This window comes from Protomyctophum bolini, assembly GCF_963924005.1.
Source record: "Protomyctophum bolini genome assembly, chromosome: 18".
Classification (NCBI taxonomy): Eukaryota; Metazoa; Chordata; class Actinopteri; order Myctophiformes; family Myctophidae; genus Protomyctophum; species Protomyctophum bolini.
In genome coordinates this window covers 10,108,771-10,180,859 of record NC_137879.1, presented here as the reverse complement: position 1 = coordinate 10,180,859, position 72,089 = coordinate 10,108,771, and the positions used below count along the sequence as shown (strand labels likewise).

The 72,089-nt window shown below is 41.1% G+C and overlaps 5 protein-coding genes across 8 annotated transcripts in view; 2 read left to right on the top strand and 3 right to left on the bottom strand.

Moving 5' to 3' along the window:
• The window catches only part of scd (stearoyl-CoA desaturase (delta-9-desaturase)), an 8,336-nt gene extending 3,964 nt beyond the window's left edge, over window positions 1–4,372 (top strand). The window contains exon 6 of the mRNA XM_080789607.1: window positions 906–4,372. Within this exon, the coding sequence (XP_080645733.1) occupies window positions 906–1,105 (200 nt within the window). The 3' untranslated portion in view covers window positions 1,106–4,372. The remainder of the gene's footprint in view (window positions 1–905) is intronic.
• A 10,805-nt stretch (window positions 4,373–15,177) lies between these two features.
• Window positions 15,178–38,027, bottom strand: sec31b (SEC31 homolog B, COPII coat complex component). Of its 4 annotated transcripts, none has more exons than XM_080789806.1 (27): window positions 37,914–38,027; window positions 36,407–36,525; window positions 35,997–36,120; window positions 35,431–35,623; window positions 34,785–34,880; window positions 32,933–33,073; window positions 32,682–32,824; window positions 32,462–32,561; window positions 32,181–32,342; window positions 31,811–31,963; window positions 31,474–31,707; window positions 30,573–30,647; window positions 30,189–30,281; window positions 28,823–28,940; window positions 27,328–27,506; window positions 26,245–26,371; window positions 25,891–26,036; window positions 25,281–25,454; window positions 23,597–23,740; window positions 22,993–23,191; window positions 22,186–22,590; window positions 21,637–21,675; window positions 20,467–20,528; window positions 18,360–18,488; window positions 16,411–16,530; window positions 15,735–15,806; window positions 15,178–15,596 (listed from the first exon to the last, which is right to left on the bottom strand). In XM_080789806.1, exons 2-27 carry the CDS (start codon window positions 36,483–36,485, stop codon window positions 15,417–15,419), a joined length of 3,687 nt encoding a protein of 1,228 aa, XP_080645932.1. In that variant the 5' UTR covers window positions 36,486–36,525; window positions 37,914–38,027; the 3' UTR covers window positions 15,178–15,416. The 4 variants fall into 4 exon arrangements, with proteins under 4 accessions (XP_080645932.1, XP_080645933.1, XP_080645934.1 ...); XM_080789807.1 differs by having other exon boundaries at window positions 20,467–20,525; XM_080789808.1 differs by having other exon boundaries at window positions 27,328–27,500.
• An 885-nt stretch (window positions 38,028–38,912) lies between these two features.
• ndufb8 (NADH:ubiquinone oxidoreductase subunit B8) lies at window positions 38,913–42,589 on the bottom strand. The gene is made up of 5 exons (XM_080788915.1): window positions 42,440–42,589; window positions 41,663–41,789; window positions 40,907–41,006; window positions 39,785–39,940; window positions 38,913–39,072 (listed from the first exon to the last, which is right to left on the bottom strand). Exons 1-5 carry the CDS (start codon window positions 42,531–42,533, stop codon window positions 38,980–38,982), a joined length of 570 nt encoding a protein of 189 aa, XP_080645041.1. The 5' UTR covers window positions 42,534–42,589; the 3' UTR covers window positions 38,913–38,979.
• An 8,679-nt stretch (window positions 42,590–51,268) lies between these two features.
• On the bottom strand, window positions 51,269–53,042 carry gpx9 (glutathione peroxidase 9). The gene is made up of 5 exons (XM_080789980.1): window positions 52,710–53,042; window positions 52,449–52,542; window positions 51,727–51,857; window positions 51,487–51,617; window positions 51,269–51,391 (listed from the first exon to the last, which is right to left on the bottom strand). The coding sequence occupies exons 1-5, from the start codon at window positions 52,839–52,841 to the stop codon at window positions 51,316–51,318; spliced, it is 564 nt and encodes a 187-aa protein (XP_080646106.1). The 5' UTR covers window positions 52,842–53,042; the 3' UTR covers window positions 51,269–51,315.
• A 511-nt stretch (window positions 53,043–53,553) lies between these two features.
• On the top strand, window positions 53,554–58,617 carry fbxl15 (F-box and leucine-rich repeat protein 15). The gene is made up of 5 exons (XM_080788520.1): window positions 53,554–53,686; window positions 53,914–54,073; window positions 54,569–55,071; window positions 55,857–56,060; window positions 56,802–58,617. Exons 1-4 carry the CDS (start codon window positions 53,658–53,660, stop codon window positions 56,044–56,046), a joined length of 882 nt encoding a protein of 293 aa, XP_080644646.1. The 5' UTR covers window positions 53,554–53,657; the 3' UTR covers window positions 56,047–56,060; window positions 56,802–58,617.
• Window positions 58,618–72,089: the final 13,472 nt, after the last annotated feature.

Here is a 72,089-nt window from a genome sequence, read left to right as displayed (position 1 = left end):
AATATTGGATTGGAGCCAAACATGAATCACTTCAGAATAGTAATAAAGTTATTTGGTAGTATGTCAGGCTTAACAAGTTGGGTTCCAAAATAACAGTTTCCATATACGCTCTAGAACCCAGACCGGATCAGTACTCTGCAAGTGTAATTGCATAACAGATGCCACTGCTGGTCAAATTAATTGAAGACAACTAATGGTAAAATACACTATAAAACAAAAGGATTGGACTGAGGCACTCAAGAATGCTTGTATTTCTAGCGCACACTCCGAATCAGGTAAGGTTTACATAAAGTATTGTATGTGTATTGTGTAGGTATGGAATGGATATAAGGTTTGTCATGCCTTTTCATCAGAAGTTGATTGGAGATTTAGAAGGATTTTTTTTTCTCTCTCATGAAGCACATGGTGTGTCAGGTGTGTGTTCAAGAAGAATTGGTCTCTCCTTAGTGTCTAATGAATGTTAGGGTGGTAAAAAAAAAAAGCTAACTTCTTTTTAATAGGTAGTGTTGGCATTGGCATCCATGTATTGATTGCCCATCGTGTTCAGCTAATGTTTTCACTGAAAATGATGTTGTAAACTTGTTAATTATGCTTGAATGAACGATTAAACCTTCAGAGCCACCTTAAATCATTGTTCCAGCATGCCCCATACATTAGATTTAACCCATTACGACCTGAGGTCGCAGTTGCAGTGGTTCTCAAACTTTTAGATAATAGATAATACTACTAATATATAATACATAATAATAACATAATATAATGCCAATATGTTATTTCTTTACTTATATATGACATTTCCATAAGTTGAGCTATGTGTTGACGTCTGATTGACATTTGTTAATCAGACAAAATATCTCAGATGAGCAGTGAGGACTGAACATGCCCTCTTTACTCTGTCTCCTAAGGTGAGGGATTCCACAACTACCACCACACGTTTCCCTATGACTATGCCACGAGTGAGTTTGGCTGCAAGATCAACCTCACCACGCTTTTCATCGACACCATGTGCCGCCTGGGCCTGGCCAGCGACTGCAAGAGAGTATCCCATGAAGTAGTCCACGCTAGGTTACAGCGCACAGGAGACGGGAGCCACAGAAATGGCTAAGAAGTTATTTTTCTGAAATGTTGGGTCAGCTTCAAGACAAAACAAGCTAAATTAGGAAGCCAACAAGTAAACTAGTGTCAAATTTATTTTGTGTAGCTACAACCATGCCCTCAACTCTCCATTGACAGTACAATCTCTTGTATCTTAAAGATAAATGTCATGAGTCTTGAACTCACTTCTCCTCTTTTTGGTGGTGTGTAGCTGCAACAGAACATATATTTGCCAAAGCTCCTAGCGTAGCCATCGCTCTTATAGTTAAGACAGCTGATTTTGTTGCAGTGATACAAATCGTTGCAGAGGAAATCAGTCAGAAATGTCTTGGGACTTTTGTGTCTAGGACTGAAATAGCATCATTTCAACAGTCTACCATACATCCTCAAACCAGTTAGGCACTGTGGTGTCCATAGTTTTCATGCAGTGTGTTTGCTGGATCTATAAGCTAATTAATATTACTCAGTCAATACTCTACAATATATATATACAATGAATAGAGCACTGACATAGTAGAACACCAGTGTGTCATTCCATTGCGTATGATGCTTATTTGGATACTATGGCCTTTGTTATTACTGTTTACAGCAAATGTTTATACAGCGATTTCAATTACCATAACCGTACTTTTAGCAACTTGCCCTCAGTTTAGTTTTCTTCAATGAGAGAAAAAGCATTTTCAGCTCATGATACGGATAACCTTCACAAGAAAACAAGTGAAGATCCAAAAGAGGTTTTATAATTACAAAGACAAAATCTTTTATTACTTCCTTTATAAATTCTCATCCGTAGAGTAACAAAACAAAACAAAAGTCAAATTGTTCTAAACCACATGAATCCTAGCGTTCCCTCCCTATTCTGGGGGTGAACATAATATAGCAGATCCACAAGCTCACAACGGGTCACAATTGTGACACGTTGAGAGCTTTGGTTTTGGGGGGGAAAGGAGCAGTCTTTAGTGTCAACTTAGCATGGAGGGTTTACGTGGTTATAGATATTAGCTATTGACGACATACACATACAGTACTCACCACGCAGGGGTTCTCAACCCGTGGGTTGCGACCCCTCGGGGGGGGGGGGGGTCCCCAAATTATTTTCATTATTTTTGGCAACTGAATAGCTGGAAAAATGGAAAAATGTAGTACACATACCGGTATTACATTAAACTTTCCTTAATGATTATATCTGGTATTAATTTATGATATATTTTCTCTGTTATTAAGGTTATTTTTGCAGTCAGTTTGTATTGGGGGTGGGGAGGGGGGCGAGACATGGCCACAGCATTTATGGGGGTCCCCAGCCCCAAAAACGTTGAGAACCCCTGCAGTATAGTACATATAACATTGGCTCTCATGAGATTATTCAGTAGCATTATCTCAGGACAATTTTAGGGACACATTTTCACAAACTAAATTGAAACTGCCATTCATTGCCAATTTTAAATGTTGAATATCTCAAACTAGACCTTTTGCAATTAACCTACCTTGTTATTTCTAAATGACACATGCCATTGTACCCAGAAATGTGCCAAGTGACTTTTTGTTTGTGTGACTGCCATGCATATGGGCCATCTATTGCACATTATGTAGCTCGATGTTGCTTTTCCGCTCGACATAGCACAGTGGACGTTCTTTTAAATGTGGTAGTATATCAGTCGCTTTGCTGTTCTTGAGATCTGTCCTCCCTGTCCTCTTGTTCCTGAAGGGCAACGCGGAGAGTTGGGAGTAGGTTTAGGATCATTTAGAGATTCCCTCTTAACTGTCCGATTCCTATGTATTCCTATACATACCTCACTGATTCTTAAAGTGATGTACAGGGACCCTCTGGGTTACTTGACGGGGTTCCAAATGGACCCTTAAAGGTCTGTAACTCTGACCATGTATAAATGGAACAAAATGTTATGGTGGTCCTTGAGACCAAAACGTCTGAAAGCCACTGGTATTGTAGCCTCGGAAACCCAGACGTTTTATTTACTGGTATTCTAACTGTATAGCAGACGTGAAGTCCACATACTGTACTGTATGTACTGTACATACATCCCCCGGTTTCAGATCCCAACCCTATACACGGGGGTGCTATTGTTGGTCCGCGTTGCAACCGTTGATGCAACAGTTCTGGGTGTTACAAAAACATGCCTTGCATGGTCGTAGGTGTTGTGGTATACCGTTTTCTTCGTCATTCTAATGGCAAAAACAGCTGCACTGCATATATATTTTTGTAATGTACTGTGAAGTAGCATAGCTTTTTTTGGATAATCAGAACTGTTGCTGTACTGTTTTGTGGGAAATGGTATAGTTTCCCTTTTTATGTTCTACAAGAGTTGATTAAATTGTCGCAAAAATAATTTGAGGAGCATTGCTTTTACGTTCATCTAAAGTTCTGGTTTCGTGCTGGTATATGCACATTTATTTATTTCTGTATTTATTTCTGTCCTCTGGCTCTCTAGAGATGCAAATGTTTTAATCTGTCAGTAGGTTTTAAAAATGTTCAGTTTGGTAGGATGGTCTGTAAAAATGCATTTGAATACAGCATCCACTTAATTTGGCCAAAAAGTCAGGAGCCTACCTAATGCCTTATGACTTCTCCATTCCTGATCTTGAATCACATCTATTCTAAAAAAAAAAAAAAGGTACAAATACCATTAAGCTAATCTGACTTTGAGCACCGTGTGGAATGTCTTGCCCATGTGTTGTTTTATACATGCATGGGTATTTTAAGATAGACCACCAGTGGTTCTCGACATGGGGTCCAGGGACCCTCACTGTTCCCCGACTAGGGTCTGTACATGTAGAATTCTCAGAGTCATTGGGGTTATTTGAAATAAAAATGCAAAAAACATTTGAGAACCACTGCGCTAGACCAAAGAGGTGTGGGATTGGCTACATTCAAATGAATGCAAATGCAACTATACTGGTCTATCCTGTTTTAACGGAGATGGGGGAAAAAGAAAAGTGTAAAACGTTAAAACGTGTGAAAAGTGACCCTGATGGATGTGCCAAATAGTTAAATTCCAAGCATAGCGATCATGCTTTCATACAGGCCTAACATTATTGTGGGGGGGATGTTGGAGCATTTTAGAACTCACCTAGCATAGAAGTTTAGAAGCATAGAAGCAATGAAAAAAAGAAGAAAAAAAACGTCTGCTGTTCAGAGCTTCAAAGATTCTTTATTCTTCATTATTAGGGGAACCAAATGGTTGTTACGTTTTCTGGATGATATGTAAAATATGAAATATATTCTGAAATACAATTCAGAGGTATTTTCAATAAACTTGTAATTGCATTGACGGCTGCCTGTTTATTTATGTCATGTGCACTGACTTACTTTCCTTTATCCCACACCTGGGAAATTAACAGTTGATCTTGTTTCTCTCCCTCACTGCCAACTTGTCAAATATTGTATTTTAATTCTTAAATAATAGAGGGTAAGGCCCAGGCGGTGGCGTAACCGTCTGGGCACCCGACTGGTAATCCAGTTGCAGTGTGCCGCGGGTTCGACTCCCGAGCCCGACACGGCCTTTACTGCATGTCTTCCCCCATCTCTCTCCCGTTTCCTGTCAGCCTACTGTCTGTCCCTTCAAAAAACCAATAAAAAAGGCGTAAGCCGCAAAAAATATCTTAAAAAAATAAATAATAATAATAATAGAGGGTAAATAAATAAAGGGTTGTTGCTCTTCTATGCAGTCAACTATTTCAAGCATGGAAATGAATTATTAATAAAAGGTTCAGATCTTTAAAATAAGTGTTAATAGGCTATATTAAGTGCTCTATATTCTTATAGCAATCATTGCATCCAATGAGGAGAGAGAATGCATACAGCATACAAGGCATCACAGGAAGTGAATTTGGATTGGAGGTGATGATACAAAGAAATTAGCACTCGAGTTGAAACAGAGAATTGAACCTGCTTAGTGCTTACTTACTCAATCCTCTTCGTGCAGGTTCATCTGAGTTCTTTCACGTCCTTCTCAGAGTACTTCTCCACAGATCTTCTCCATGTCTCTTTGTCTCTTCCCTGGTGGTGGTGTCCATCTCATGGCTACCCTTGGCATAGCACTTGGGGGAGGCGGGTCCATTCAGCACGCATGACCAATCCACATCCATCTTCTGAGATTGATGACACTTGACAGTGGGGTCAGTCAGGCCTGTGTTCCTGTAAAGGTCTTCATTGGAGACTGGCCAATATCATCTTGTCTGAAACACATCCAGCTTAGTTAACTTGTGACAGATGTGACCTTTGTCACTTTCCATGACTCTGCCCCATACAGGAGATGAGGAGAACCCCAAGGAAGCTGCTCTTGAAAATCCTCAGCTTGGTGGTTTTTACTAAAAAACTGAGAGAAACCCCTGTTAGACACTTTAGTTCATATAGCAATGATTATTAAATGGTAGCTTAATCATTTCCTTTTATTTTTTATAAATATAATTTCCAGTGCTAACCCAGCAAGCAAAGTATGTGTGATTAAAACCGCTCTGCTGTTGGGAAGAAACCACTTAACTAAGGAAATTAAGGAAATTAATTATTTTCTGGGAAATTAATAAAACCTTTAGTTATATTTTGTAAACAAAGTACAACAAAGTAATACTGCCTCATCAAAGTTTGTGTTGTAACTTTATATATTGCCAATTACTTCCATGAGAGGGAGGGAGGTGGAGTTAGTTGAGGAAATAAAGTAGCCTGAATCCCCTCTCAAACAGGGTTGGTTAGCAGACAGTTTGAGCCTTTGAGGTGTAAGGTGGTGACCTAATTCCTCCCAACGGCAACAATATCAAGAAAGATTGCAGACTTTGCATATAATTTAATAGTTTGTGGATTACCTTTGATGCAGTATAAATGGCATTTTTCTTGCTTTTATTTCCCTTTCTTGTTTCTTTAAAAGTCTTTACATTATCTGATGAGCTGGGGGGTCTCCCCACCAAATTATGTGGGGACCCGACCCACAGGCTGAGAACCACTCGGTGTAAAACGCAGTTGACTCATCACTCGTATGTCGTATGATGCGTGGTGAGTTAGGTGGTTACATCATCACCAGCCCTGGCAGCCACGCCCACGGCCCACGAGGTTACTACAGGACAAACCCGAAATAAGTTCACGCCATGTACAACATGTCATGTAGCCTATCTATCACCTATATCACCCGCTGCAGCGTCTGATTCAACACAGCCAATCAGAAGTGGGTGTTAACTGATGATCCACCGAGGCCAATCCAAACGTTCATTCAGTTTCGAGAAGTTCTAGAAGTCATTTCAAGTCAGTGAAGTCAAAAAAGTTAAACTGGGACGGACGAGTCTGGACAGATCTAGCTCTGGTCCATACTGCTGTTGCTGCCGTTGCATTCGGCATTTAGAGCTATGGACTCCCAGGGGTCCCCACATCATTTGGGGGGGAGACCCCAGCTATCAGTGAAGTGATAATGTAGCCTAAAGACTTTTAAGACTTAAACAAGAAAGGGAAATAAAAGCAAAGAAAAAGGCAATTTATAGGCCTACTGTATCAAATTAAGGTAATCCAAACTATTTAAAAAAAAATGTTCAAACATTGGCCAAATTATAATGCAAATTAACCTAACGTTTTGCATTGCAATTGAAGGCTTTGTGAGCTTGTAGACAATATTTATCTGTGTGGAACTGATCAAACTAAATGTAAATTTGCCTTCAGTTACTAACTTCCAAGTCAGGGTGGGGGTCGATCCCCACTCCCCAGTTAAAAATATGATGATTATTGTGTGGGGTCAGCCTTCAAGGCTGAAAACCACTCGAAGTCCGCACTGTATGATAGCTTCGTGGCCTATTGCTGCCACCTACTGTACACACACAGATGCTGCAGGCATGGCTGTAGCCTTTTATTATAATTAGGCCAATTTCTCAATGTTTTTGGGGCAAACAGTGTTTTTTTACTTCTTTCTTTAAGGTCTTTATTTGATTTCCTCCACACTAGGCAATGGTTGCTGACTGTAAATTAATTTTCTGACTGTAAATTGTCAAATTAAAAGTTTTTGGGTGGTGGAAAGTAACTATTACTTTACTGGAGTATTTCCAATATTCACTATTACTTCTACTCCACACTACAATTTTACCACACCACAAACATTTTTACATCAATTACTAGATTTTGATTAAAAAACAAAACCTAACCACTTTCAGGCCTATGCTTTGGATACTTTATTTTGAAGCCAATACTTACTCTCCTTCCATCACTGGTGGTACTATGAAGGGAATTCTATTGCCAGGTTCTGATTTAGATTCATCTCAGAAGCGAGCCAACACATCTTTTTCACTTTAATGTTATTTAATATAATGTTATACTCAACCACAGTTGATTGTAGTTTGGCATACAGAACACCACTACCACTACTACTACTACTATTTTATTAAACAACATGATAAAATCAAAACAGTTTTCTGTAGATTTCCAAACATAAATAATTATTGTTTGTAGTAGGCCTATTGTTCAGTTGGCTTTAATTGGTCATTTCACCACATTCCTTTTTTGGTATGGGCGCTAGCCCCTCCTATATTCAGCTATAGTGTAGATTTTCGTCTTACACAAAAATTAAATTCCCATTGACGTACATGTTACGTCATGACGACGTACGATTATATAATAAGAGCGCCCCTCACTTCACACAAGTGTGATTTTTGATTTGCTACAAGAGAGACTGAGAAGTGTAAGTCAAGCACTTTGTTTTGTTTATAGCCAGTGTCAGTAGTTGGCTCTGGGTGTCACGTTTTGATGTTCAGCAACTACAGACTATAAAGACAATAAATACTGTACGTTCATGGTCAAAATTGGAATGATGCGAGAATCATTCCTCCAATTCTTGGGAGGAAAAATCGAAATTCACATTTGAGCAAGAATTTTGCAGCACTATACCCCCAGGGGTCTCACTCCCAGACCCTATGTTGAAGACCCCTGCTATGGTAATAGATTTCCGATTAACCACTTAAACCAAGTAGCAACTGTAATCGCTAGACCTTTTTCCGTCTACCGTACACCCTAAATCTCTTCGACAAAAATAGCTGATCTACAAGCTCACAACACGTGCATTGCGATGCATTGATCTGCTATTTTGGGAAATAGGAATGCTGGGGTTCGAGTGGTTAAAAAGTGTGCATGCAGACAACAAAAATCATAAATACACAACACAAAAAGTGCCAACAAATAATCCCACTTTTAGATTGACAAATAAAATATTCTAAATGATAAAAACATTAAACTAAACCCTCACCGATCCTCTACCTAAATAAATGTAATATAAAAATAAACTGATAAAAAAACAAATGACAATAAATGGCCTCTCCCAAGAGATCGAGCCCACTAGTAGTAAATAAAAGAAAACAAGACAGGGTTATATGACCGATAAAGAAATTGGGTCAGAGGTCAATGCTTTGCTGAATTACCCTGTCCATTGTGTTCCTGCTCCCAGGACTCACGAGGTTCTGCAAAGTGTTGGCGTTCTATATAATACTGTCCTCATTAAATCTCGTAGTCATCAGGCTCGGTCAACTCTGGGCCAGGCTCCCAATTCATGAGGTTCTGCAGGTCCTCGTGAAGGCTTTCTTGCATCTGCATCTTCTCTTTGAGGGCGCTTAACTCTTCCTTGGCGATCATCAACTCCTGTCTGAGCGCATCGTTCTCTGCCCGGAGGGTTTTCAATTCACTCTCCATGTTCACCCCTATTGGCTTTAACACCAATATATAGTGGTACTCTGCTAAAAGGGGTATTTTCTTCTCTACTATGATTCTGAATTTGTGTGGGTGCTGGACGTGGTTATATAGAGGCCTATAGCGTGGGCATGACGTAAGCACGTCAGACGTAACCCAAACCATTGTCCAAAGTATGGACTTCTGGACAGCCATGACGGGTGTGTGGTTGGAAGGAGTTTAGCCTTCAGCACATTGGAACACGTGGAACCCAATGAACCCATACAGTATGTGGTCCATTGGTCTCACTGTGGTTTTTACTGGTTAATTAAAGGTTATAGAAAATAAATAAATTGGGTTCCACCTGCACTCTGAGTTACAGACCCGTAAGGGTCCATTTCATTTGGAACGTCCTGAGGTTGAGGCAACGGGCATTGCTGGTGACGTCATGCTATATCTTTAATGATCTTTATAATAGCTGATTTCACTCTCACGCAACACAGAATGTTAAATAACGACAGGAATATTCTAAAGTCAAAAACATTTCTTTAACCCAGGTATGGCCTTTCCTAAAAGGGAGTCTATCATTGACTTCATAACATCAGTACCGAGGAGGCCTACGAAATGTGACAAGGACTATGTGAAGTCAAATATCATTGAGAATATGAGATCGGTACCGAAAAAGCTACCGCCGTCCTATGCTACCTATGTAGACACGAGGAAGGGGGAGCGACACCTCCTCAAGTCCTCTGGACTTCTCCCCATATACAGCAGGAAGAAGGACTATGGAGAGACCCCCGAGTACCTGAAGCAACGCAAGGAATGCTGCAGAGCTCAGCAGGAACATGACAGGTATGAGCACATGAATCAGGAAGTTACGAAACTACAGCAGGACACGAGGAGGGGAGAACGGAATCTCCACGAGCCCTCGGGAAACAAGTACATCAAGAAGAAGGACTATGGAGAGACCCCTGATTACCTGCTGCAGCGTAACCAAGAATGGAAAGATCAGAAGGATTATGATGACTATGTACAAGAAAAGTTGAATCTGGAAGCCATGAGGAGCCAGTCTGAGGTGGAGGGACGGACCATTGTTGAGAGCCTGAAGGGGAACTTTGACGAGCAGCTTCAACAGTACCAGAGCCTACCGTTTCACATAGACACACCATCGAAGAGACGCCGCAAGGACTGCCTGGAGTCTGCAATGAAACAACTGGAGAACACCATCAATCTCTTGGAGAGTAAGCCCGTCTACATATCCAACCCCCTCGTCATGACACCCGACCCGAAGACAATCGCCACAAAACAGTGCAGAGAGACCCCCAGGTACCTGCAGGAGTGCAAGGACGAGATCAATAAGCATCAGGAGAACTATGACAATCATATTAAAGAACGCATAATGCAGGAAGACATGGAGCTGCTGCCTGACGTGCAGAAGCAGCTCATCCTTAATTCCCTGAAGAAGACCTGCGAGAAGCTGCATGATCAGCACAAGGGCCTCTCGGCCCCGGGCGCCAAATATAACATTCAAACGCTGCACGATCAGTACAAGGGCTTCTTCGCTGGTATCACGGGTAACATGCCCAGAGGGGACCCCAAGGAGCACCTGGAGTCTTTGATGACACAAACGGAGAACGTCATTAAGGTCCTTGTGAGGAAGAACATCTACATTGCTAATAGTGGTACAATCCTCATGCCATAATTAAGAAGTCTGGCAGAAAATACAATAGGTTTAAGGGCTCACCAAGAATATACCATCTTTATGAACTAATGAGTTTAGTAATTGTCCTCACAATTTGAGGACGAAATTTGAGGACTGAGGCTGCACGTATTGCACATTGTGATTGGCTATAAGGTTTGCCATTCTGCATTGCGATTGGCTGAGCATTGCATAACGGGTGTGCCACAGGGACACCCCTTATATAGTAAGGGGAAGACAGAGAGACAGAGAGGGAGAGAGATTGGTATGGACTAGTATATTATAATCCATATATCATAATGCTGTACTTTGTGCAGCTGACTCTGCAAATCGGACATGATGAGGCAACAGATTGGACCATAAAGTGAGTCGACGTTAATGGCTTTTCCAGACAGTCACATCTAGAGTTCACATCACATCCCCAGTGTTTGTTTAGTTCAGAGGAGTGTAACGGAACAGGCCTGAGAGGTGAAAGCACTCTTGGAGGTGGGCTCTATAGAGGCCTGTCAACAAGCTATTCCAATTTGGAGATTGGTCGATTTTGCATTTAGGATATATGCAATGTTTGAGTGGTGCAGCCACTCCAATGCACAGCTTTGTTTGTGTGTATGTCTGTCTGTCCGTTTGAGCACGGAATGTCTGTTTGAGCACGAAATGTCCATGATGTCATGTTATTGACATTGTGATGAAAGCCACCGTACACTTCACACAAGTGTGATTTTTTTTGTGTGAATGGGGGCTCGGCTATACTGAACCTTTATATCTAGTTTGTTGGGAAAAAGTTTAAGTCTTACTGTAAGTGTAACAGTTTAAAGGAAAACATGGCAGAATTTACACCAGAGACGTTTTGGGGGAAAATTCGCAAACTCAGTAGCTTTTTCAGAAAACTGTCAGGATGTAGAAGACATTTTTAGAATCTGATCTCAGGTCAAAATGAGTTAAGCACCTTCGAATTACCCAGAATGCTGAAGCATGACGGTCTTCAGCCTCCCAGAACGTTCACGTCTCCCCCACTTTTTCGTTCCCTTCATTGGCCTCTGGTTGCTGCCTGCATGGGTAAATGGTAAATGGTGCATTTATATAGCGCCTTTATCCAAGGTGCTTTACTTAGATTGTGCATTACATTCACTCATTCACACACACATTCATACACTGATGGCGACGGAAACCATGCAAGGCCAACCAGCACATTAGGGGTTCAGAGTCTTGCTCAAGGACACTTCCAGGATAACTCTGGGGGAGCCCGGGTTCGAACTGGCAACCTTGCGGTTATCATCCAGCCACTCTACCCCTGAGCCACCACCGCCCCGTGGGCTGCACCCAGTACAAAACACTGGTGTTGGTGTACAAGGAAATCAAAGGCATGATACAAGAACAGCCAGAACTACTCTCCCAATTTTCTACCATACTCTGTCTGAACACCCACCTGTTCCGACTGCACCTCAGCCCCCGCCAGCACAATCCATTGTTGCCTTTGTCCCATAGATGCTACAGTAGTTTACTATGCAAATATAATATTGGTCACTAGTTCTTTTGTTTGTTTTTGTTACTCGTGATTCTTTAACTACAAATGTTAATGAGATTTAGACAGATGCTAGGTTCACCACCGTTCAGTACCCGATATCCTTATTAGGGCAACCACACCATTGTCACTTCCTTAAACTATAAATGGCCTCTGGTAAATCGCCAAAGTCCTAGTTGAAAAGTATCATGATGATCCTAGGCCGGGTCATCTCAAGAGTGACTTAGGACAAAATAGTCATTTATTTTGGCCTAAGTCACATGGTTTTGTGATTTAGGAGCAAGGAGTAAGTCAGTAAATAATTTGGCCTAAATCAGGTTTAATCATATTTCATTCAATTGAATTATCTTGTTAGTGTTACATAACAGACACAAAACATACACAAAAGTCACAAAAGGTATTTATTCTGCCCCCCTGTGATGTAATGTGGGTCAATACATCATCATCATACATGATCTTCATAATATGTACTAAACTTGCAATTTCCCAGAATTGCAATTTTCTAGTTACAAATTTCTTCCTTCTTGATGCACACTACATTGTTATCTCAACCTTGTTTACTGACAAGAGTTGATGCTAAAACTCTTCTTATTCCGATCTGGCATTTCTGTAAACTCCTCTGAAGAGTGTCTGCTAGAAGTGCCTAAATTGTAAACTGTGTGGATGGCGGGTGGATTTTTTATCTGCACACGCGGATTCGGGTGACAGAGCTGATCCCTACATCTCTAGGCTATGTTTGTGTTTACATTCAATACTTATTAGCAATTAACATTACTAATCGTGTGGATTGCAAGCCCAACTTGTGAAACAGGTCTTAGTTATTTTAAATTAAAATTTATTGGAAAAAAAGATACAGAAAAATAACAAAGCAACATGGATTGTATAAATATCTGTGCAACCAAAATGAGCACTGTGGCACTTCAATGCCTTCTGCTGCCATATTATGCTTATACAGACATTCACCTGCTTATGTCCATCGACTTAAAGAATACTACTCACAAAACCTCAGCATAGATAGCACACTTTTCCTCAAATTGTAACCACAATTGGACACTTGAGTTGTTTATAATTGTGCCATCTTAATCTAAACTAAAACAAGAAGAGTTAAAAGGGTTCAGCAGAGAGGGGTATGTATGTGGGCTATAGACCGGGATAGTTCAACAATGGGAAGGCAGATACTTGTAGAAATGCACACACTTGAGTCAGAATAACAAAAATCACACCTGTGTGAAGTGAGGGGAGCTCTTGTCTTCGTACATCATCAAACATCATCTCATTCCGGCCAAACACTCACAGCTGGCCATTCATTGTCAATGCCATTCAATGTGTGTGTTTGCACAAACACTCAAAGCTGGGCATTCAATGTATGCGTTGGGACAATGTTTGTGTTCATACAAACCCTCAAAGCTGGACATGGGAGGGAGGGCCCTCAAAAACGGCAGTTAACAACGGATGCTTACACACTTAAGACGTGTACAGCGAACAGAGCAAAAGACAAGCACACAAGCCACCCGGCAGCAGCTCTGTTAATTGGGTTGAAATAATTTCTGAAAGAATAAAATCTTTACTTTGAATGATAATCATCAATGAATTACATTCTGTTGCAGTGCTTTGGCCTGGAATCCCCAATGGCACAATTAAATAGACAAAAACATTTAAGCTATACAGTATGCATGTTTAAGTTTGTCCTGAAATCTGCCGTGCGGTGACATAATTAATCTTCAGCAAAGCGATGTTGGAGGAGTCCCACCATAGATGACATAAAGTGCAGCCAAATATGTATTCCCACGTTTTTGTTTTTATTTTGGAAGTAGCCACTAGTCTCACGCAATTGCAGCAGTGCTATATTTTCATTTTTCATTTATCAACTACAGCTAAAGTGGGAGGACCATAATTTGTGTAATTTTGTATACAGTGTATTGCGTGGCCACCTGCACAACCAAAGCCTTGGTTCTAGTCACTTTTATATCTCACACTCTCATAATTACACAGGATCACAACAACTTGCATACTAGGGTTGGGAACCTTTAGGCTTTTAACTATTCCGGTTCCTTAATGACTCCTTAACGGTTCGATTCCAAATGGACCTTTACAGGACTGAAACTCTCAGAGGCCCCTTTTCCACAAATTGGGAACCGGTTTAGTTCTTTTTGGTTCTTAGGCCATGAGCCAATTAATTATGAATTGATATTGATATAATTGTTTATGGATCAATATAAGTAAAGTAATATATGATAATTTGTAATAAAATAAATCATCTTCGTGTAAGTAATCAACTGGGGAAGTTTCATGGTGATAACTATTAATTACATTTTTACCTATCCCGCATAGGCCTAGTGTACCTGAAAATTACAAAATGTGTGATAAATGTGAAAAGGCTACTCCTGTGGAAGGGTTAAAACATATTAATTTACTTATTTGACCCTATAAACAATTTAATATAGGTATGGTTTTGCATACTCAACTCATAATTAACGTTCCAATTTTGGAGCTCTGGTTCATGGACTAAGAACCAAAAAGAACTGAACCAGTTCCCAACCGGTGGAAAAGGGGCCTCAGAGTGAAATTAAAACGTTGAGAACCACCAGTATTGTAATTGCATAGCAGACGTCAAGTCCACTGTCCACATAACCAGCTCTGAGAAGAGTGTGATTAAAAAAAAAACTGTTTCAAATACAATGGAACGGATTCCAGTTCTTCAATCTCGGAAGCGGGTCTGAAAAATAACCGGTTTCCGAGTCCCAACCCTATTGCCTACCACATTCACCTCATTGTACACTAACTACCACAGTAACGTTCTCTCAGAAAATACCAAACTCACCCAAGCTGCAGATTCCTTAGAAAAGGAGAAGGTTACATGAAGGAATACAACAACCTTTTATATTAATGGTACGGTAATTACTATCAAAGCACATGTCATCGTTAGCTCAAAAAGAAATAAATAATTTCATATAACAACAATAGGATCGATAACACTGAAGTTTGGTTGTGTTTTATCTTGCGGGGTTGTGCTGAATCTTTTACTCGCTCTCACGGTGGCGTCGCTCGCCGAAAACGGTAGAGCTAAAAGCACGCACATGCGTCGCGACTCGCGATGTGGCTTGCTTGTGGATCGGCCCCTTTTCCGGCGAGCAATGTGGTCGTGCGACAAGTGGTTCTCAAAGTGGGGTCTGCCAGGGACCCCCAGCAGTCACAATGATTTCAACCACTTTAACCATTATTTTATATTTTGGCTATTCAAAGATAGCAGATATACAAGCTCATAGCGTGAGACTAAAGCAATCTTTTGGAGAAAAAAAACGTGAAGATTTGTGCAAATCTTTGAATAGACATATTTTTTAAAGCGAACATTTTTAACTCTCCTGGGGATCCCTGGCATAAAACCTTTTTTTGTCCACGGCCAAATACATATCAATTTGGGGGTCCTCCTTGACAAGGAAAAGTTTTGAGAACCTTTAGACGCCCAGCTTGTTGGCGATGGTCATGACTACTTTGAGGATGGGCATGAAGGCGGAGATCTCGCTGAAGTTGCTGCTGCTGACCACCTGGGTGTGGATCTCCAGGCCGCGCTGGTAGCTCTGGCTGGCCACACATCGGCTGATCTCGTGGAGCCCACCCAGGATGTGCTGTGAGAGCTAACAAGAGGGAAGATATGGCATGGCATGGCATTTTATTTATTATAGGCACATGGCAGTGTTTTTTTTCTACCACAAGAGGCAGATCTGAAGGGACTTGACCGACTAATACTATTCAATATGTTGATCATTCCTTACCGACTGCTCTCTCAGCTTGTCGTACAGGTATCCCAGGCGCTTGGCTGCATCATCAAGTTTCCTTTTCGTTTGCTGCAATGCAAAAATATATATATATATTTTTAATAATCTCATATTAACTTCATAAAAACGAATTCCTCCAAAACTGTTCCTTTTAGGGATAAAAAAAACAAAGAAAAACAGCAAAAGTAGATTTACAAGATTGAAACATTGCACGAGAGCTTGCCAATCTGCTACTTTTGTAAAGTAAGTAAAGTAAATTTAGCCTACAAAAAAAAACACAAAAACACAAAAATGTTTGAATGTGGAAATAAGATGTTTCTAGCTGACTATTTAACATATATTTAACATGGGGATGGGACGATATGAAAATTACACATCAGATTATTGTGGAAAAATAATTGCAATTAACAATATTATATCGATAATCACCTTTTGCTTAAATAGTTAAATTACACTTTTGTTAACCACTTCCAGGTCCGTTTAATTTAAGTATGGAGGGTGTAAGGGTGTGTAAGTGTGTGTAAGGGTGTAAGTGGTGCTGAAATTGCAGCTCAACTAATTTAAATGTCAGCGATACCATTATTATGAGAGCGTTTTCTTTTTTTTTTATCATCACGATCGACAAATGATAACGATGATGGTCCCAAGAACGACACCAGTGTGAGTGACTTACTGGATCTGCTGCTGCTAGCTGGCAGCGCTGCACCAGGCTGTCGAAGGTACTTCTGAGAACCATGTGCTCAGCGGGGATCTCCCGCTGCTCCACCCTCTCTGCTGGCATCTGCTGGAGTTGCTGAGGGAACAAATATACACCCCACAAACATCACTGGAGATGTACCCATACAGTAGATACCATTTCTTCCTTCCCGATACAGATTCCGATAACCCATAACTTGCGCATCGGTCGATACAGAGTACCGATCTGATACCAGTGTGTCATTTAACCTGAGATCAGATTCTAAAATTGTCTTCGAAATCCTGACAGTTTTCTGAAAAATGTTTCTATGTCAGTCGTTCGATTAAAAAGAAATAGCAGACCTACTAGCTCGTAGCGCGCCACCGAGTGGCGCGCTACGAGCTTGTAGACCCCCCCCCCCCCCGATACTGGTATTGGTATCGGAACAACTCTACAAATCACAATTTAGGCATTTAGCAGACACCCTTAATCAATTTTGGGCAGGAACCCCTTTTGGTGTTTTAAACATTATGCTCTAATTTAGCTGTTGAAAAATAGCAGATCTACAAGCTCATGCGCGCTACGAGCTTGTAGGTCTGCTATTTATTTATTTTTATCGTCGAAAAAATGTATTGCAGAAAACTGGAGGTCAGGCCTAAATGGGTTAATCCAGAGCGATTTACCTAACATCCGTCTACCAGTAGAATATCTGCACAGTGAAACTATGAGCTATTTTGATGCTTTTGTGTGACTCTGTAGTTATGATCAAGTAGGGACACACACACACACACACACACACACACACAAAAAGGTTAGAATATGGAGATAAGAGGTTTCTGCCCCCGACAGCGACGATATTACAATATAGCAACAGATGCCAAAGATACAACCTAAAGAAACAGATGCTAATGGACACCGACCTGTACACTGGGCTAAGATACAACCTAAAGAAACAGATGCTAATGGACACCGACCTGTACACTGGGCTAAGAGACAACCTAAAGAAACAGATGCTAATGGACACCGACCTGTACACTGGGCTAAGATACAACCTAAAGAAACAGATGCTAATGGACACCGACCTGTACACTGGGCTAAGATACAACCTAAAGAAACAGATGCTAATGGACACCGACCTGTACACTGGGCTAAGATACAACCTAAAGAAACAGATGCTAATGGACACCGACCTGTACACTGGGCTAAGATACAACCTAAAGAAACAGATGCTAATGGACACCGACCTGTACACTGGGCTAAGATACAACCTAAAGAAACAGATGCTAATGGACACCGACCTGTACACTGGGCTAAGATACAACCTAAAGAAACAGATGCTAATGGACACCGACCTGTACACTGGGCTAAGAGACAACCTAAAGAAACAGATGCTAATGGACACCGACCTGTACACTGGGCTAAGAGACAACCTAAAGAAACAGATGCTAATGGACACCGACCTGTACACTGGGCTAAGAGACAACCTAAAGAAACAGATGCTAATGGACACCGACCTGTACACTGGGCTAAGAGACAACCTAAAGAAACAGATGCTAATGGACACCGACCTGTACACTGGGCTAAGATACAACCTAAAGAAACAGATGCTAATGGACACCGACCTGTACACTGGGCTAAGATACAACCTAAAGAAACAGATGCTAATGGACACCGACCTGTACACTGGGCTAAGATACAACCTAAAGAAACAGATGCTAATGGACACCGACCTGTACACTGGGCTAAGAGACAACCTAAAGAAACAGATGCTAATGGACACCGACCTGTACACTGGGCTAAGATACAACCTAAAGAAACAGATGCTAATGGACACCGACCTGTACACTGGGCTAAGAGACAACCTAAAGAAACAGATGCTAATGGACACCGACCTGTACACTGGGCTAAGATACAACCTAAAGAAACAGATGCTAATGGACACCGACCTGTACACTGGGCTCCTGGGGCGCTCCTGGAGGGACCTGGGCCATGTGGTCGTGTGCTTGAGGGGCCTCCACTGGGAAGCCCATCACAGGGGCGGTGATGGGTGCAGGCGGAGTGTAGTTATCAGGGACCTGCACACAGAGAGCAGGGTTTAGTGGTCAACACACTCAGATAGTGAGCAGTGTGGAAGCGACACTGAAGCTGGCAGCATACTTCAAAACAAGACCCTTTTCTGTCTTTTTTTCCGCTTGTTATAATTACTTGTAACAGAGTATTTTTATATTGTGGTATTGATACTTTTAGAATGTGAGTACTTCTTCCATCACTGTCTAAGAAGTATGCTGCAGCATTGACCTTGTTCATAGCATCTCATAAAACACCATTATTGCAACTCTTATCTCAGTTCCTCATTTATATTCATTAGAATCTAATCTAAGGGTTAGGCACGGGTGCCAACATCGGCACAGGGGATGGTGTTCACTGTGTGAGAGTTTTTTTTATTGTAAGATTAAATATTCAAAAATGTTAGCCCATATAAATTGCATCCTGCACTAAATTCTACATCCATTCAAACGCCTAACTCTGACTAGGGAGGGAGTCTGAAAGATCGGTGTCTAAATGATCACACATCCAGGTGTGAAAGAAAATATTTCAAACTAAATGTTGATATGGCACACCGACTATCAAGTAAATGAGAACTTGGCACTTCATATTAAAAAAAGGTTGCCTATCTGATCCCTGCATTAGATCTACGCGAAACGGTAAACACTCAAGATTATCCTGTTAATACCAATAGTATTAAAGGGGTTACTGATATCAAGATCTGATAATCAGTACTGGGCAACATGCAAAAATGTCACGCTGTTAATGCAAAGTCCATGCGAAGTTCTTGGGGTTATCACCAACAGTGCACAGCTTAAGCACTTATTATTATTACAGCACACTTACTACCACTGTCCTGGGTTCTCCATTCCCCCTTTGTCAGTTTGTCACATAGGAGAACCTAGAGCTGGTCAATGTGAATTCAAAGTGTTATCATGATATTTGTGGACTGAAAATAGTAGTAAATACCAATATTCCATATATCTCGATATTGTCTCTTCTAGGAACTTGTAAATACACAATTAAACGATGCGCCTGCACATATTTGATCAATATGCATGTTTATTTACTGAAATTCTGGACTATGAGATGAGACGAAATATATCAGTAGTGACACTTTTTTTGAAAATTTCAAATAAAAATGTTTGTAGCATAATGAAGAACTGATAGCCTAGAACCCAATCCCTTGGAGAACCCTGGCAACGTGGGCCTAGAACCCAATCCCTTGGAGAACCCTGGCAATGTGGGAACTTCTGAAGCCTGATTTTTCATCGTACAACAGAGTTGCGTGTCTAAAATAACCGATCTACAAGCTCACAACGTGAGCTGAATTGCGCGCTGCAGATCGGTCATATTCGGCAGGCGACGCAACTGTACAATGGAGTATGAATAATAATAAAGCATTAGTGTTCTGCATCTGACCCTATTCTTTCAATGCGTCTCGACAGACAAGAGTCAGGTGCAGTCTATTCTACCATCAATAAGAACAAAAGTTGCTGGTTCGAGCATTTATACGAACACGATTGGCCCATGTTCAGAGGAGGGAAGCTAGGCAGGGAACGGTGCCATGTCTGCACTAAAAGTAATCCTACGGGCTGGAGCGGCACCTGACAGCAGGGAGTGTTGGACGGGAGGAGTAGACCGAAGGCTCTCCTACGTCCTCCCGGTGGGGGCTCCTCACTGGCAGGTGAGTCGGTAGGATACAACAGCAGTGACAAACACACAAAAGTGTGTGCGGGGTGGAATTAACCCCAATAAAACCGGGAAAGCATCCGCGTTATTTTACATAATTGCATGGGCTATAATCTATTCAAAATTGGCAGATATACAAGCTCACAGAGCGGTACGAAGTGAGCTTGTACATACAGTATGCTATTTTTGAACATTTTCGGGGGAAGTTGAAAACTACTGATTTAGAAGGCATTTTGTAGAATCGGCCTCAGGTCTTAATAATGGGTAAATTGGCATAACAACTAAATTGGGGAAAATAAATAAGCACAAAAGTACCTTCTTTTTCCTTTGTCCACCTCGTACCACCGCCGGTGGATCATTCCATCCGTCTAGAGCTGCTGTAACAGAGAGAACACAGTATTAGATCAATAGAGCTTCTGTAACAGAGAACACACAGGATTAGATCAATAGAGCTTCTGTAACAGAGAACACAGTATTAGATCAATAGAGCTTCTGTAACAGAGAACACACAGTATTAGATCAATAGAGCTTCTGTAACAGAACACACAGTATTAGATCAATAGAGCTTCTGTAACAGAGAACACACAGTATTAGATCAATAGAGCTTCTGTAACAGAACACACAGTATTAGATCAATAGAGCTTCTGTAACAGAGAACACACAGTATTAGATCAATAGAGCTTCTGTAACAGAGAACACACAGTATTAGATCAATAGAGCTTCTGTAACAGAACACACAGTATTAGATCAACAGTCAATGTGCATTTATTCACCAATAAAAATCGGTTCCTCCTCCAATCAAATACCCAAGCAGCCAAAGATGAGCCTTTATCAAACACGTAACCAAGATTAGTGAATAATGGAAAAAGCATTTTAAAATAAGGGGGAAAATATATATTATCTTGTACTATTTCTGGCCGTTAATCGAGTGCCACCGCAACACAAATAACAAAGAGATTACGGTTATTTGCATTAGTTGGGTTATTAGCTAAGCCTAGTGTATAATGTAAATTCTGTATGTCGTCATCTACAAATGTGTCCACGAGACGGTGTGGAAAATGCCCAAACCAAATTGGGCATTAGGTGAACCATGGGCTCACCTACAGTATGCACAACAGCAGACAGCTTGCTTTAGTTTATATTATATCTATTAAGATTCATTACATTAACCTCAAGCATGTAGCTGCAAAAGCAAACACTACCAATTACACTCTCATGTCATATATCAGGCACCTTAAATGGCTATCCACACCGAGAACAATAACTATAAATAATAGCTCTAGGAAATTGTTTGAACTCATGTGGATGGTAGAGTTCAGATAACAAGCATAACGGGTAAATGATATCGTTGGGATTCGTTTCAGAGTGATTTGATAAATGATCACTGAACGTGATCATATTTATCAAATGACAGAACGTAATGGGTTCGTCATTGTGGATGTTACAGTTAACATTCTTGGTGTGGACGGCCCTTAACCCTGTCACCTTGATCGTCACAATGGGAACTCAGCCAAGGAAAGTATCCTGAAAGCCAAATGAATAGGACATCTCAACAGGAGTGATTATTATCCATCGACAACATGCTCCGTCCATAACATGGTTAAGGTTAGTTACACAGAGCTTTGCTCTGTGCAACCTATGTGGCAAAATGGAATGAATGTTGCTTGTTTAGTCACTTTGTAGCACTCTGTCGTTTTTGTTTCACAGACCGTGAGTGCTGTTTGTTTCCTCGGACACTGCACTCTGTAAGTGGCTATGGCTACCAGTGACACTGCACTCTGTAAGTGGCTATGGCGACCAGTGACACTGCACTCTGTAAGTGGCTATGGCTACCAGTGACACTGCACTCTTTAAGTGGCTATGGCTACCAGTGACACTGCACTCTGTAAGTGGCTATGGCTACCAGTGACACTGCACTCTTTAAGTGGCTATGGCTACCAGTGACACTGCACTCTGTAAGTGGCTATGGCTACCAGTGACACTGCTAAACAGTACATAGTATGTGGTGATGACTGGCTGTGTGGTCTACTGTACCTGTGGGAGGTGGAAGGGCAGCGGGAGCAGGGTAGGGATTGGCAGCGGGAGCTCCGGGCCCGCCCTGCGGGTATCCCGGGCCGAGGGACGGGTACGGACCGGGTGCCATGGAAGGTGGCGCGGGGCCGTGGCTGTGCGCTGGCCCAGAGTACATGGGCACGTGGCCTCCGGGCTGGGAGCACGGAGGCATGATGGGGCCCGACGGCAAGGACGTGGAGGGTATGAAGCCTGCCGTCGGCGGCACCCCAGGGCTGGGCATGGGGGGCAGGCCAACGGGGGCCCCCACATGAGGCGGCGGCGGGGGTCCTCCTGAGAAGGTAGTGGCTGGCATAGAAGGACCTGGGGCAGGGAAGGCCGGGGGTCCGCCCATGAGCGGCTGGGGATGGAATGGCTGTTGAGTGATGCCTGATGAGAGAGGACCAAACAAGACTCTCAGCTAGTGAACAGACATAGAGCACAACAGTTAATCGAACTGATAATAAAAAACAATTGATTTGAATAATATATATATATTTTTAAAACAATGTCTCAAATAGCTGATCTACAAGCTCACACCACGTTGCTTTGATCGGCTATTTTTTGCGTGACACTGTTGTGTGACAAAATATAAAATAGGGTTTAATTGGTGGTAAATTGGACTAATCGATTTGGTCTATTATGAAAAATCTATTCAAACTTTCTCACGTTAATAATATAGGCCTACATACATTTTTAAACATCGTTCAATTATGAGGAAAAAGAAATAGAGAGAATAATATCTAAGAAGATAAATGGATAGTTGCAGCCCTAGCATGGACCATGGCAGACCTGAAGCAGCAGCGGGATGTTGGGGTGGGTAGGGAGGCCGTAAGGCAGGGCGTGGCGCGCTAGGGGGGAGGACGGTGGAGGAAGGAGGCAGGCCGGGCCCGGTGTTGGCAGGAGCAGCTTGTGGAGTGAACACGGAGGGCATTGGGGGAGGTTGCCCAACAGGAGCCATCTGGGCAGGAGGAGCAGGCTGGTACTGACCCTGTGGTGCAAGGGTTGAGGCTTAATCATTTTCAATCATCCGACGTCCATTAGAACAGTGGTTCTCAAACCTTTTTCGTATCGGGGACCCCCAAATCAACGTGTGTTTGGTCTGAAAATATGTTGTGCCAAGTTTAATGTTTTCACAAATAGACGATATGTACACTACAGGATAATATACAGAATTTTCACTGGGGACCCCCTGGAATCCCCTCAAGGACCCCTGGGGGTCCCCGTATCCCACTTTGAGAACCACTGCATTAGAACACTGCCAAGGTTGTAGATGTAGATTACATTCATATTCAAGACTGGATTCACAAATTACATAATTGTGAATAAAAATAATTGTGTGTGTGTGTGTGTGTGTGTGTGTGTGTGTGTGTGTGTGTGTGTGAGAATGTAATACCATGGCTTTGTGTGCAGCTGGCTGGGCAGCAGGAGAGGGCTGGGCAGGAGACAAGTCCACTTTGTCGTGGACGGCGGGCCGCTGTCCCACGCCTACCCCTCCCTGAGCATGGAACAGCCTGTCTTTCAGCATCATGATCCCTGGCTGGAGACACACATGCATTACACACTAAATGCCTCAATTGTAGCACCAACCTGTATTAAAAACAACATATTTGGTCAATAAATGTATACAGTACGTCACAATCGATTCAATCACATTGTCTTTTCTCACCTCTCCTGCTCTATGCCAATGTCTATCCTCTCTTGTCTCATGAAAACAAATAAATGGAGCGCACTCACATTTTTTCAACCACTTTCAACTGTTGTGGTAAGAATGTAATAAGCTGCAGGGTGTTCCACTGTTATTATACAATGTACAGCAGGGTGGAAGCAGTAGCTAACCAGTACACCTGCCTCACACTGGTATCCTATGGACTGGTAACGTGTGCAAATGTTTCAGGTGTCTGAGACAGTCTGACAATAGCACACATAAGGCTCCATATAGGGCCATCAAGAGAGTCAGGATGCAGTTTACAAAAACGTAATGTATGGCTAAGGGCCGATTCATACTACTATTTTACAGCTGTTTCGGCACTGTAGTGCCGAAATGATTTCGGCTCGTCAGACATTTTCAGTAGCACCGAAGAGTCGCCCCCACGAACCTCAAATGACGTCACATTGTAGGCTCTACAGAGCCAAACCGACTTTTATTCGGCTCTAAAATAGGAGTATGAATCGGCCCTAATCCAGTCAGTGGCTGGTGCTTGTGGAACAGCCAGCTCAACAAGTAGGTTTATGCTTAGTTGCGTGTCAGTGCTGACTAGAATAGCATATGTACAAGCTCACAATGCGTTGTGCTGCATGAAAAGGAATGGCATCGTTTCTGTAAAGCAGATTTGTGTAAAGTATATTGGGTTAGTTTGGAAGACATGGTTGCCATACTGGGAACTAGGCATCCTACAATGTAGAAACAGTGCCACCCCATGGATTAAAGTGTAACTACACAATTCATATACTTGTATGGGAATTTGGTGAGAAAATATATATTTTACTAGTAATCCGTCTCAGACAAAGCCAAAACAAAACCCAAATTTCAGCAGTTTGACACGTCCACTAAGTCCACTATAAGTTAAATCATGCCTGTGCTCTTTTTTCAAACAGCTGCTAAAGTATATTGTACCCGTCTTCTTAAAGAGGTTTGTCATACTGCCGTTTTACCTATACCTTATTTCTATCTCATCCAGAATTATTTATATTATTTTATATTGCCTTGTTATATTGTACTGTTGTGTCTGTTGTGCAGAATCTCTGTGGAACAAGTCCCACCAAAGTGACAAACAATTCATGATTTAGAGTATTTGTACTAGGGAAATAAATTGATAAACTTGATACATAATAGAAATACTACTAGTAATAATAATACTAGTATGCTCCTCCTGATGTGCAGGTTCATTGTTGCCTTGCATGGTTTCCGCTGCCATCGGTGTGTGAATGTGCGTGTGAATGGGTGAATGTAATGCACAATCTACGTAAAGCGCTTTGGATAAAAGCGCTATATAAATGCACCATTTACCATTATTTATGAGGGGGGAAAAAAATCAGGGTTTCGAACAAGGTCTGGTGGGCTGCTCCGCCTCTCTTACCTGGTCTGAGTTCTCAGGCAGGTAGGCCATAGCAGTGGACAGGCTCCCCTCTGCAGCCAGTATACCAGCATAGCAAGTTAGTTTCTCTGCCAAGACGTTGCTCTGCACCGACACCTCAACGTTGCGGAGGCGCTCGATCGACTTGCGCAGGATCATCACCTTCTCCACTAGATCCTGCCGAGTACACACATTAGAACTCTTCATTTGATGAATCCATGAATTAATATTAATCATTTACAAGGAAACAAATGTAACAGGGTTAGATAGTACATATAGAACTCCTCCACACAGCCAGACTGCCTAGAACAGCCGAAAGAGAGCAATATTTAGCAAGTTGTTTGGCTTTGCTCTTTGTCGCGCATAGGCTTCCAGTTATGAGTATGCAGAGTCTACATCTGTAGCCAAAGTTTATTATTGTTCCAAGTAAACACACACACACACACACACACACACACACACACACACACACACACACACACTTTACTAAAGTGTGTGACACAACACACCAGTGCTTTTGGAGAGGAATGGAAGGGGACCAAGGCACAGCCCCTATAGACATCTTTGTATTGTTACAACCTAAATCTCCGGAAGGTGTACGGTGGTACAATACCTCTAGGCCGAGAGGGCTGGAGCAGTCCTTCTGTAGAGCCCAGCATTCCACCAGCTTCTCCACGTTCCCAGAACAGATGTAACAGAGACACGCCTGCAGGCATCGCTTCTCCGCTCCTTCACCCTCCAAACGCGCTCCCAGAGTGTCTACCGAGCCGAGGGTCAGAGGATGGAAGGAGGACAAAAGACGGGGTGGATGCGGGGGGTAGAGAGAGAATGAGGAGGTTGAGGACATGTTAACAAACAGAGCAGGTAATTACAAACCCCTCTGGAACCAATTGGTGCAACTCGCCCCCTGAGGCGCGACGAGTCAAGGTGTGATTCATGGTGCGCCGTGCTCCTTTTCTGAACTCACCACACAGGTAGGCAAACTCCTCTGGGTGAGCGTAGGTCAGGAGCGCTGCCAGGGCCTCCTTCCAGTTGTCCAGCTCACAGCTCTGCACAATGTCTTTCCAGTTCTGCGTCACCACAGACGAGATGAGCTGCGGAACCAGACGGAACAGAGTTGACGTACAATACAGATAAACTAAACGTTTGGCTGAGATATTGGCCATTATTATTTGACTTTCTTTACGATCAGATTAGGCAATTATGCAAGCGATGTATCCATTTCTTTTTATAAGAGTAAAAATAATTGATCCTGTATTTGCCTGTTTGAACATTGCCCTTTACTAGAATCGTTCAGGGAGAGGGAATCACAGTAGCAGACTTGCCATGTCCGCAAAAAGATAAGACTCATCCGATACTCTCCTCGTCCAATATTCTGCACAGCTTTGGTCTAAAGGTTCTCAAATACAAAAACTTTGGTGAAATATAGGTTTTTGAAGAAGATATTACACCTTTTCTGAATATCGGTGGGCTAGGACTAATTCAAATAGATCTGGCATCAGTCCCGCTATAAAAACAAGAGTTGTTCCGAAACTGATACCAGTATTGGAAGAGCTGCCGATGCTGCCTAAAATGATGGTTATCGGTATCGGTGAGTATGCCAGTCTGAGTCTATGCCGATCTGTTACCACGTCATTTATCACATGATGATCACATGAATAGTCATATTTTGATTGCTTCAGTTGATTTTGCACCACTGTTTTATAATCTCACTCTACCATTTACATTATTTTACCGTACTTTAACAATTATCAGAAAATTATTAATTTTATGGGACCCCCCATAACTCAGTGTACAAATTGAACTGTACAGACCTGTGAGGGTCCATTTGGAACCCCCTCAAGGAAAACTGAGGGTCCCTGGACTTCACTTCGAGAAGAACCCCTGTCCTAGATCTTTTTTTGTTGCATTTCTTTTTTTACACACAACAGCATCGGGATTCGATATCGACCGACACACAAGTTGTGCATCCGACGGTATCGGGAAGGAAAACATGTAACGTTATCGGTACACGTCTGTACCAAATACTACGAGGGCGAAGTGTCATCACCATGGAGATGCTGTTGCGCTGCTCGTCCAGGTATCTCTGCTGGGTCTTTTGCAGGAGCTCCTCTCCCCCGCTGATGGACAACAGGATGGCCTCTGCGTAGCGGCCGGCGTTCAAACACAGCTCCACGGCTCCCTCGAAGTTGCCCACCAGCAGAGCCTGGCTGATCAGGCCGTCTGTATCTTCAACAAGGAGACAAAAAGCATGAGTGTACAGAGCCTGGCTGATCAGGACGTCTGCAACTTCAACAAGGGGACAAAATGCATGCGGGCGTTCAGCCAAAATTAGGAACACCGCAGCAGCAGTGTTGATTTCGTGGTCTAAAACTATGGAGACGAATACCTTTTTTCACTGGCGATAACTAAATAAAAATTAAACAAAAACTAAGCTATGACGACTAAATATATTGACAATTTCTTCGACAAATAAAAACTAGACTAAAATGTTATCCTATGTTTGGTTGAGCTCGGGTGTTGCACTCTGAAAATAGATCTACAAGCAACAGTATACAAACAAGTGTAAAATGCAGGCATTCAGTTCAAATCAAATGTACATTTAGTCAACTAAAATCCTGATATTTAGTTGACTAAAACTAGACTTGATGTCCATGTACAGTAGTGCTGGTCTCCGGCAGTTACTAAGAGTATGCTGATGTCAAGTACAATGCTAAGAAGAGCATAACTCTGATTGTGAGAAGTAAGAAAGACAGTAAGCTGGTATTTCCTGATTTCTACCCGTCTGGAATGTCATTGAAAGAATGCAAAGAGACCAAATATCTAGGTCCTTATATAACCAATGATCCATCTGATGACAGAGATATTCTTAGACCGTGACGTAAACTGTATGCTCAAGCCAATACACTCTTATGTAAGTTTAATTTCTGTTCCAGTGAAAATCTCACTTTTTAAAGCCTACTGTACTATACAGCTGTACACTGCCCACTTGTGGCGACACTACAAAAAGGGCAGTCTGCAAAAAATTACAGTGGCCTATAATGACTGCATGAGACTGCTGCTCAAAGCCCCAAGATGCTGTAGTGCAAGTCAGTTTGTAAATACATCAAAGATGTGAATATAATCCATTTCTAATGGATGCCTTGGCCTGGAAGAGAGGTCATCAGGTGGTCTCCAACCTTCTTGGAGACCACTAGCGGATCAGCAGTGATTGGCCAAGTCACTGCTCCTCTCCTCCAGGCTTCCAGCTATAGACAAGTCCACGGAGGGGCACCCCGGGCGCAGCCATCACCGAGCCGCAACCGGCACCGGGAAGCCCACGCCCGGCCAACAGGCTGTGGTTCGAAACCTGCCGGCCAGGTGCAGCAAACCAGTGCTGCCCACATCCCAGCGGCCGCCGCGCCCAATGGAATACATTTTTATTCAAAAGGCTATGATTAAACTAAATCAAAGTTGCTGTAACAATTAAGACTGCACCGCAGGTATGACTAAACGTTATCCAACAGAGAGATAGACATAGAATACTTGAAACGTTTAAGTTTTACCAGATGAGACGGAGATATGAAAGTTGGGAGTCTCCTTGGGGATGTTACTGAAGAAGTCCAGAGGTGAGACAGAACCAGATGTCCTGATGTCGCCTGCAGCGCTGGCCTCGTCAGATCTCTGCAAGAAGGTACAGCCAGGTACACATGGATTAAAGCAAAAATGTAATATCAACACTGTAACGGACATTCAATTTATTGGCCTGTCACAATTATTACATAATTGTCTAATCGCAACTATTTGAGATAATCGCAATTATTTTGCATAATTGTTTCCACTTTGTTGTTTTTTTTGTTTCAAACATTTTCAAAAAGTAGTGGAAATAGCAGATCTACAAGCTCACAACGCATCGCGATGCGAGAGAACGGCTATTTCCACCATTCATAGTTTTAGATGACTGGTATGCAAGTATAAAGTTGTTACATATGCCAGTCATTTATTTGTATATTTAGGTAATTTGTCCTGTGCAATTTCAAAGCCTAAAATCCAAACAGAAATGTAATTTTTGTTCATATGTTTCAGTGTTCAAAGACAAAAACACAAAAATCGTTAATCGCAATTATTTGTGTGCATAAAATTCGTTATTAATAATAATTAATAATCGTGACAGCCGTAATTCCTGTATAATTATTTATTTGCTAGTATTGATTTATTATTATATATTCATTATTCCTCTTATTTTAGTATTACCGTCCATACCGACTGGATGCTGATTCTGAATTATTGCAATTTTAACTATACATTGTTAGTTATGATTATGTCTGAATGGGCTGCCCTAGCAGGGAGGGAACGTAATCAAGGAAGATAAGGACACATCTGCATTACTGGGAAAGGGGAACGGCTTCAGCCAAAATACTGCATCACGGTCGTCTGATTACAATCGTATCCTTGGTGTTAACCTTTCATCCTCCTGGAACACTGGGATCGGTGTCAGACTCCCCTTGCCTTCCAATGGGCGGCTTGGACGCTGTCCGTTCGAAATGCCTAGTGTCATTTCAACCCATTACTGTCTTTTAATTATATTATTGTCATCTGTTATATCAAATAAATCTAATAAAGACATTTAGTTGCTTTTCTTCATTCTCTCTCACTGAGGAAATATTTTAATTTAATTAAACGACGAAAAGTTGTATGGGCTTAAAGTCATAGTGTGATTTGTGAGAACTTTAATCCATAGGGATATTACACAAGGACAACAGCAACTTGATCTGACAAAAACTAAACAATGGTCTCAAAAGGTTGAATGACACTGATGAAGGACTAGGGTCTGTTGTTTTTATCCGTCCCCTGAATATTTACTTAGAAGACAGTAAAGACATTCCAACTATATTCTAAGGGTACCACAAAAGTTTTTGAAGGACTCCTGACCTCTGTGGAAAGCTGCTGCATCTTTTCAGCCAAGTCTTTAGCATCCACTCCATGTCCGTTGGGCTGCAAATTCTTCCCCAGACATTTTGAAATCTAGACAAAAATAATCCAGTTAAGACTAAATTGATAAAGCGATAAATCATTATAAATTATATTATATAAAACAGACATAATACATGTAAAATACATTATGACATACTTTGTAGTATCATCCTGATTTTATTATTTGACGTTATTGCCAAAACAAACTTTCAAAATCAAGTTCTCTGAATTTGTGCTCACAATACAGAGAAAAGTATATTACACATTCACAACATTGCACCATTCTTTTTTCTTCTTTTTTTTTTTTACATACATGTAGGGTAAAGAGTAAAGACAGTGTACCTTTCTGTCCAATTCATCTTTGCTGAAACCCAAAAGTCTGAGGAACTTAACACGGGCTTCATCTTCAAAGTTGACCTGTAAAAGTTAAGAGTTACAGTAAGACAAAGACAAATACATTCTACACCAATTGATAGACATTGGATATCTAATAAGCTTATAATAACCTATAAAGTAGGAAAATGACCAGATTAAATTACCGGCAGACTAATTGTGGAGGTGAGATCAACAATCAGCTAATTATGAAGTCTAACCTAATTCAACAAAACATTAAAAGGCTTTAGTTTAGACATACTATTGGTCCGACTGTCATTAGACAGATAACCTACCTCAAACCCTAACCTAACTGCAGGCACGGAGGCAGTGCATGTTCGACCGCATGTCGGCGTAACAAATGTGCTCTTCACAGGTCCGTTTTTATCAAGTAGTCATGATAGAGCGGTACTGACTTTGCAGCTCAACAAAAGCTAATTCATCTTAGTGGTATGACAGTGAGGACAATTTCACGATAAAATAAAATCTCTGCAATAGTGCTGCACGATTCTTGCTCAAATGTGAATCTTGATTTTCCTCCACAAGAATTGAGATCACGATTCTCATACGATTTTTTTTCTCCCATGAAAATATTTATTGTCTTTAGTCTGTAGTTGCTGAACATTACTACATTCAAAATGTGGCAACTGGAGCCAACTACTGTGTCTTTAAACAGACAACATCAAAGTGCTTGACATAAACCTCTCTTAAAGTCTCTCAAAAACGTAATATTTACTAAAATGAATTTTAGTAAATGCCCAAGCATTGACCCCTATGGTCCCCCGGTCAACTATAGGGTTTAAGTTGTAATTAACCATTTGAGCCACCAGAGGCCAGTATACAGTACATACATCAACGCTGCAAGGCTTACCAGAAGGAACTTCCAGATGTCCTGGTCGGCCTCCGTCTGTGCATGGTGAATCTTCCCCTGGCAGTAGTCGGCGAAGGAGCCCGACTCCAGTGCCGTCTGCAGCTCCCGCGAGCGCTGGAGGAAGTGGGTCTCCGTGGTCACCTGGCTGACAAACACCTGTCTGGGGACGACGGGCTGGGGGCTCTGCGCCGCGGCCGGCTTGGGGTTCTCAAACGTGACCAGCTTCCCGCCGAACTGAAACGGAGAAGAAACCAGCAGCGTGTCAAATCTAAGTGGTTCGTTTTCTTGCATGCGATCGTTATATGCAGTACTTTTTGTCAAGCGTTGTCAAACTCACCGCAAATGAAGCCCCCACTGGCCTGCGGATCCACTTGGGTGGCTTTTTCAGAGGGGGAACGATGGTGGTCTGCCCTGTGGGCTGAGGAACTTGGAGGGGAGGGAGTGCTTGTCCGGTCCCAAAGGGGTCCATTGAGTCAAATGAGGAGGATATCTGTGGCAAACAAATGATAAGAATACAAATAAAAACAATAAGATTGAAACGTTGACAAGCATTAAAACTTAAAGGAGCTTTTTCAGCATCACCAGTGTGCAGACTCTATTCTTCTTTTTGATATTTCTGTTCATCTTGCACCTGGGCCACGGATGCGTGTGCACTACCTTCTTCAACAAATGTAAAGTTAGAGACATGAGAGCCCTAATACCATTACCTTATCAACGGTACTTTGCTGCTGAGCCTCCAGGCTCCCTCCCATCACAGAGTAGACACTGATCCTCCCGTCAAACGAGGCCGCGGACAGCAGAGCAGGGTTCCTGGGACACCACTGGACGTCAAAACACCACTGGTTGATCGTAGGCAGCTCATAAATGACCTGGAACGAACGAAGAGACGCACAACACGTCAGCAACATTGGTGACGTGCTATTCTATTGCAAACAATAGAAATTAATCAAGAAGGTCACAAAGAAGCAGCCTGCCAGCAGGGACATACTTCTCCTGTGTTGGGATTCCAGCAGAGGATGCGGTTGTCTTTGGCGCTACTGAGGAGGAGCTCAGAGTCCGCTTGGCTCCAGGATATGGACAGAATTCCCCTAAAGTGACAATAAATCCCCAAACATTAACTTAAAAGTCAAAATAATATACTAGCAATAATAGTTTTATAATACATAGAATATCCATCGTGAAATAGGTAAATAGTGATAGCCTTTAACCTGGTGTGGTTCTCGAAGACCTTGAGGGGGGACGTGGCAAAGCGCAGATCCCACATCTGCATCACCGGCAGACGGTCGTCCTCAGAGGCCAACACCAGCTGCGTGGCCACGTCAGGGTGCCACAACATTCCCGAGCAGTGCATCTGGACACACACAAAATCATTGACACACACACACAAATATACGGATCTGCTTTTAGCACGAGGATGTATTTGAGACGGTGGTGGTGTTGCCGGTTTGAATCCACCCACCCTGTTGCTGTGGTCACTGATCTTGATGATGGGCTCGTTCTTCCTCAGGTCCCAGACCACCGCCTTGCCACTGGGGTCGGCCGAGGCCAGGATGTGCTGGACCTGCCTGTTCCACGACACGACGCTGATGTCCTCAGCAGGCTGCAATGCAAGGAGGACACCGTCACTTTATCTCTCTCTCTCTCTCTCACACACACACACACACACACACACACACGATAACAGTGGTGTACAGTAGGGCATTCACTTCTAGTCATTTTTACTAGTTTACTAGTCGACTAGATGTTTAACTACCTATCTATTATGTACATTTAAAAGAGTAAAAAAAGTAAAATTTTTTAGGTGACTTTGACTACATTTCAAATCGAAATATTGTACTTTTGACTCAAATACATTTCCAGAAAGGGATTCTTGGGACCCAAACGTACGAATATATACAGTATTTTGAATTAACCACTTGAGCCATATTTCAGATACAGTGAAAATAGCTGATCTGTAGATCACTATTTTAGAAATGGGTTGGGGTTTGTTTTGTTTTTACACTTTGTACTTATATATATAATACATGAGTATATTTACTTTGTCCACCACTGATTGCAACAGTCATCTGATCAAATGATGTAATCACTAATCACAGTTCACATGCTATCACAGTGTTAATATTGAACACTTAAGATTCAATTCCAAACAAACGACGATGCTGACGACGCACTTGGAACACACACACACACACACACACGCACACACCTCTTGAATTTAATTAAAATATAATCTGAAGCCATTCTGATTACATTTGAAGCAGTAAAGGTCCCTACACACTGAGCGCGTTTTTCGGATTTTTAGCCGTTTCTCTCCATCGGTTTTCCGAAGAACGCGTCCAGTGTGCAAACACCTTAAGTGCAGTATGCACACACACACACACACACACACACACACACTGAAATCAGATTTGTTTTTGATATTCTTTACACAACATTCCTGCAAAGAATTACATTATTAAATGACTGTTTATGATCTTTGAGATTTAATAAAAAGGTGGAATTGTCCACCTGAAAAGATATTATTACTATTATTATTATTATTATTGTTCCCACAAGCACAAGGACATTAATCCATTCATTCAAATCATCGGTGTCATTTTAGATTTAAAAAAATAGCAGACATAAGCTCACAGTACATCTGCTATTTTTGAAGTGTGCGAACGACTGATTTAGAAGGCATTTGTAGAAGCGGCCTCAGGCCTTAATGGGTTAAACACACACACACACACACACACACACACACACACACACACCAGACGGCAACGTTCATTCTTACCTCACACGGCTACAAAAAGGTAAGGGAACAGGGAGACGACAGTTCAACAAAACTTCTGCCGTGGAATTGTGCTTTCTACTTTCAGTTTGGACTTCCAAGAGCCGATATGGGTCAACATTTCACCAAACATAACCTCCCCAGCCCCCCTAAACATTAACGTTATAGAATATAGAACATGTGTATGGGTGCAACAGGTGATCAAACTAGTCGATGTAATTAGTGATATACTAAATGAAAATCCCTAAATAAGAATTATTGACAAAAATGTAAAAGAAATAGAGAATTGTCTACTAGCTCACAATTTGTGCATTTTATATGCTAGATTAAGTAGATTTGCATGACACCATTGAACGACGAATAAAATAGGTGTTAAGTGGTTAATGAGACCAATTTGGTCTATTATAAAAATATACTAGATATTTTTCACGTTTATTTAAAACAAACAAATATATAAACCACGCTTCTAGTTTATTCAAATAATCAAAAAGATAGACTAATCTGTGAACTTGTGTAACATTTAAAATATGACAGTGACCTGTGTCTTTGTTCCTGGCGTCATTGGGTTGTTAAAATTGTTGAGGTCCCAGATGTATATTTCTGAATCATTGGATCCTGATGCGAGGAGATTGCTCTGAAAGAGATTAAAATCGATCAGACACACGGAATAGTGAACTGGTTCTCAGACATTTCTATGTTCTAAGACCACTAAAAATCCTCAAGTTGTTTATTAAAAAACTATTGATATTTAACATCAATGATCTGAAAGTTAGATTTGCACATAAATGAGTTGCCTGTCAACGTAGCAACCAGGCCAGTGTTAAAGTGTTAAACCAGGCCAGTGCTATAAAGCTTTATCTACGAGATATCTTGTAGTTGGCATACAACTGGTGTAGAGGGAAACTACGAGATATCTCGTAACCAGGCCAGTGCTATAAAGCTTTATCTACGAGATATCTTGTAGTTGGCATACAACTGGTGTAGAGGGAAACTACGAGATATCTCGTAGTTGCCATACAAAAAATAAAATAAAAAAACACATTTTTGATATATTTAACAAAAGGTACTATATATTTTTTGAGGGGCACCTATGTCCAGCTTTGAGGGTTTCTGTAAACACAAACATTGAAGACAAAAGTGTGGACGCAAATTGTGATTGGCTTCCCCTTGATGGCATCGCTTACCTTAAAGGGGTTGAAGTCAAGTGCTCTGATGGGACCTGTGTGTTTGTCAGACTGTCCCACAATTGCATCTGCTCCGGATATGATGGCTTGAGGGTTATATACCGTTAACGTGCCGTTCTCACTGCCACACACCAGTCTTCCTTCAGAATCGTCTGCTCCCAATCCAAAATCAACCCATATGATACTGTGCAACCTATTGGAATACACAAATGTACATCCAAAAACACCAGGCGTTATTTATTTTTCTCCTTAACGAGTCAAATGCTGATAAATTCTTTAGTTGTGGGCCAGATAAGCTTCTCTGGTCTACCGGCCACTGGAGAAGCTAACAAACTATTTTTGGAGTAAATCATCTATACCAGAAATGAACAATACATTAATTAATTGATCAATTAACAAAATTAATTAATACATTAATAAATTCATCGATTTATTTTGTAGCAAAGGTGGAAATAAACACAACATGGCTGCTAATCAAATCCCTCACTGACCTCAGACACTGCTGTCAACGAACAAAAAGTGCCACCACAGAGTGTAATAATGCATGAACTCTAGAACCTCCTCACCTGTTTGAGGTCGGTAATGACCCTTTGAGCTTCATGTCCAGGGAGGGGTCAGAAAAGTCCACCTCAAAGATCTCCAGTGCAGCGGTGGTGTTGAAGGAGGCATCGAGCTGGTGAGCCGACGTGCCTGTTGTATTATGGACACAAAACAAAAAAACAGGTACGACTGAAAATCTACACACTGCAACGTTCAAATTCTTAAAAAAACAACAAAAACATCTTACATTTCATACATTTGTTGAAATTCAAGGTTAGGCATGAACGTAGAAGAAAAAAGCACACACATGCTCAAGTAGTCAGTGTTAATCCAGATGTAACTGTAACTACTAGTGTACAAATGTACCCATATTTGTAGTACACTCCCAGAGTTAATTCATGACACTGCAGGTGTTGCATGGCTACGTAGTACGTACCTAATGCCAGGCAGATGGGGTGGTGGGTTGCAGGACTCCAGGCCTGGTGGGCGGTCCTCTGAATCTCCTTCAATCTCATCTTCCTGGCTGCACTGCTGTGTAATTATGTCTGCAAGGTCCTGGACAGACAATCAAACAGCTTTAATATGTTGTGGTGGATTTACAATTCAGTTCAAACTGCCTTGCAGCCTTACATCTCCACATTAGCTCGTGATTTGTGTCACAAATATTGTGATATTAAGTTACTGATGACCTGTAAATTAAGTAAATTAATGATTACCGTCACCTATATATTTTTCTATACATTTATGGTGCTAAGTAAAAGACGTCTCTTATTTGCACAAGAGACTGTAAGGCTTTTTTTTTTTAATCCTTTGTTGAGTACTGTATATTTGATATAATTGTCCTGAAAGAGATTCTCTTTCTATTCTTGTGACTATTTGTAACCAGAAAAATGTTGTGACTGGAGAAACGGTATGGAACAGTATGGACCCACTCTTCTACACCTGTAAACTTGTGATGGTGTGGAAAATAACCTGGAGATTAAGTTCTGCACTTCTGCAATAAAAATAAATTATAGTACGACTGATAGGGTGGTTCCCTATGGATTCTACATATACGAATTACTCTGTTATATTAGCCATTTACCATTGGTTTGTCAAAGTGGGTTCCAGGAGTGACCCAACCCGACCCCCCTGGATCCTTGAGAGGGTTCCAGGGGGTCCGCAGCAAAATGAGGAGCAGTTTAAAGCACTTAGTTAAATCCCTATTTTACTTTTCAGCTAAGCCTGCTTTAGATACCGGTATGTCATTTACGAAAAGATGTAGAATTGTAGACTTCTTATAAAACCCTGCTGGCTAAATATCTGTTCAAATCTGGATCAAAGGCAATACCTATATATATCAATTTGCAGGACCTTGACATGAACTTTGCAGATAAGAATTCTGAGGATACGTGTCTATAAGAACCAGTAGACACAACAACAGGGTAACACGTCTGCACTATTCCTTCCTTAGTTCACTCCACACCCTTGAGCTTGAGCAATAAGATGATGATGATCACAATGGTACATGTCTCTTCTTCACCGACTGAACTCTATACATACATACTACAATAGTGACACGTTGTGAGCTTGTACATCTGCTATTTTCAAAACATTTGGGAAAAACCCTGAACAATTGTTGACTTGACAACACAAGAATTCCCTTATGGAACTGACTCCCTGTCACAAAACCTTTTCGGATGGGGGTCCACGGCCACCAAATACACGTCAATCTGGGGGTCCCGACCCTGACATGGAAAACGTTTGAGAAACACTGATTTAAAGGAACCCCGTGCAAACACTTTAAAGAGACGTGTAATTCTTTGCTAAGCTCTTCTAGCCTGAAGCTAGCCGCTGTTAGCTAGCCAGACCCACCCTTGTTGATAACTTAGCCTAACAGAGCGGACAAACATGTAGCTCTTGTCTTTGAAAACTGACAGTCATTTGAATATAATAGCACTCACGTCAGAGTCGTTATTTGAAGTTCCAATAGTCAAAGCCAATTAAAACAATCCAGCTATTCCACTGCTGCTGCTAGCTGCTTCGACCGGCGAGAACCACCTAAGCACTAGTTTGCCGTGTTGTCACTTCAGTACGGTGGACGACGAGGGTCAGAATGCGCAGTTTGCGCATGTCCTCTTTTGACCCGAGGTAGACTTTTCTCATGACTTTTATAAGTGCTATATAGTTCTCATTCTGACATTCTCAAACATTTTAATTTCATAGCCATAACTCTGAGTACACGAATGGAGCCTTTGTACACTCTGGGTTAGAGTGTTTCCCCCCTCACTGTATATGTTTTCCCCCTTTTAAACTCCTTTATGATTTTCTTTAGAAGTGTATATTTGTACGTCTCTAAATGTTATGAATTGAAAACGGTGGACCCTCTTGGAAACAATGCTTTATGGTCTCGTCCATTCACAGTTAACAGTTTTTGTATTGAGTTGTGCTTGAATGTACTGTAATTCTGCAAACTGTTAATAAATAATTAAATCAATCAAACAGACCTAAACATACTATTTGAAGTCCCTTGACGGCATGGACCCTTGTTCTATGCTTCAGGATCACTGCATGCACTGTATTTATCTGCACAACAGATAAACACCGACAGCAACCTTGAAAATCACTGGCCTTAGTGGCCCATTACACAAGAACACTACACGGACTACAGGATCCACCATAATGTATATATATTTTAAGATTTGCTTTTGGCTTTTCTGCCTTTATTGATAGCAACAAGAAGATAGAGAGGGAGAGACATGCAGCAAAGGTCGTCAAGAACGGGAATCGAACACTCGACACGCTGTCAGGCCAAACTCCAAAGCCTATATGTGGCATGCGCCTGGATCACTTGGCCATCGGGCGCCCCAGTATAATAATGTATGATAAAGTAGTGGATTCATAGTACATCGGGGGCACACGCACGTGTGCCCACACACATACACACACACACAAAATTGACATAACTTTTAACATAGTCTTTATTTAAGACAGAAATATATATACACAAGTAGCGTGACAGTATAGACATTATATTTCATAATTTTTGACTTCTTCCGGATGTTTGTCAGGGTCTCCTCCTCTCTCCACATGCAGGTTATTGAATGGATACTGCTTCGGTCCCTAGAAAAAGAAAAAAATGATTTGTATAAATGCATGTTCTGCCGCTGGTTGCAAAACAAGTTTCCTTGACAATGGATTAATTCTCAACATTAACCATTAATGCAGAATATAGTTTGATGAAATAACCTAGTAGGAAAACACTTTTTTTACTCGACAACCTTCGCAATCATCAGTTGCTTCCATGTTTATTTAGTCAGATACAGACTTAGTAAAGGAAATAAAGAGGCAGCTTATATTTATTTATTTATCTGGGTCCTGCAGACAAATCAGCCACGTTTCTCTCTGAATGAAATACCTTAGTGTACAATTTCAATACTGGGTTTGGCTTCAGCCTTCAGCCCAAAGGGTCACAAAAGCTGACAAAAAAAATCCACTGTATTTGTTTCCAGCAGTGAAACACTACGATATTGTATAACAGATCCAAGGCCTGTGGGATACAATTACAGTACTATCCAAAAATGACATTTTCAGACCAGCAGCTAAAAGTAGATAAAAATAATACATCTAACTTATAGAGCACTTTTCAATAAAGTAAAGTAAAGTTGTAGATCTGCCATGTGTGTGTGCGCAACACTAGAGTGCAGCTCAGTATACGTAGAATTCCGGCATTTTAGTTACAATAACCTGTTATATATCCTGACACCTCGGGTGAAAAACTGTAAATCGATCATGAATGAGACAACACATAAACACCAAGGTTTCCTGTACTTACAACAGCTTGGTATGCTGGGAATTGTTCCCCGAGGTAGAACATAAACAGCATGAAGCCAACGAAGCCGAACAGATGTTTGCACATTGTGTGCCAAGGAACAACGCTGGGCGAGGTGTCCACTCGGTTTCTGATGAACATGTCAAAATCCCAGTGCATCTACAAGAGGATGTGAAAAAACAAAACAATTTGTTAAGAGGAATCTGTTAATGAAAGCTATTCTATAATTATGCTCAGTGATTGTACAGTACAGTACAGTACAGTACAGTACAGTACAGTACAGTACAGTACAGTACAGTACAGTACAGTACAGTACAGTACAGTACAGTACAGTACAGTACAGTACAGTACAGTACAGTACCTCATTTAAGTCAGACAACTCTTAAAGTTCATTTAGAATACTAGTTAGTCCTTCTGAATATATGAACAGCAAATGATGTTCAGTGTGTGTAATCTATCTAATAATTTAGCGATCGCTCGCACGCTGTCTATTGGGAGCAAAATAGACAGCGGGCGAAACAACTGAAGTTACGTGGAAAAGTGTGTCCCAGTATTAATCTAGTCCGTCCCAACATGCATTTCAATGGTGACCCGGAAGCCGTCCCAACATGCATTCTAAGGAAGTACTCGGATTGACGGACTGACTGACTGACAGACAGCGACCGAGCAAAATAGACATCAGGGCGAGCGATCGCAAAATTATTAGATAGATATATTTATTGAGCATAGATATATGAAGCATAGATTGGCGTCAGGGCTCTGTACCTATTCATTTCCTGTAACATTAACATTTTAGTTAAATTATAAGCCAAGTAGAATTACAGGGAATGAATAAGACCCCCATGCAGGGAAACAGAGCCTGAATACAGGTGGATGCTGGGGAGGCGGTGGGATTTGCAAAAACTTCATGAGCAGCAGGTTAGCAGCAAGCGAGGCAGGGAGACAGCAGCAGCGGCGCACGACCGCACAGCAGGAGAGAAGCCAGGAATGAGCAGGTAGGCAGATATGTTTAAATAGCCGCTCTGATCAGGTAAAGGGTGCATGAGACTAGTCACCTGATCAGGAAGGCAGGCTCACGAGTTGCCTGCCTGAACTAGCTCTGCAAGCTTCGCATCATTTACTCACCGGCTCACCCCAGTTCCTCCTCAGATCAGGATGATCCCATGTATACCAGGGGTCTCTTTCGTGCTGAGATCTATCTGGGAGCTTTGGATAATCACCAAAGCTACAAAAACAAACAAACAAAAATGTCAGTAAAAAGTCAACATCATAAATGCACACCCTTAGAGCCTGTATTCCAATTTCCCAATGGCTCAATAATATGTTGTTTTGTACATTAAATGAGATGGGTACAGACGTATAACACATTCATGCACCTATGTCTATAATCAAGCAAATCCTTAACAAAATAAGGTAAGTCACAGATTAATAGCAGTGCAGATGATCAACACAATGCACAACATCCTTTCATTTAGACATGTATTTAGACTTTGTTTTGTTCAGTGCAGTGGTTCTCAACCTTTTCAGGCAGTGGCCCCCAAAATAATCATATTTTAACTGAGGACCCCCTCACCTTGACAAGCACTAGGAGGAGGAGGCATTACAATTAGTTTGACTCAGTTCCACATTATTATGAATTTTATTATTATTATGAACTCTCTATTAGTACATTATTTGACAATTTGGCCAATGTTTCATAACTTTCATCAGTTTATTATTCCATGTCTTTTTCTTTTAGGTATTACGAAGGTCTTAAAATACCTTACATTTTCACTTTACTGTCATCATTCTGGAGAACCCCTCAAAAATCATGTGGAGACCACAGGCTGAGAAACCACTGGTTTAGTGAACTATGGTGGAAGAAGTAAAGATGAATCTCACCCCTCGCCATTGTCGGGATGAGGCTCATAGTCCTCGACTCTCATGTTGTATTTCTTGGCTGCAGCAGCTATCTCTTCAGGTGTATTGGGGTAAGGGCCAGGAAGCATGCCCTTTGAAGGTCCCGAGGCTGAGACGTGAACAATAAGACATTATTATTTTAAATCATTGTTATTGGCAATGTTTATATACAGAAAATACGTTTTTTTTATTGTGTGTGACTGTGTGTATTCAACAAAAGGAAAGCTATATACGTCTAGTCTACACTACATCGTGCATAGCCATGGTTCACTTCACATGTACATCATGCAGTGCAATGTACAATACATTTGAAACAATAATAAAGATAAAACATTTAAATTAAACAGGAAGAAACTGAAACAAAAGATAATGTGAAGGATGTATGCTTGACACCGACAGTATTAAGGTTCAAGTTAGGTCCAGCTGCTATTCAGGCATATCTTCAGGGAGGACTTATAAATTATAAGGCGGAGTCTTAAAACTTCTGGGTACCAACCCATTCCACCTTACAGCTGCAGAGTTTTAAAAGGAATGAAAATATGTAAATGTTCTTTTATCAAGTTACACCGATGGGTGTACTCAATATGTTAGTCTTAGTGGAACACTGTCAGACACGGAGTGATCATAGACGCTATAAGCTAGCGTTAGCTTGTCAAGGTTATAGCTACTCTGACAAGAAAGCCTCAATGTCTGAGACTGAAACTACGCTGGGATCTACTGTGCCCACAGCTTCATCAAAACATTACAGAGGGTACTTGCCTGCTCTGCTTGCCGACAGGAGGGCTGGCATCCCAGCCACTCTTGCTCTTGTCAGAGCTCGAACCCATCGCTGGAATCCAACAACACCAGCCATGTTTACTGGCCCCAGTCTCTGCCAGTAATAAGACTACGCATGCGCAGGAGGTGAGCTATGGGTCGCCGAAAGGGACATCTGACCCTTCATAAACTACATACACACACGCACACGCACGGGGCCTGTACTGTAATTCTGCAAACTGAATTTCAATCAATCAATGTTGTGTTAGAAGACACATCGGCTGGTGTATATGTATGCTGATGCTCCTTGCTAGAGCGCTCGATTGCTCCAAGTGGTGGGCATGTGATTCTTACTACTTTGCTATGATTATTTTATACCTGTCAACTACTTCCATCTACAGACCAATGGAAGGTAGTGCAGAACGCTTCATTACTCTTCAAGTTATCATAATGCCCCCCTCCCACACACACTGGTCCTGCTGCCTAAATACAGTAGCTACATTAAAATACCACATGATGGAACATCGTAGAAAAACACTCACTCTCAAAGCCCTAAATTACAAACTTTGTAGTAGTAATCTCAACCATATTTTAGGGGGAATCAGGGCCCACTTGAAAATCCCCAAAGTGCATTTTCAGAGAATGTTAGGATCTTTGTTTTTATCTTTAAAATTTGTGCAAAACAAGATTGCTGCCACTCAAAATTCGGCACACGTTCACACTTCACACCCCAAATCAAATATGCCTGCACATTTCATTATGTCTTTGAATATTGTTTAAGGGGACATTTTAAACAGCTTTACTTCTGGGAGAAGATGGGCGTCCATGGGCATGGCTGAATTCATCGAGGGTCCTTTACATGAAAAGGCACTGGACTAGTTCAATAAACACTTGTAAATCTCTGGATAAGAATGTCTGAATATGTATATGTATACATATGGAAAAATTACGGTTAACAGTTGTTTAGTCAGTCAAACCTCAAGCCTGAAATAAAACTTTTCTAACTCAGACAGTAGACATTTTTCTACACTTGATATGGCCAATCTTCAGTTACTGGAAAGAGCAACTTTACATTTACATATTATATTTATAATATATATATATATATAAATATACCAAAGAGAAGGAAATAAAGAGATGAAGCTTTATATATGAACATCATATAAAATGCATTATTTATTACACAAAATAATAAATAAATAATATTAGGACCCATCTCGTAGTGGTGTCTGTCGTCCGATAAAAACACATTCATGTGAAAATGACATAAACAAAAGATTAAAGCATTACTGTAAAATAAATAAATAATACTAGGACCCATCTCGTAGTGGTGTCTGTCGTCCGATAAGAACACATTCACAACACAACACATTCATGTGAAAATGACAAACAAAAGATTAAAGCATTACTATAAATAAATAATATTAGGACCCATCTCATAGTGGCGTCTGTCGTCCGATAAGAACACATTCATGTGTACTGACATAAACAAAAGATTAAAGCATTACTGTAAAATAAATAATATTAGGACCCATCTCGTAGTGGTGTCTGTCGTCCGAAAAGAACACATTCATGTGTACTGACATAAACAAAAGATTAAAGCATTACTGTAAAATAAATAATACTAGGACCCATCTCGTAGTGGTGTCTGTCGTCCGATAAGAACACATTCATGTGTACTGACATAAACAACATAATGAACAACACTGACATAAACAAAAGAAGCATTACTGTAAAATAAATAAATAATACTAGGACCCATCTCGTAGTGGTGTCTGTCGTCCGATAAGAACACATTCATGTGTACTGACATAAACAACATAATGAACAACACTGACATAAACAAAAGAAGCATTACTGTAAAATAAATAAATAATAAGAGGACCCATCTCGTAGTGGTGTCTGTCGTCCGATAAGAACAAATAAATTAAAATTACAAATAAATTAAAAGAAATATTCAAAAAATGAGTGCACGAGGAAAACGTCCATCAACGCCAATGATGCTGGAGAGCGGCGATTCGTTGGTAGGGTCGTTGGTAGGGTCTCTTGGCACTGATGCAGGCAGACGATGGTCCCTGTGCAGGTCCCTGTGAGGAAACATGTGTTAGTGTTAGTATCATGTCCATTGTCCAGCCTTTCTCAACTACAATACCTTGCCAATTAAAACCACAGGAATAAAGCATAGGGTAAGTTATGTCTCACCATACCTAAAGATACGTATTCAAACAATATAAAGTCACAAAATGTTCAAAAATAATTATTAATTTGTACAACTACAACTCAACATTGTATTCTTGTTTTTATTTATTTTAATTTCATCAAGGAGGGAGCATACCAATATGTACAATGCAAATAATATGGACTCCCTGCTGTTGGTGAAGTGGACGAAATCAATCTGTTGGAGAAAATGCAGTGATTTGTAACTCAAGCCGATTTCCTTCATAAATTAAACTAAATAAACGTAATCGTTTTAATTGGAGGTTAGTGTACACACAATACATAGTACCATAATGTGTGTACACTTAACAGTGATAGTTCATATCTATGGTCAATCACTTCAATTTAACTTTTTCACAATTACAAACTCCTTTCCCCCCCCCCCCCATGTCTCTGTTTGCAGCATAAGCACATTAACTAAATTCATAAACAAAATAGGTCAAGGATTCGGCAAAAATAGAAATTCTAAAGTCGCATTGGGAACTTGTAGATTCGCCAATATGGCTAAGAGTTCACAGAGGGGAAAAAGGAGGGGGGAAAGTACAGCCAACTCCAGTCAACAACATAGTTGATAAATAGTTAAAGGTTTGTTGAATGTGAGCTTAGTCTAATTTCTCTATTGTACAGATCTGTATCCGTAGTAAAGGTGCACTTACCATAAAGTGGTGTTTGGCTGGTGGTGGCCTTTGACCTTGGCAGGCTACTCCTTGGCCGCATTCACCATGGCATGGTTTCCCTCTCCTTCCCTCGCACACGTTCAATTTGGGCCTAACATTGGCAGCCGTACTTTGCATGACCTTCTGCTGGAGGACATGCCGCATACTCCTGCAAAAAGAGTGAGATGGGAATAAGGAGATTAAGCATGAACTCCAGTAAATAAACAACAAGGTAAATACTAGTCACATCAAGAGTGCAGAGAGAACAATGTATGCCTCAAAGAAACTAGGATGTCTAAACAACATTCTTCAACATTTGTGGTCAAGAAAAATAAATGTATAAACACAAAACCATGAGAACAATAGTATGAGTAACCATGAATACATAGTACATACTTGAACAAAGAAGAAGATCCGGTTCCTTCCGTCTTGGCCACGGGCACGGTGTCCCTCTTCCTGGTGGTGGTGGTGAGTTTCCTAGGGGGTAGCCTCGATACCCAGGCTTTCCTAGGGGGAGGAGCTACAGGGGAGTCAGTTTCCGTGTCTGAGTCATCTGTTAAACACGGAAACCAACTCACCTGTGGCTCTTTGGGTGCTTCTCCCGGTGAGGCCTTCACTGGCACCCCCTTCAGTACCACCCTGGAATTCTTGGGGTCATCGACGCATTTCCAGGTCCAGTTGTCTAGGTCCAGGTCCTGTGTGAGGAAATGTAGACAAAGCAGTCACTAAAATGTTCAAATAATTGTAGTGGAGTAAAAAAGTACAATATCTGGCTGTGCAGCGGAGCAGAAGTATTCAGCTATTGAAAAATGGACACACTCAAGTAAAGTGAGAAACTAAAATCTAGTGTACTAGTTTTCCAACGTGTACATACCGGTACTTGAAGGTGCTTGGTCCTCTTCAGAACCATCCTGGTTGCCTGGGGGTTGTTGGGGTCCTGGATCAGCGCCGAAGTCCAGGTGAAGCTGGCAGCTGCAGCATCCTGTGGGAGACATTTGTTAGTTAAGCTAATTTCCTTCATACATTGAAGTGCAAGAAATATTGAATCGATAATTTTATTGAGGATTCAAAAGTTTCAAAAATAGCAGATCTACAAGCTTGAAACGCACTTGCAGATCTGTTATTTTAGATACTATTGTGACTCGCAGGACACTGCCAGAGGCACCAAGAGCTCCCAGCCAGACTGGTGCTGTGGGAACCAACACATGGGCACCGGTCACGAGGACGTCCCATACTAACATATGTGGATATACTCAAGAAAGATGCACGAGCGCAAAGCACCAACGAGCTGGCCGGATGTATGGAGAACCGTGATGACTGGAGGCGACGATGGAGGGCTCCAGTCTGAGGACGACCTAGAGAGAGTGGCGTGAAAATATAATTGAGGATTCAAAAGTTTCAAAAATAGTAGATATATATCTATATATTATTATTATTTCTTTTTTAACAATTGATTTGAAAAATATATAAATGACACTTAGCCAGGAGCCACTGCTCCTTAACGGGTTCATGGCATGCATCCAGTACAGATGCTTCCTCTGGTCATCTTATGGGTGCTTGGATCCATATATCCCCTGGATGGCCTTAAATTGGAACGCCTTGGGAACCCACAGGATTGGATTAAGTGGCTATTAATGCTGCCAGGCAAAGGGAAGTCTGGAACTCTGCTGGAACTGTTGCCCCTGAACCAAACTCAAGTGGTTGAAGATGTATAAAAAGATTATGCAGACGGTTAGTTCTTACACAGTAAAGTAAACATCATCAGACAGTGTTCATTTGTCCGTTTGTAACTCTGAACGGTCCCCACTGCTCCAGCACAATATACTATATAGTATTACAAAAATCAGTTACTAACATCAGCTTATTAAAAATAGCCGATGTACTTACAAGCTCACAATGTGTCACGATCATGCGAGGCATTTTGTGAGCATGTGGATCTCAGGATCTGCCATTTTCAACTAATCTTGAGAAAAACATTTTAACACAAATATTGTAAAATATGGGGAATCTGGGATCTACCCGAAAATATTTTCGGGTGGGGGTCCGTATCGTATTCGTAGCGACACGACATAGCCAAATGCATATTAATTTGGTGGTCGTTGAATTGGACATATCATACTATCTGATGATGAGAACCTAACGGTAACAAATAGTGGCCGCACTGGCTCGTAGGCCTACAACCCCGGTTGAAACCATTGCAACTAGGCGTCAGCAAACCGTTAACATTTGGGTACCTTATATTTGAACCAGTCCAGTTGGCTAAATTTGTACAATATCAGAGTTAAATTAACACGAGTAGAGCAACTTGTTAATTGTTCGGTCCGCAGTACAATTAAAAACGACTCCCATGTCCCATTATTACAATTCACCGTGTAATTGTATGCATTTAGAAACAGACGGTTTTCTAAATTTCATTTATCAAGTATACATTTCAAATGGCCGAAAAATACACGGACCAGTATCCAGAGGGCACAGTGCAAGTGCAAACTTACTAACTCAAAATAATCAATCCTAAACAAACGACATCGAAAGAAAACAATGCTACACATTAACTATTTCAAATCAGGGCCTAAACCTAAACAAACCGACCGTCTGTCTAAACTACCCGTTCTCTAAAAAAATTACATTATTACAAGTTTACAGTACATATATTATTAAACGTTAACATACCATCTCCATTGCCTCAGGTAACGTTGTACGTTGATACTATGATGATGATGATGATGATGATGATGATGATGATGATGTTAATTCGAACTTGAAGAAGTATAGTCTCTTGAAGAAGCTAACTGTCTGTCTGTGGTTGTGACTCAGCAAACGTCCGCTCAGTAAGAAGGTCAGTCAGTGAGTGTCAGACTGTCAGTGAAGAGAATGAAGACAGTTTGATATTACATTAACGTGATCTCAGACACCTGCCGTCCGGTTGGCTCTTTTGAATTTGAACTCGCGTTGCCATTGGATAAGCGACGCTCTCGACGCTCGGCCCCGCTCTGATTGGTCAGTCAAATCAGAAACCGACATTTCGCGAGAACGTACGAGACCGGACGAGAGGGAGAACAGACATACAAGCTCACAGTGCGTCACACCTGCAGCCCGTTGTGGGTTTGCAGATCTGCGGTTGTCGTAGCATGCTAGGCTACCGCTAGCTAATATTGTATTCATAGGAGACCCTTTCCAAGGGTGCGCTCGTTTTACTGTATAGTTTTCCCCCGCCGGCTACTACTAGTAGGGGGCTATGACGTTTTTCTTTTAAAATGCGACACACTATTATTTCCCCATAATGCACAGAGTGGTACTGTTCAACTGATGGCAGACCGTCACACACAACAGCTGAGACGACTGAACCGAACTTAGAGAAGATAATTATTAGCCTACTGTTTAGTAATTACTAGTGATCCCACAGAAGTATATACTGCATTTAATTTTTATAGACAATTCAGTGATCGTATGACTGGAAGAACAATAATTCTGTACCTTAGTGCAATAAAAAAAATTGTGAAATATTTAAAAATACATTTTACTCAGAGGCTTTAGCCATTGATAGTAAATGTATAATACAAAATATTGGTTAAAAAGATGGTTGAATATTTAGATGGTTGAATATTTATTTGTAGTTTACAGAAACAATGTTTAATATAGCCATTCATTTTCTGTTGTCATGGATGTACAATATATATATAAAAAAAAGTACAACATTGATACCGACAGTGGTGACAGAACAACACAAAGTTCATATCCCCTACTGGTTGTACAAGGCTTAGTAGTTTTACTAGTTTGCCAGTTTAAATACATCTTTTTCAACAATAAACAAAACAGTTAAGTTGTGAGTCATTGGTATCCAACATATCAGCATAGTTAATATTATTAAACGAGTCTTCTGACCCTACAATAAAAAAGGACAATTCAAAAGTACTGTGGGATGAAAATGTAAAGGGGAAAAAAAGCATCTCCTTTAGTTGTTACAATATTAATTTGTTCTAATCTGAGTAACACATCGTCAACTCCATATTCACAGAACATATCAAATGTCCTCTATCCAGGGTCCATTCTGTTTGTCCCAATTAAATGCTTCATTCGTTATTCGTCTATTATCATTCATGTTGACTAATTATGTTCCTTGACCTTCCATCTGACCTCACAAGGTTCCCATCCCATATCTCCTGAGACTGCTGCCATTGGTGCATATTTATGTACACCTAGGAAATACCAACACTAGCACAGCCACCGATCATGGACGTACTGTTGGAGATTCCAGAAGAAACAACAGACCATGATGCAGAAACTTAAGAAATGTACGTATGGAATCTGTCTGCCATAACTGTGGAATTGGGACACTGCTATTATAAGGGTTCATATGCTGCAAGGCAGAGATGAGCTGTACACAAACGGACGGAGTGCAAAACATACTCTCCCCGTCGGCCTGATGGAGACAATAATGGAATAGGTCTTGGTTCCATTTTGTGGTTTTTATTATCTGAACTGGGGCCATGATTAAGAGGATGGCCGGGGCCCACCACCACCGCCCCCACGGTGACGGAGTTCAGAGTCATCTATGAGTATGACACCAACATGGAAGAACTCATCTTCGACTCCAGGGATCCCGGCAGCTTCAAGCGGGATATTTTCCCTCAAAGACTCGAAGGTCTGGGGATGTTAAAATGTAGAGATCCGCACATCCGTGTGATACTTTCCTAAATTAAATGAAATAATTGCGACCACAGGTCTTTGTGCAGGACGAAAATATTAGATTTGCTCATCTACATACTGTATGATGTAAATTCTCCAATGGGAATTCAATGGGAATTTCAGATGGCGCCCCTCAAAAAATAATCCCTATGTTGTTTGGGATCTGGGTTCTTTTCTGAATAAATGGCAAGAAATATATATTAAAAAAAAAAAAGAGGATGGCTGGGGGCATTCCGAAGAGACACCATTCGGTCACATTTTCAGCAATCCTGCAGTGCAGTTTCAGTCCCAAGCCAATGCATTAGTTCAGTGGTTCTCAAACTGTTTCATGTGGACACCCAAAATGAAGTGTAAACCTCCATTTGAATAGATGGTGTACCAGGCGGCAGGGGCCCGTACATATAGTTTCAAACAGTTTGTTTGAGTTTAAAAATCACAGAGGCGCTCTTATCATCATCATTTGCACACTTACATCATCAGAGCAGACACCGACGTAAAATTGTCCATTCATTGTCAATGGGAATTTAATGTTTGTGTAGGACAAAGTTTGTGCACAAAAACCAAAAGGAAAATGTATTTAAAAAGCATATTTACAATCTGTCATAATTTAACAAGATAAATCTGAAATACCTGTATTTCTCAAATAGCCGATCTACAGATCTAACTTGATGAAATATTTTGCTGGGGACCCTCTGTAGGCTACCATGCTTAAAAGTGAACATTTAACAAACCTATTTATTTTTTCATTACAAACATTAATTCATGTAAATGCATTGAAGAAAGGAATAAAGTCTGCACACAGCCATAGCTCTGTATAATGTTTTACTTATTGTTTTACTAATCAGGTATACAACGTTTCGGCCTTCATCACTAAAGGCCAGATTGTGTGGCTGAAATGTTGTGTACAGTAGGCCTATGTGATTTTATGTAAAAAAATAATGGCGGAGCTTTAGCTGTGTGCAAACTTTATTCCTTACTTCACTGTTACGACCATTGGATGTGAATTGTGAACAACATATAGCTCTTTGAGTTATGTAAAATAAATGCATTGTTGCCACTATGTGCATGATTTACTCACAATAAATAAAGAAGCCAAACAGACAAAAATAAACTCCTTCACATTTTATTTCAGAATAAGAGTTTCTCATTGAGAATTGTTCATACACCATTTCCAGTGGCTGAAGGGAAGCTGGCCTCAGAGTGAATGCACTGAATCTCTGAGTCCTGTTCCACTTCTCATCAGATCCAACTCAGGTGCAAGTCTGCATTTACTGGGGGATCGTCACACTGCCACTGACATTAAACTAACGGATACAAGAATCAATGGGACAACTGCATTTGGAGAAGTTCTGCAATATCTCTTTCCAATTTCTCACAGGGAGAGTGAAGTTCATACCTGAAACAAAAAAAATATTAAGGGGCCAGGGCTGTAGTTTTATCATTCAAAATTCAGAATAAACACTCGAGAACATCTAGTAGTGCATGACTAACCGTCTATATGGCACACCATCTGCTGTAATCAAGAACTTTTCAAAGTTCCACCGAATGTCATTGACTTTGATGGGTGACCAGAAGAATCTCTTTGTATCTCCAATAACAGGGTTCACAAATGGCAACGTTTCCTGAAAAGAGAACAGTATCTTGCTATTATATGCAGGGTGAGCTTTTACTAAAGTATGATATTCACCAATAAGGCAAAATAACGCTAAGGTTGGATGCAAAATACACTACCTTGAGATAGGCGAAAAGTGGTTCTTCACTTAATCCATTCACTTCGACCTTGCCAAACACAGGGAACTTTGGTTCAAATCCTCCGCCAGGTCTTACATACTTCAGAACATTGAGAGTTTCATGATTTACCTCTAAAGGAGAAGAGATACAGTTCATTTACAACTTTTGTTAGTTTTTTGTGGCTACAATAAAACAGGAAAAAATGTTGTGGATAGACAGACTATTTCATTAAGCTTTGACAAGAAATTTTCCAACATAAAAAAAGAAGTACCGGTACAAATAAATAAAGCCACATAGATTACATAGACAATCCAATTTCCCCTGGAGTCCAATTTGGACTCACACATGAAATTAGACCTGAAGTGTCCTGTTGATGGGCTATCCAGTTAACTAAAGCCTAGTTGACCAGGAACCCCCAGGGTTCTATACTAGGTCGCCTACTCGCCTAGTATTTCACTTTACATCAAATCTCTTTACTGAAAATAGCCGATCTACAAGCTCAAAAGGCCTTGTGTTGCGATGCATTGAGCACATGTGCTATAGAACTGCTATTGCAGCATACCGACATAATAGGGTTCAAGTGCATGGTTAACCATTATAGAACTAGCTGTATGGTACCGCAACAGATAATCCAAATAAATGAAACATTTCTTTGAATGAAATAATTTCCGTATAATCCTTGAAATATGTCATTATAGGTTCAAAAGACTTAGTATTCATACCAGGTGCCTGAAGACCAAACTGGTTACAGGAGAATCCTAGCACGGTAAAGTTGAGGTGACCATACATTTCCATGAGTGCATTCATTCTGTGGTACTGAGAAAAGAAAACAAATTACAATAATACACCTCTTCAGACATCTTTACAAAATAGAATAGAATAGATTTGCCATTTGCAGCAATTGAAGCAATTAGCTGAATATGTTATCAATTCTGATGCTGCGATGTGACAGTTGGTCATCAGTGTTCTTCCAAAAGTATTACCTCCTCAATTGTTGATCCTCAAAAGGTAGCAAGGTTCACAATCAGAAGCACCTTGCCCCTGTAGTTACATAGTGGAACAGATTGTCCATCCAGCTCCTCAGCAAAGAAATCATAGATTGATTTATCCGCCATACTTGTTCTTTAGCTTGGAAAACAGCGTGTAGTCTGTCTGTCAAACGTAGGTATATTCACTATTCACAAAGCCATCCTGTGGGCTCACTGCATTCAACCAAACTTACTCTGTAGTCAGCAGCTGTTCAGCCTGACTGATTCCATTGTTCCGTATACTTAGAGGTGAATTGACAGGATGGTCATTTGTTCAACATGCATCGGCCTGCAGATCCTACAGTTCCTGGAATATTTTTTTACATAATCTTCATTCAACTGACAACTACAGTACTAACATTAACTTGGTTAAATTCAGAACATTAGCCTATCTAGAGTGCACTTTTTAGGTTTTTATTACCAGCTGTAGTGTCAAATTCCTAGTGGATGCAATGCATTTCCCAAAATGTACTAGGCCTACATTCCATAATCTAACACCCCCCCCCCCCCCCCCCCCCCCTAAATAATAATCATGTGGGGACCCCCCCTGGTTGAGAATCACTGCTCTTACAGATCTTTAACTTGCACTCACAACAGCAGCATAATATAGATACGTTTATGAATAAATGTTTCTGTAATAATTAGCAAAGCAATTGTGTGTGTATATATATATAGGCCTTAAGGCCTATGCTATAAATCACAAAAACAAACTAAATGGTTGCACAACACTGTGCAGTGATGATGATGAATGAACCCCGGAAGTGTTGTAAACAAGTCTTCACTGTCGGTCTGTCATACAGCAGCTAACGGTAGCATAAGGTTCCCTGGGGCTCCACTCCATTGTCTTCCAAACTATATGAAGGATAACAGTTTATCTTTAACACATACGATTGCTGCGTCAAAATGGGAGATGAAGAAACCAGTGTGCTAAAGTAGGTGCATTATAACGCATGCGGTCGATTTCTTTATAATCACAAAACCGGCTACGTAGCTAGCTGGCTAATATTAGCTTACGACTACGAGCAGCAATCAGCTGATAAGAAACGCTAGAGTTGGCAAACAATGGGGTTAGCAGTGTGTTGATGCCATGGTGCAGCTGGTGATCTATGTTGCAATGCTGATTGATTAAACTGACATTTCCCCACCCTCTTTTTTTCAGTTGTCATCTTTTGGATCTGCCTTGGGAGGATGTATTAGTTCCACATATTTTATGTCATTTGCCACTGCCAGAACTAGTCAGGCTCCAGAGAGTGTGCAAGAATTTCCATGCCCTCATCCAGGTGTACATGGCCAACTGTCGGACCTTTGATCTATCACAGGTGGGTGATGATGATGATGAGGGATGGAGAAAATATTCCAGTGCAATGCCTCTCACATCCTAGACTATAGAGCATTGGTTCTCAAAGTGGGATCCCAGCAAAAAGTAGTTAACATTTCATCACAATAATTCTAACCACTTTATCCATTTAATATTTGGCTATTCAAAAATAGCAGATCTACAGGATCACCTCACTTTGTTATTGATATTAGAAAAATATTGAAAACTTGAAATAATTTAGAATCTTTAAACACAAATCTTCTCTTCTGGGGGTCCATGACACAACACATTTTCAGATGTGGCCAAATACCAAAATACGTATAAAAAAATACGTAATACATTTTTGGGGGTCCTTGGCACAAACGTTTGAGAACCACTGTCCTAGAGAGAGAAAGAGAGAGAGAGAGAGAGAAAGAGACTGACAATCATTGATAGCAATTTTAGTTTGGTTATTTATTGAAAATGCTTTTCCCCCCTCCTGCAATTCAACATACAGATTGGGTCTTGCATTCCCAAGGAGGCATTTTGCTCTATGCTGAAAGATAACAAAGTTCTCCAAAACTTGTCACTACACAACTGCTCCGATTGGGTGACGGACAAGGAGCTGCTGCCAGTGATCGGGCAGAACCAGCACCTGCTGAGAGTGGACATGAAGGGATGCGTCAGGCTCGCACGCCATTCCCTGGTGGCGGTGTCCTTGAGCTGCGCGCACCTCCAGCACCTAGGCCTGGCGCACTGCGAGTGGGTGGACAGCCTGTCGCTGCGCAGCCTGGCTGACCACTGCGGGGGGCTGCAGTCCATCGACCTCACCGCCTGCCGCCAGCTGAAGGACGAGGCCATCTGCTACCTGGCCAAGAAGTGTCTCAAGTTGAGGTCTCTGTCTGTGGCAGTCAATGCCAATATCACCGACGAGTCTGTGGAGGAGGTGGCCAAGAACTGCAGGGGCCTGGAGCAGCTGGACCTGACGGGTTGCCTGCGGGTTAGGAACCAGTCCATCAGGTATACCACTTTGATATTATTACATGATGGGAAGCACGGTAGATTTATTTTGTGGTCCAGAGAGAGTCATCCCCTGTAGAGAAGGCAGGGGACAAGTCGATCGACAAGTGAGCTTGTTGTAGATCAGCTATTTTTGGTGTTGACGCCTGCTTAACACATTTCCCTGCCAGGTATTCATTAATTAATTAATTATTTCACCACTGCCACAGTCTTCTCAGTCCATACTCTTATTTTGAAGGCGAACAACTGGTCCCGGGCCGTTGAATCGGAAGTAAACAATGGCTGTGTATTATGTAATGGTCCACTCGATCTTATTTTAATTCGCCCGAAACGTACATTTTGTAATTGCGATCATCGACGCTGTAGTGATGGGATGCACATTTCAGCATTTTGCATAGATATTGTTTCTCTCAAATTACTAATCACTGAAAAAAAGTGTTCCTTTGGCAAAACTTGCACCCAGTGTTGGTCATATCTCATATCTTCCCTTTCTAAATCTTCATAGAATAAGATAGTCTCACAACGTGTCACACTGCGACATGTTGTGAGCTTGTATAACTGCTATGTCACACAACTAAGTACTGTATAAATCCTTATCCAGGCTAGATTCACACTTTGTGCCACCCTTGCTGCACCCTTCGACATCAGCCACTCCACACATCTGTGATGTTTTTTCATTGCAGACCTGCCAACAGCAGTATATCAAGTGTGTGTGTGTGTGTGTGTGTGTGTGTGTGTGTGTGTGTGTGTGTGTGTGTGTGTGTGTGTTCGTTCTTTCTTTACAGGACTGTTGCCGAGTACTGCCCAAAGCTGCAGTCCCTGAAGGTGAACCACTGTCACAATGTGACCGAGTCGAGTCTGGACCCACTACGGAAACGGAACGTAGAGATCGACGTGGAGCCACCTTTGCAGAGGGCATTGGTGCTTCTACAGGACGTGGTGGGGTTCGCCCCCTTTATTAATCTCCAGATCTAACAACCCGAAAACAGGTAGCTTAGCTTCGACACAAATTTTTACAAATTGCAGCATTTAACTCCCATTTCATTTTATATTATTATAATGTGTTTATATTCATGTAGAAAACAGAAGAAGAAATTATTATTATAACTAAAGCTAGCAAAAATAAATAAAACAGTACAGTATTGCATCCCGTGGATGCAGAGGTCGTCCCTTAACTATAAACTGCATTTTGGGATGCAAAATGCACCCTATTTTAATCTCTGAGTAGATGTTGTCAACATCTGATTGTCACGCAGTACTGACATTGACATAAAAAGATCAGAACTCTTGATTAAGTGCAGTGGTTTTCATATCAAGGCCCATTATTTATTCAGCATTTATTTTGAGCCACGGACCACCATTTGATGAGATTTTTAGTCTCTCAGACCAAAGTCTTATAGACGAATATTGACTTTTTCCACAATTCCATGCTGTATTGATGTTGGTACCATTAGGAGAGATAACTGGCGGTGATCAAAATAAAATAGCTCAAATAATCATGAGAGTGTAAGGGTCCATTTGGTTTCATTTTACACTCTCAAAAGTTAAAGATCTAATAGGGGTCCATTTGGTTACCAACTCTCCATTATTTAGCTGGGGACCACCTGGAACCCCCTCAAGGACCATTGGTGGTCCCCAGACCACTGGTTGAAAACCACTGCTTAAGTGTATCGGAAGTAGTACTACTACTAGAATTAATCATTGTTATGTCCTTTTTTTCTTTTTTGCAGATTTTGCCTTCAAAGCAAATGAACTGGTTCAACGGTATCTCATATATATATATATATTAAACAATGCAAAAGCAAGCTGATGTGTACAGAGTAGGAAATAAACTACCATATTTATTGCTGTTGTACAAGTCAGTGGTTTTCAAACATTTTCATGTCAAGGACACCCAAAATTGAAATGTATTTGGCAGTCCCCCATCTGAAAATAATTGGTGCCAGGAGAAGAAAATACAAAATAAATCCCGTTTACAATTTCCTCTCAATTTATAGTATATAAAAATCCGGATTTTGATGCTATATTAATTGATTTTGATGGGGAACCCTCTCAAGGACCCTTGGGGGTCCCCGCACACCACTTTGAGAACCACTGGTATATGAAGTTGTAAACAATGGAGCTTTCGGTAAGCGCCACCCCGGTCCCGTCCGTCACCGGTAGGACATGGGTTGATATCGGAAGGTCGCTAGTTCGTATCCCCGGACCGGCACGTTAAAATTACCACCGTTGAAGTGCCCTTGAGCAAGGCATTGAACCCCTACCAGGATTGAAGCCCTACCATGAAATGTTCTATGAGCAGGGCCTGGCTGTAAACAAGTTATTGAGCTTAGTCCAGTTATCCTGGGTAAACATGGTAACTTTGCTTTACTGTTTTTTTTTTTTTAAGATATGTTTTGGGGCTTTTTCTGCCTTTTATTGATAGGTTGAAAGTAGGCTGACAGGAAATGGGGAGAGACACGGCAAGGGCCGTCGGGATCGGGAGTCGAACCTGCGGCACACCGTCAGGCTTGCAGCCTAGGTGCCCAGGCGGTTGAGCTAACCGTCTGGGCCAACCTAGAGTCACTGTTGCAGGTCCCCCCCAACAGCAACGTTTCACCATGGCGTTATTATAGTCTTTATAATATGAATACTTCTATTACTCTTCGGAAAAAAGACGACATATCACGGTCCTCAGTGTAGGACCAGTAACGGGGGAGAGGGATGGCGCTTCTTACCGAAAAGTCTATTGAAGAATTTGTACTGAGATTTAGGAATAAAGGCTCATACAGTCTGGATTTTCGGTGGTTAGGTGACCACCGAACTACAACATGACGTCACGAGCCGCGGTGAAGAGCAAACCACCGCCACCGCTCCAGCCCTTCTCTCTGTTTTTACTCACCACCGCTCAACGTTATTTCGCGGTGGTCAGCTCACCACCGAAAATCGGTACATGTCCTAGATATATTGTATAGACAACATTTATGCATCAGTCATTGTCAGCACCCTTGGCTTTGATTTTGAAGAAGAGCAAATCTAACCAAAATACAATGTTCTTTTACTTTTAAACAAAGCTTTGCTTTGTTTGTGTATATTGCAAAGCTGTTTGCGTAATGGTAAGAAAGAAACCATTACGTTTGTTTCATTCAGAAAACAAAATGTTTGAGTTTAATTAAACATTTTATTTTTGCATGCATTTGCTAGCTTAAGTCATCGTATTAATAACTGTAATATCATTCTGTTTTGTTTTTTATAATTTTGTCTTTTGATTGTAATGCATCAAATGTCACATCTTTTTTGGCAATACTGTTTAACATTACTTAATATAATGGAGTTGGAGATATGAAAATTACAGTTTGTGGTAAGTGGCCTTCACTGTGAGAATATCAATTCCACAAATTTGCATAATTTATTTACATGATATTGCTGTAAAACTAAAACATGAACACAAACCTTTTGAACTTATTTAAAACATTATGAATATATAATTGCACTGTAATTCACTGCTTTTTATAACATATTTCTGTCTGTCTGTATGTTGTATAAACATTATGCAGTAGAATACTATTCTGGGCCTGTGATTCATTGTGGCGAATCAGCTTCGTTCTGACGTTTGGCTAGTTTAAGTAGGGAAATTAGGGAGATGCATATCACCGGTTACAGTTTTATAATTAAGGCGAATGCTTTCGACGAATGAATGGGCCTGTTCAGAAGAAAGGAACCGGAGTCCGGACTAGGTTAAATAAATAAAAATAAATAAAACTTTAACTAAATAAATGAATTGTAGTTTAAAGCTTCCTGGACCGACAAATGCCCATCATTTTCTCTCAGCGGAATGGGCGCCAACAGGAGAACAGTCAGGTAAACGTTTATAAAAGCTTACCGTAACGTGAAATAAACAAACGTGAACTGAACGAAGATTATATCGTTTTAATAGTTAGAACGAGTCGATTTTTTAAAAGCTTTCCACAGTCTAGTGCAATGTGAGAGAGTGAAAGGCGGATTTACACCGTTGGGTTACTGTTTTCATGACGTTAATTCAACAGCAGGTGGCATCCATGTGTCACGATAAGGTTAAACGATACTTTTAAACTTCAATAATGTTTGTCAGTAAAAGGGGTCTTTCAGGCCCCTTTTACTGACTTAACTCTTGATACGATTTAAAATGAAGAAAGATATCTGTACTAGACTTCCAAAACACCTCAAACTAAATGTAAAAGAACAATAAGATTTCGTTGTTGACATATTTAACAATTAAACTAGAACGTAGACATGTTTGACTTTAGAAAATGTATACTTTGTAGTCGGAGGACCCCGACTTGGTGACACCTTCTTGGCAGTGTTATATAAATTGTCACTGATAAAAAACGAGGTCTGTTTTCCTCATTCTGGTGGGTTACATTATGTTTTGTTTCCCCCATGCTGGCTCTGTGCTGTCTGTGTTGACTGTGTTAGGTGCGGGCGTGCGACGCACCTGGCAACCTGTCAGCAGTGCTGATTACCATCCAGTGAAATGATGTCGTCATTAGGTAAGTCAAGTGAGTTGTTTCATAGAAGAGTGCAGTGACAGTCTGTCTGTGCAGACATTTGTATTCAAACTTCGAAAATGTGTCTGCCACACGGCACACAGTCCCACACACTCAGGATTCAGGAGAATGGCGGAAGATGACACATTTTGGAATATCACAGCCAGGGAAAAAAGAATAATCAATACAATAACATTAAACTAAAGGGTTATTTGGCACAAGTTAACTCTACGTTGTAGCATAAACACTACCAGATGTGTGATATCATCTAAACCAATGGTTCTCAACCTTCCCCCAAAATCAATCATATTTTAACTGGGGATGAGGTGAGATTCCCCAAAATAATCATATTTGAACTGGGCACCCCCCCTAACATAATCATATTTGAACTGTCAAGCACTTAGTTGGAATATAGGAGTTAAGGCATTCATTGTGATTGACTCAGGGCCAGGTGTTGTGAGCTTCTCAGCTGGTATATCTGCTATTTTCACAATTTCTGACTTATATTAACAATTTGGCCAGTGTTTTACCAGTTTTTATGGTAGACCTATTGTTTATTTGATGCAGTAATGGTCTTGCTTTTCTTTTAAAATGTCCTTAAATTGTCACTGTCATCTGGCGACCCCCTCCTGAGGGTCCCGACCCACAGGTTGTGAACCACTGTGTCACGGCGCAGCCGTGCCCTATACACACATACACTGATGGAGAACAATGCTCACCCATTTAACTAACTTTGCTGACCGACTTGGAAAACTGTTGAAATGGACATGAGTGCATATTTTTATTGTTGGAACTCACAGTGAATAGTAAAAGAGAACAAGTACTTTCCAGTATTGTCACAGCATATGTTTGTTGTCATGGGGGTTTGATTGTGATTGTTTGGCACCTGGCTGTCCTGCAGTACTGGTGATCCTCTTGACTGAGTGGAGGAAGATAGATAGATAGATAGAATACTTTATTGGCAGTTTAAGAAAATTACAGAAAATGACATCATTTAAAAAAAAAAAAACGCCAAATGGACTTCGACACAAAAAAGCCTTCGCTTGTTTCCATTGTGGTCCACTTTGTAACATGAAACTATACACATACATACTGTACAGACAAAAGGAGATGGGCTAGGTACCAAGTGCTATAGAGCAGGAGGGGTGTCTGTCTGTGTTACAAGAGCTCTTGTGTTATGTTTTCTATTTAGCTTGATGTTGTGGCGCATCGCCGCGCATGTAATGTATTTGAATTGGTTTAGTAAACCAAGGTAATTGTGTAAGTTAACTCATGGGCCATAGTTTGCCTTATTTGAGATAAGTGGTTACCAATTAGTTATGTGTCTTGGTATGGTCTCACCCAGTATAAAAGGGAGGCTGCTGTGTGTGTGTGTGTGTGTGTGTGTGTGTGTGTGAGGGGGGGGGGGGGGTTGACGCGCAGAAAAGTCAGTCGGGATCGGGAGTCTAACCCGATGGCATGCTGCACCTTAAGGTGCCTGGACCGCTGAGCCACGGCCCAGGCCTGAACCACTGATCTATGTTACCTCCGTCAAGCGCAAATCATTACATCAGGAGCTTAATTGAATCACTTCACATGACAAATCACATATTTGGCTCTAGTTAATTCACTGTACAGTATTTATACACTAGACCTCATGACCCAAACTATCACATGGCTGTTGTAAAGTAAGGTAAGGTACTAGTGCAAGGTACTAGTGCATATTGTTTTTTGGAATGCTTGAAACATATGGGATAGCTCATTTTGCTCATTTTCATTGTTCTTTCTTTCTTTTTTTTTGCCATAGTGGTTCTGTCACAGAGAAAAGAAAATAGATAAGGAAAAAGAAAGCTTGATAGTACCAGTTGTAAAATATCAGCGATACATGCGGCTGCAACCCATTTTCAACCCATTCTGTCATCGCCAATGCTATCAGACAGGGAATAGCTACTGATTCAGTTTGGACATCAGAACTTAGGCAGTCATTGTGTACACTGTACAGTAGCCTCTCCTTGATGTGTTGCTCAGCAGCAGTCAAGAGGTTAAAAACATTTTAGACCACATCCATCATCTAGGACCTCAATTAGCATTGATCTAGAGGGGGGAAAGAAACATGGCTGTGTTATTATATATACTATGGAGCAATTTCTGTTCCAGTGATTGAGTGTATGGGGGGGATTTCTGAAACATAGCTGGCCTAACATATTTTGTCTTCCTGTCAATAATGTGGCACTTGTCCAAATTATGGATCGATAGTAACTGATCATTTTATGCTAAGGCACCGATGAAGTTGCTCTGTTTTTATTCACTATGCAGTTTTGCCCCTGGCATCATATAATATACTTAGTGAAAACTAGGCTAGATGAAATGCAAAGAAATAAATCTCGGTGGCTGCTCCGAGAAGGCTTTCTAACACAGTAACTTAATGGTGTTTTTCAGAGGCTGCTGAGTTTCATTCGTGTGTGTGTGTGTGTGTGTGTGTGTGTGTGTGTGTGTGTGTGTGTGTGTGTGTGTGTGTGTGTGTGTGTGTGTGTGTGTGTGTGTGTGTGTGTGTGTGTGTGTGTGTGTGTGTGTGTGTGTGTGTGTGTGTGTGTGTGTGTGTGTGTGTGTGTGTGTGTGTGTGTGTGTGTGTGTGTGTGTGTGTGTGGCAGTGGCTGCTCCTCGTAGCAAACGGCTAAAAGAAAAAATCTATTGCGATCCTCTCATCTTTGTGGGTTGTGTTGAGGAAAGGCCGTTACTTGGTTTAATGTACTTACTCTTCATGGTTATGGGAAGGAATTAAGTACGAATGAAAAGTAATTAATGTGGAATGATACATTTGAGATAAACGGTGATAAACATTTACCTGTAAATTTAGCCATTAAAGAATAAAGATGATTCTGATTCATTTCCCAAATTGGTGTTGCCTATTTGGATGCATTTTCAAATCATTCACATGTTATTTGAATACTTGCTGGTGATACTGCTGAACAAAAAGATTACACTTCTAGGTCTTGAAAAGACCTGAAATCAACTTTATTTCTCTTTGAACTTTAAGAACAGAATCAGTTCATGCTTAAAATGAAAATAAAATTGGCCTTCTTAAAACTTGAACTAATTCAATGGGGCCACGGTTTGGCCAAATGGTGTGAGAGATTTTTAGTTAATTTTCATATTTTTAATTCATTTAAATTTTTAATTCATGACATCCTTCAGTGAACCAGACATTCTTTTTCCCATTTATTTGATGTACTTTATCTTTTCCAACCGTTCATATACAACGTTAGTGGATTCAGAGACTTATAAGGATCAGTCTTTTGCCCACCAGAGAAGCATAACTAATGACAACATTAGGGTGGCTTTGTGAACATGGCCATCAAATGTCGATCAACCAAGAAAGAAATAATGTTGGATTTTGTAATCGGCATGAATACACATTTATGTTTAGAATGAGTTGCACTAAACTCTGAGGTTTCTGTGTTTAGAAATATATTTAAAGGTGAACATTGTTTTCTCTCCTTTTGTTTAGTACTGAAAGATCCCAAGTATAAGTTAGTCTGCCATTTCTGACCTGAATGTGGATTCAGGCCAAGCACTATTCTGTTTTGTGGAATTCTTATGGAATGATGCAATGTGGAAAATGTGTTATTTTCGATGAGCGACACATACCACTGTGTGACAAAATATAAATTTAGCTCAACCCTGTCACACAAGGCATCTTCAGAATATCTCATTTAATTATTAAGTTGACATTTGAAGCTTTCTTATAGGATACTGCAGTAAACATCAGACCCATTAGCACCTCACTAATTACTCTGTTCTTAGCCCTAGACTGGACAGCCAACACATGGACAGCCAGCTCTGGGCTTAGCCTGCTGGCATTTGGCCCCGCTTGCGAGCGGCCACAAAAAAAATGCATGCCCATCTCTCTTCATTAGGAGCTTTTGCTTCTTTCCTTTTCAGTGAATGGAGTTTATGACAAGTGTGACAGACAAGAGCTATTCACTGCTTGAATGGTGAATGCATTGTCCCAGTTCTCTTTTAGAAAGAGCCCCATATGTTACCATGAAGGTCAGCCAAACAAACTGTCATGGACTATATTGTTGTCGTTGATTTATTTATTATAGGCCATAAGATTTAGTATGACACGTCAGATGTTTCGTATATTTGGCTTATTTTTTATTTTAGGTCTAAATTCCAGTCTCCTATAGGCTACTGTTGCTGATCCAGCAACATACCGGTATATGTTTATTATGCATAGAATTTAATTTGCACAGTAAGTAAATTAATTCATCTGTGTATTAATTGTCTGCTCCTTTTTTATGTTACTTTTTAAGGGGCGCTAGCCCCTCCAATGCCTGGCTTTTGAAATTACATCATATGGCAGACAAGTCTATGGACTTTTAGGGTAGAGCGTACAATAGAGCACCGAAGTCCTGGCGTCACTCGCTCATGCCCTCTTCTATTGAGAATAACATGGGGTCATCTTAAAATCGTTTCATATAAGCATTGTGGTCCAAGCTGTCTCAGAGTTATTGTCAGGGAGGTGTCTCTGACTCTCTGTATCGTTTGCGACAGTCAGTCACTCATACAGTATGTGATACAGTCCGTTTATAGCAAAAATGTAACTAATTCGGTAGCAGTAACGATAGCGTTTTCTCTCAGTCAGTTGATTCTTCATATCCATATGAGTGAAACCGCCGATATGACATGTTTATTTTTCACACACAGTTCTTATATGAGGCAATCTAAAATCCCCCTATGGGGATTACGATGCAAACTAGAAAAAGTGCCCTTCTGGGCACAGGTCTCCACCAGGAGGATAGGAAAGTGTGTGTGATGTTTGGCAAAATGTTTAGGAGTAATATAAACATGTTTTGTTTCTTGCAACAATTTTCTTCATTTTGTTGAGGAAATGCAGAGCCAGATCACTCATAGCATCTCTGAGGATAGAATTCTGGATGAGCAGGACATCTACATCAGTGTAGAATCTGAGAACAGGCTCGTCTTGATGGCCTCTAGGGAGTGCGCATACATAAGTTGTATACAGATCGATGCAGTTATATAGGTAAAAACAGGAATTGGCCTGTTATAGCACCACCATGAGGCTGATTTGGGGAAAAAATAGTGGCATGTCGTCCTCCCTAGTGGAAATGTGCCTGTATAATTTCATGGAAATTGGACACTGTTTGATTTTTGGCATTTTGTTCGAAACGAACCAATCATGTGAGCTTTGGAAGCCAATCTTAGCCAATCTGGATGGAAGATGGGAAATTGTGCCAATCCGTGTTGATCACATGACTATGGAGATAGTGTATACCGAATTGTGTGATGTATGGATAAAATGTGTACGAGTAATCTACAGAAATGTGTTTTGCCTAAATCGGCCTCATGGTGGCGCTATAACAGGACGTTGAGGAATATTTGGGGCAGAGGTTCGTCGTTGGCATCCAGGGAGTGTGTGTGCACAGTTTGGCATGGAGATTAGCTGATAATGGACGGACAGACAGACGGACGGACACACACACACACACGGACGGACGGAGTGCAAAACATACTCTCTCCCCATGCCTTCGGCCTGGTGGAGACAATTAAAAGTACATGAACCCGTGGATTTGCATTTGATATTGACGTCAGACTTCGGGTGCTCTATGTAGTTTCAGGAGTAGAGGCCACTCCCCATTCACAATCACCTGTATCCACTATCCACTACACCTGCCTCCTCTCACCACAGCCAATCCCTGGTGCACTACGCCCCCTCCCTGAGTCTCGCCCTACCTTGGGTTCCTCACCCCGTTGCACATTCATCTCATTATGTTCTGATCTTAGGTGTGGTCTCTTACAACTAGTGAAATTTTGTCTATGGACTTTTACTTTTACGACTGTTTTTTAGAGCAGCAGTTAAACATTGACGACATGAGACGTCATGTGGCCAAAAATAAATGCATCTTGAGACTGATTTCGTTTTATACAATAACACACTGCATTCATGTCTCGTTATGTATAGTGGCAGTGAATGAAAGTGACTGCCATATATGTGCAGGGTTATGAACTATTCCTCCTGTTTTATACTTGGCTGTTAGTTCTGTGTTCGGTAAAATCCTGGACCCTTACAAGTCCATTTGGTTCTATTTGTGTACACTCGGAGATAAATTACCACAGAGGATATATGACATTGTGCAGTGAAGTCAGTGGAGTGGCAGTTGACATTAGCGTGACAGTGTTTTGCAAAAAGCACATTATAACTGCCTCTCTGAATGGACCTCAATTCACTGTGTGAAGGAAGCACAATATGAGGTAAATAAGCACAGTATCAACTTTTAAAGCAGTTTTTTGTTGTGGCCTTACCAACACACCTGATGCACTGACCTTAACTTATGCCCATTTTATACTTTGGTAACTTGACAAATCTTGAAAAAAATGATTTTTAAATTTCTTTAACGATCGTGAAAGATCTTTATCTATAATGAGTGACATACCCAAAATAGAGACACCATAGTCCATTATGGTTCACCACGTAATTTAAACCCTAATATATACTTCATTAAGGGGTCCACTCTATACGTCCCCTCAATTTCCCCCCTCGACAGAATATATCTTTATTGCCGATCTATACAGGCTTATAACGCGTTGCATTATGACACAATAGGAGCTTGTAGATCTGCTATGTCTGCTCATTATGACATGCCCAGCATGGTTACTGGGCTATAATGGCCTCTCCCTCCGTCGAGCACCCAGTACCCGGGGGGGGGGCAAAGGATGTCAGCTACACGGGCATGCTCAATTGCCCTGCGATATAAACATAATAACTTTAGGAGAATGCGCAAACAATGAAAATGAGTAGAATTCATCCTGACAGCAGCATTTTGCCCTCAATACAATAGTAATATGACCTGCTAAATTGTGAGTATGTCTCAGTTGAACTTTTGTCCTCCAGCAAGTACAGATCAGAGTTCAGCCATAATCACAGATCACATCTTGTTATGTTGAGCGCCGAGCGGAGCCCACACTGAAAGGTCTTCCCTTTGCCTGTCTACATTTACGCTCTGAATCGTTTGGCTACATTGTTTTCCTTCATAATTTGGCATATACTGTATATCTTTAGATATTATATACATTTAATATCTAAATGCTCTCCCTTGTTTACCCTTTTCTTAAGTCAAAGTCACTATACTGTGTATATATATCATTTTTTTCCAAATTACTATTGCAGCACCCAACAAACATTCAAATAACTATAAAACTGTCTCTTTGTCTAATGTCTAATGGGTAAATTGATAAACAGCAATATTGCAGGTTATAGCAGATATCTGGGAAATGTCTATTTGTCTCCCCTTCTGGCAGCAAGAAATAGTGCAACAGAATTTCTCTTACTACAAACAAGATCCAGACGCAACCATTGTCACTCATGATGTGGTGATGTGCCACTAGCACAGCAGAAAACGGTTCCAATCATTGTGGAAATGTTTTGACTTTGAATGTTTCTATAGTACAATGAGTAGCATACAGTGTCCGGCAGTGACCGTCACTACCGTCACTTCCTGTGTTAAGGCAAGAGTTCCCCGCTTTTGTCAGACCAGTAAAGAAATTCAGTACATGACCTTATGTATACTGAGAGTGTGTCCAGCCATGGAAAAAATGGCAGTCTGTATTAGGTAACTCATCCCTTGGTTTAAATGGTTAAAATACAAATCCGGGATTGGACCTAAAGTAAGTACTTGCATGGTACAGTAGTGCATGGTTCATATGCTTTGTTGAGTACAGTGCTTTTATGTTAGTCTGTTTAACGTTGGTACTGGTTAAACTTTAACCAGTTAAAGTATGTGCATCATTTTATATAGACATTTTGGGGAAATGGTAGCCTATACTGGATGTACATGCCCCAAAATTGTAATGCCAGGCCTGAAACTGTCCCTGACATGAAGAAAGCTCTTAGTGTTATTTCGCATAAATGGTGGAGGACAAACATCCAAATATGTGTTTAGTACATGTCTCAGCCTGTAGATTAATGACATTAACGAAGTTTCCATTAGCACAGTGAAGAAAGGGGAGACGGAGGCGTCCATGCGGAAAGCCGCATGACGGAAGCACTGATAAGCGAAAATGAAACACATCTCTATGGGCCAAGAGGGGCCAGAACATGCCACTCCAAATTAGCGCGGGCCCAATTTGTTGTTTCTTCATTAGCCCACCACCAGCCTCTGTTGAGCAGAGGAGGGAGGTTGTGACCCATCCTGTGCCTAAATTCCCAATTTTTGGTCTTCTGGAAAGGTTTCTGTGGCTGGAGACAGGTGGCTACACGGTAAAACCCAGACTATTATAGTTAACCATATGAATCCTAGTGTAATATTCTGGGCATGCCAGCCCAGAATATTCTGTGAAAATAGGCAAACATTCACCGGAAATAGCCTAGCCTGGCATAGCCAGAGAACTATTCCACAATCTCCGAACGAAGGCTATATAGTCTGGAACTACAACTTCCGAAATCCGAGAATGGAGGCCGTCATCATTTGTTCGTTATTTATGTTCAGGAAAATGTATTCTAAAATATCTTCACATTTTATTTTAGAATTTCCCTTTATAATAAGCAACAAACTATACAGTAGCCTATATGCTTCCATTATTTATATTTTAGGACATATTTGTATTACCGTTAAGACGAAGCAGAAGCGGGGAGGAGGCGTCACATTCGCTTTATCCTCTGATCATTTTCAGAGCGTCCGTGCACCAGACTGTATGGCGGTGGGAGGCAACAGTCTGAGACTAGAAATAGTGAGCCTATACAAGCTCATAACGCAGCGCGTTGTGAGGTAATGACATTTAGTGTGGAAGGAAAATAGAGGGTACCAAGTTTAACCCCCTGTGGGACACCAGTCAACTAAGTATACAATATATGGTTCAAGTGGCAAACTATGAAAGTGTAAGAAGTACCCATAATAACACTCTCACACTAATCTAGCATAAACCCAGTCTGACAAATGCTCTCTGGCCAATGTTGTTTGGTTATAACCACCCATGGAGACACAGTAGCATCAATTGCACGGTCGTTGAGACTTTGTTCAGCTTGCGGCTGAGTATTATTCTTTTTTTCTCCTTTTCTTTTTTTACAAGTTGGGGGGCGGGGGGGAGACAAGACATATCTTGCTGTCACAACCTTGTGAATTGCATAATTCTCCTGATATTTTCTAAGGATTCCTTATTTGGTTTTATGACTTATTCAGATGCTATCAGATGACCTTATACGTTTTGAATTCATTGTCCTTTACACGCAATGTCAGTTTCACAGTGTTTTATAAGGTTGCAGGCATAATGCAGCCCTTGTTATTTGCATTGCCACTCATCAAGCAGCTCATTATATTCCATTGGTTCAGACCAATATACAGTTTCAGACCCCATTAGATTTTCAACCCACATATCGGCCCCCTGCTACGTCCAGAAATATACTGTACATTAACCACTTTAATAGCCTACATACTTAGTTGAGCGGAGTCCCCTAGGGGTCAATCATTGGTCCCCTCCTTTCTTCCCTCTAGTCTACACTACGCTTGTAGATCTGCTATTTTCACCTAGTTAGCTAGTTCACCCTAGAACAGGGACACTCGGGTTCTTGTGGTTATGGTGTTTTATATGCGTTTATAGGCGTTTTATAGGCTTCTGATGTGTGAGAGAAAATAGTATTAAAAAAGTGTTATTGTGGACTTCTTTGGCTACCAGTGTTGACAATAACATTTTATTGTATTGTGTATTGAGTCACCTTTCTGGTCTTGTTTGATGAGAATAGAGAACTAGAAAAAGTTCCCCTCGGGGCACAGGTCAGGTTGTGGCCTCCTGGTCGGCGGTCGCGCTACAATAAGCCAATGTGAAAAGGGTGCCATTTCTTCTTAGGCCTTGTATGGCAATTGGATGATGTTGGAAAATGTGTATTTTGTAAGTGATATTTTATTTCATCCATATCACCCAGCCCTAATACATGAATGAAGATGATAATTAAATAACGTCACATTTCCCACTTGGCACTAAAGCCCAAAATATCACCAATCTAAACTTTCAACTCCAAACCTAACCCGATCCTGAAACCCATCGAATCACTTGCCACTTACCTTACTTACCTACTGCTGCAGGTTGATGTTTGGTGTGGAGCCTTCTAAACAAAGGGTGTACCCTGGTTTCCCAACCAGTTTGCATGCATAATGATAGGATTGCAATTGTCCTGAGGTAGAAAACGGTCTCAAGTCGCTTATCATCCACTCTCTCTGACCTCCTTTTCTGTAGTGTCTCTCCCTCTTGGTATGAAGTAATGCCTTATGAAAGTAGGCTATATACTTTACAAAAAGAGAAGCCCTCTCTGAACCAAAGTTTGAAATAAAATGAGTCTGTGCATTAACCACGTTGAACCTGGCTTCCCTATTTTGGGCATGTCCTTACAGGCAAACTCCTTCAAATATATAAACTCCTTCAAATATATATTTATTTATTTGAAAATAGCCGATGTAAGCTCACAAGTCACAATGCTTCTAGATTATGACTTAAAGTATAAAATCTAGTTTATTTGGTTAACAATAAATAATTAATTATACATTGTACATATTACATTAAAAATAAAATACAATCGCAGCAAAGAAAACAGGGTTTGTGCTATATTAGATATTAGTATCTGTGTTGGGAACCCCAATAATGACCCTTGATTATCTGTGTTTCTGTTCATGGAACTGTCTGTCTAGGACAGGGGTTCACAAACCTGTCTATATACCAAGGAGCCCAAATATCCATAGCGTCTGGCTGTTCCGAAACGGCCCCAGAAAAATTATGAAAATAGCAGGTGACATGTGCAGATCTGCGATTGTCCTCTCTGTCTAACAATAACGTGACCACAATTATCTTGTGACAATTAAATCTTGTGGACCCCAGGAATAGTAGGGTATGTATTAGCTAATGATTTCCTATACATCATTTATTTATTTTGACATTTCTTTAGTTATGTATTCATTCATTTCGTTATTCTTTCATTTTCCGCTGCTTTCCGCCGGCCCCCACTTTGAAAACCACTGGTCTATGATGGCTGGGTCCTTATCTGCCACGGCCCACTAATGTCCACTGGGGACCACGGCCGCTTGGCACCCAGCGATCCTTTCTCATAGTCCGGGATGAGGCAGCAGCCTCCAGCGGATCATGGCAGCTCTAGAGATGGATGCCATATGGCCCCTTCTATTCTCAAAGGGGCCAGAGCCGTTGGGATGCCCCCCCATATATAATGACTGATTTATACTTAGTTGTGCACCAGTGTCGCACACCTATCTACAAGCTCACAACGTGTCACGCTACTAGTACTACACGTTGTGAGCTTGTAGATCTGATATTTCCGGTGTGCATCTGAGAATAAATTGATTGAATAGTTGAATAGTTTACTAGACAGGAATGTAAAACGGCATACGGTGTACAGTCAAACACATGGTCTAAAAGGGATAGCACAAAAAAAGTCCTCACGGTCTTGTTTCCGTTCGATAAACTAGAGTGCAAGGATGTGTTACACGTACATCAGAGGTTTTTATCAACGAGGGCAGTCATGGAGGATTTTTGGCGTGTTGTTGTTGTGGTGTTGTTTGCTACTACCATCCCTCCCTGAGAAACATTTAGCATCTTGCAAATTTGGGAGACTTTTCTCTCATTGCATCCAGTTCACCCCACTGCTTGCTCTTTTACTTTTAAAGATATATTTTTGGGGGCTTATTATTGATGGGACATAGTGGAGAGATAAGAGACAGGGAAACAGGGGGAGAGAGAGACACAGGGAATGACATGCAGCAAAGGTCGTCGGGATTGAGCCACGAATCCGCTACACGCTGTCAGGCATGCGCCAATCTGAGAATCCCATCGTCAAATATTCGGGAAAACAGCGCCTCCCTTGAGGCAACAGTCTGTCTTGAGAGACTAGGCATGCGCCTACAGTATACTGTATGTGGTATGCGCCTGAACCCCAGCTCTCTTGTATTATTGTAATTGTTTTGCTGAGATTATGTATACAGATGAATAAGGTTAAGTTTAGGCATAGTTTTACTGAGTTATACGTTTAGGAATACCTGGTGGCGACCGCTCCGAGCTCGCCGGATTTGACCCCGAGTGAGCGCTGTTGTATTCCATTTGTTAACATGAAAAAGGGGAAAAAAAGCGAATTATTTTGGGGATGACATGTTGGATTTGAACCCGGACCAGCTGCGAGAAGAACCTTATTTTTTGTCAGGCTACTACTTGGCCTCACTCCCCGAACCCACCTCACCCCTGCCCACTTTGACAGGCTGGAATGGCTTAGGGTTGACGACAGAGTACAGCATCTTGCAATGGGTCTAGTCCACAAGATTCGCTACACACCACTAAGATACCCATGTACCTGTCTAAATACTTCCTTAATGTCAACAAAGTTCACACCCACAACACCAGAGGGAGTTCAACAAACCATGTTCAACCCAGATTCCGCACAAACAAGGGACTAAATTATTTTCGCTCCTATGCCACCAAAATGTGGAACGCCCTACCAACAGCCATTAAGAGATGTGAATC

What these genes read in the sequence shown, in the direction of transcription:
- sec31b (XM_080789806.1), bottom strand. Translation starts at nt 36,485, where the DNA reads ATGAGATTGAAGGAGATTCAGAGGACCGCCCACCAGGCCTGGAGTCCT. An exon ending in AGCAAAGTACCGTTGATAAG is followed by an intron (nt 31,964 to 32,180) that starts GTAATGGTATTA and finishes TGTTTGCCACAG; the next exon opens with ATATCCTCCTCATTTGACTC. An exon ending in AAGATGAATTGGACAGAAAG is followed by an intron (nt 30,282 to 30,572) that starts GTACACTGTCTT and finishes ATTTTTGTCTAG; the next exon opens with ATTTCAAAATGTCTGGGGAA.
- ndufb8 (XM_080788915.1), bottom strand. Translation starts at nt 42,533, where the DNA reads ATGGCTGGTGTTGTTGGATTCCAGCGATGGGTTCGAGCTCTGACAAGA. An exon ending in CCTGTCGGCAAGCAGAGCAG is followed by an intron (nt 41,790 to 42,439) that starts GCAAGTACCCTC and finishes TTCACGTCTCAG; the next exon opens with CCTCGGGACCTTCAAAGGGC. An exon ending in TCCCAGCATACCAAGCTGTT is followed by an intron (nt 39,073 to 39,784) that starts GTAAGTACAGGA and finishes TTCTTTTTCTAG; the next exon opens with GGACCGAAGCAGTATCCATT.
- fbxl15 (XM_080788520.1), top strand. Translation starts at nt 53,658, where the DNA reads ATGGGAGATGAAGAAACCAGTGTGCTAAA. An exon ending in GGACCTTTGATCTATCACAG is followed by an intron (nt 54,074 to 54,568) that starts GTGGGTGATGAT and finishes TTCAACATACAG; the next exon opens with ATTGGGTCTTGCATTCCCAA. An exon ending in GTTAGGAACCAGTCCATCAG is followed by an intron (nt 55,072 to 55,856) that starts GTATACCACTTT and finishes CTTTCTTTACAG; the next exon opens with GACTGTTGCCGAGTACTGCC.